Here is a 70,513-nt window from a genome sequence, read left to right on the forward strand (position 1 = left end):
CGATGTTGGCGTAGAGCTTGTTCGCTCGCATCACGTCCAACACTCGACGGAGGTGCCCCAGATGCACCTTTATGGCCGTCTTGCCTCCCTCGGCACGGCTATGGACGAAGATGTCGTCGAAGTACGTCTGTACAAAGGCACGTAGTGGTCGGAACAATTGCGTCACCAGGCGGTTGAACGTCGCCGGGGCGTTAGACAATCCCTGCGGCATGACGAGCCACTCCCAAAGCATGCCGCTTGGAGTTCTTACCGCGGTGAGCGGGATGTCGCTCTCTCGCATCAGGATTTGGCTGTATCCGTCTACCAAATCCAGCGCACTGTACAGTACGCTTCCGTCCATGTTGTTTAACAGCACATCCTTTCGTGAAATTGGTGTTTGGGCCGGCACCATCGCGTTGTTCAGCTTGTTATAAGCGTGAACTAGCCGCCACTTTCCGTTCGTCTTCCGAACGCAGATAGTTGGCAGTGAGTGCGGGGACTTCGATTCCCGCACCATGCCGCCTTCACTTTTGCAGCTAAGAAGGCATCAATGACCTCGCACTGTTCGCGCGGAAGAGGCCATTGCCTCGTGACACAGTACTTTGTTAGATCAATCTCATGCCGTACACCCCGATCTGGTGGGAGTTGGGTCGGTGGGTGTTTGTTCACTACGTCCGCATACTCCGTCACTAAAGGATACACCGGATCCTTGGGGTTCTTAAGGATCTCGGTGCCCAAGCGCGTCTGACGCTGATTGTTCAAGTCTTCCAGGACGTCCTCGTCCAAGCGAGAGGAGGACTTCAGCTGGTCTTAGATCTTATGAGCACCATCTCGGCAACCTTCCCATCCTTGAGGTTGACCAGGAAAGACGCGAACGTCATTTCCTCGCGGTTCAGTATCTCTGCAACCTCTAGCAACAGTTCCAAGTGAGCACCAGATGCCTTGACGGGTAAACTGGTCTAGCCATCGAAGATCTGATAACACTCTTCCACCGGCCTTGTCGGAGGAGCCCGGCCCCGGAACACCGAGTCGCTTGAAGTGACGTCGATCTGAACGAAGTTCAGATCCGACTTTCGACGGCGGTGGCGTCGTCGTCGACGGCGATCGTGACGTAGAGCTTTGTTACCCAAGTCTGGGGATATCGGAGCGCCGACATCCGAGGCACTCGTGGCCTCGTGTGGTACTGTGTTACTCACACAGGAAGCGTGTCCGACGCCTTCAGATTCAGTTAAGGTCTAGGCGACCGCGTGTGGTACTGTGTTACCCACACAGGAAGAGTATCTGACGTCTTCCTTTTCAGTTAAGGTCTGGGCGACCGTGTGTGGAACTCTGTTACCCACCTTGAACACGCTATTACCAGCGTTCGTGACAGTTGCGGCTGTCTGCGGAACTATGCTACCCGCTTGTGGACCTAAGTTACCCACTTGGCCAGCTCCTCCTCTAGCCGCCGCCACCATCAAAGCATCCTCGGAGTCGTCATATACGTCGACGACTCCCAAGCATCTGCTGGACGCTTTGGTACCCTGGCAACCCTTGCGGGCGCCCCGGGTCCTGACTGAGGTGGGAACATGACTCACCAATGCTCTGTCGGGCTTCGCAAGATGGCTGGCGCCGATTGCCTTGCCTCGCCAGTCGATCCAGGGCTCGTGCTTCTCAAACCAGGGCATACCCAGCATCATATCGTAGGGATCCATGTCGAGAACAGTGAGCTGTTTGAGGCTGTCAAAGTCTTTAAACTGGACGGGCATATCCACTTGGACGCTGGGGACAGTGACGACCTTCCCGTCGGCCAGTCGCACTGACACCGTCCCGTTTCCCTTGCTTTCTCTCAAAGCATCGGACAACTTGTTGCTATTACGAGCCGCCGTCTGGCGGCGTACGAAATTCTTCGACGCCCCAGAATTGATAAAGATTCTAAGGGGGTGATCGCATCCCCGTACACATCCGCGTACTACGAGCAACCCGCCGCTGCTCTTCACCGATTCGAGAGTGCGAAGACTCTCAGGGGCTAAGTCCCCCGTGGTACGCGCCACCCGCGCACCCTTCACGAAGACTTAGTTCCTCCCCTGTAGGGCGCCCCGCACCTACTGGTTTCCGGCGTTCCCCTGTCCCCTGGATCCTGGATCCTGGCTTCTGCCAGCGACCATTGAGGACGGGCTTGGGGAAAGTCCGTCTGCGGAGCCTTTCTGCGGGGCAGTCGCGCTTGAAGTGGCCCATCTTCCCGCAGCCGAAGCAGCGGATGTCGCGCTGCTCGGCGGACCCGAGCTCCATGGAAACTGGTCCGTTGGGGCTCGCTCGACCGGGAGTCGACAAAGAACTCCCAGGCCCTGTTGAGACCGGCGTACGCGGCTATCGATGGTTGTATTCGTCCTGAAGAGCCATTTGAATCGCCTCTTCAAGGGCGCTTGACTGCACCCGGAACAGCTGAGTGCGCGCTGGGCCCACTCGAAGGCCGTCCATGAACACAGTCATCTTGATGTGAGCGTTGAGTGGGTTTCCCACTAGAGACGCCGTGAGCTCCCGTATCGCTTTGACGTACTCGTGCAGCTCACACCTTCCTTTGATGCATGAGAGGAAGCGCGAGCACTGGCGGTACTCGTAGCTCGACGGGAGGAACTCGGCTCGGAGCTGTTCGCACAGCTGAGCCCAGGATGTGAAGCATCCAGGCGATGTTGCCTCCCGTGTGAACACCCAACCCTTAGCACGACCGCTAAGGTTGGAGAGTGCAAAAGCAACTCGAAATTGCTCGGTCGAGATCAGAGCCGCGTCCATCGCGAGCCCTACTTCTCGGACCCAGAAGTGAAGGTTCTCGCCTTCCTCCCCTTCATACGGCTTAACCTTCAGACGTATTGGCTTCGGGTGAGGCGGATCCGCTTCCGCCGACGGAGCCTGCAGGTTCTCCCGCACATGCGGGATGAGCCCCTGCTCGCAAGCGTGAAACGCATTGAGGCGCTCGAGCTGTTCGGCCGGTGTCGACACCACCAGGTTCTGCAGGACCTCCATCTCGAAGATGCCTGCCACCTTCCGAACCGACTCGAACTGTGAGTCGGGAAAAGTCGTTTCTATCCATGGCAACGAGCTTCAGAGATGTTCAGGTAGTCTACCCGCGGTGGCGTGGATGACTTCAAGTGCTACCAAGTGTGACGGGGTCACACAGCACCTTGCGCTATAGGAAGTTGGCTTCCGAGAGTATACATACTCTCGGTGACGGCAGTTTACAGGTCCCCTTTTACCAAAAGGGAGCGCAGTGACCAATATAAGGTAGGTTGTAAGCTAACATGTAAGTATATTGAAAGGTAGGCTAAGCTGGGATTAAATACAAACTATAAGTCACCTATAGAAAAGCAATGTCATTAGCCAATGGACAACCTTGGTACCTTGTACCAAATATCCCGAAGTATGACGTGTCATACTTCTAAAGTGTGACGTATCACACTTCATGTAAATAGGGGTACACTTAGGGCTACGTACCCCGTTACAACAAGTATACAGGTAGCGCCATCGTCCTCTTGAGGTACACGGCAATAGCTTACAGTAGAAGCTACAAATTTATCGGCAACCTTCTGTAGAATTCGCTCCGCATCGTGCCCTCCATATCATGCCATACAGTAGTTTAGAACATCTTGGTTTAAAAGATCACATACATGTTGGCTTTAGTTTATTCCAAAATTATACAGAATTGCCCATCCCAACCTGTTTCGGTGCTCAAGTACACTGCAAGAATTTTCATTGGCACTTGCGTTTGCCGCACCAAATCCACGTGTCCCCCAATGTCTTCATGTCAATTTCTTCTCGTCGTGCAGGCTGGAGCTCGTACTCCAGTACGTAACACTCGGTTTCATTTCAGAGTCGTCACCTCCGAGCTTCCACCAGTGGCTAACGTGAACATCGCCATGATGCTTCGCTGCCAATTGCTATCGTTTTTCGTTTTCCAGTGCTAACTGCTGCTGCCTGCACAGATGCCGCCTTTGCGACATCAGCTGCTCCTGACGTCTCGCCATCGTCTTCGAACTCGGCTTCGTCTTCACGTCCAAGCTGCGAGTCGATGGCGGCCTCAGCCCGGTTTAGTTGGTAATAAAATTAAAACGTGAGCTATATATCGCTCATGTGCTCCATCCTTATATTCGTGGTCGACCCAATAGTTTTCAAATCCCGCCGACTCCACAATCCTCAGCGGTCCAGCCAATAATGCACAATCTTTGTGACTTTGGGACCTGGAGGCGGCCTATACATACACACAAGGTCGTTCTCCCCGAAGTTCCGCAACTTCTTCACTTTCTGATTGTAATATCGTGCTTGCCATCGTTGCTCACGCTCGCGAGCATGATCCGCGCACTCATGCCTTCGCCGCATTGCTAGCATCAACTTCTAATGGTACACGGCCAGCTCACCCACCTCCGTCACGTTCTTGTCCCGAAGGAGCTCGTTCGGGCTACAAAACATCCGGCCCAGCATGAGCTCGTTCGGTGAAAGCGCCACCGTCGAGTGACATCCTGAATTATACGCATATACGGCGAAAGATATCCATACCGCCCAGTCATCCTGTATGTCGGTCTGCATGAACGTAGATGCACAGTCCTTCCAGGTTCAGTGGAATCTCTCGACTACTCCAATCATTTGGGGTCTGTATGACACAAGCTGATTTGTTGTGCGTTGAGCAGCATCACGAGCCGCTCAATAATCTGTCCCGTTAGTTCCGGCGCCCCGCCAGCCAACAACTCGCGAAACACGCCGAACTTCAGTACAACATCGATCATCAGGAAGTCGGCAGCGTCCCCGGTCGTGGGTCTCTCTACCGCTTTCGCTACATCATAGCGAGTCACATATTCCACCGCGGCCATGGCGTAACGCTGACCGCCACCAGCAACAGATAAGGGGCCCGCCACGTCGAGCACCCATCTGTAACCAACGTCGCCCCCACGAATACTGTGTAGTGGTGGAATTACTTCTCATGACTTCACCCTCAAACCGCCACCCACGCACCCAACGCTTCACTTCGCGTTGCAGATTTTGGCCACCAGTAGAGCTGCGCAATTCGTACGTATGTGTGAGATGCCCTTAAGTGACCTGCCCACACCGAATTACGACACTCATTAAACACGATATGCCACATTTCTGACGGTAACGTCACCCACCGTCCTTTCGTTGTATTCACCAGTACCAGATTGTGTCGCATCTCCGTTCTAAGCCCGCGATACTCACCCTGTTCCTTGGTACGTTGCGCTAGTCTACAACACTGCTGTGCCGCCACAATCATCTTTGGAGCGTCGCCTGCTCTAGTTCATCTCGATGCCGTCATTCAACATCTCACCGTTCATCTTGAACCACTGTAATGGGCCTCTCCATTACGTAAGTAGGTAGATTTCTTTACATAAGTAGGTGCATCAACACACGATTAGCGTTTGCAGAAATGCTGTCATGCCATTGGCTGATATATGGGGAGCCAGACCCTTTATTAGCCAATTGAAATACGACGTGTATTTGAGTGGCCAGGGCTGTGGCCTTGGTCCTAAAGTAGAGTCAGAGATGATTTTTCCTTAAACCTAAGACTCAGTCGTCCTATTGCGAGCTTCCTCAACACTATAGTGTACGCAAGTAACGGAGTAAATACCTGGCCCGTTACACCTGGTAGCACTTCGTAGTCCTTCCAATGCCCAAGTTCAACATGAGCCAAGACCTCGACCACGTTGCCTTCCCCCATCTCACTTGGATCGAGTGGGAAGCTCTCCACCGCCTCGCGGCGGTGTCCGGAGAAGCTGTCGTCACGTCGCTGCTGCGCTTAGCGACGCTCGACGAGCAGCGCATTGCGGCACAAGAATTCATAAAACGCGAGCTCGCCGATGCGAATCGGCGAGTGTCAACTCCCTCTCGTAACTCCACGAATCCGCGTGTGTCAACTCTCTCGCGTATCTCCACGAATGACGTCGTGAAACTAGAGACGTCCACCTACTCCGGTGCCGGAGAAGACCGACTTCCGCTGAATCGATGGTTTCGAGAGATCGACATCGCCATCGCCTCGGGGTTGATAGAGGCGCTATCCGCGAAGGTCCACTTTCTCCTCTCGTGGCTGTCTGGGAAATCCAAGGAATGTGCCCTCGGCAAGTTGGTCGTCGACCCCAACGCCTTCCCCACTCTGGATAACCTCCAGAGTGACCTTTAGCTCGCGTTCGAGCCGCCGCAAAATGAATCCCGAATTCGGGCAGACTTCTTTGCCCTTCGGCAAGGCACGATGACTATGGACGACTACGTCCAGAAGCCACGACACATCGCGTCGTGTATCGTGTCCAAGCCTATCGATATGGCCTTTTAGGTTGATGTGTTCGTGTTCGGTATGCGCAAAGGCATGACGCGCTACTGCCTTACAAGATCGGATCCCTCAACACTCGAAGAGCCATTTGCCCTTGCACAACGCGAGGACTACCTGGCTGCGGCTACGTGGGCTGGAGTCAAATGTCGATTCCTAAGTGCGTCAGAGTGGTATAAAGCAGGAGGCGTAAAGGAAACCAAACCGCACTAAAGGGATGGGCTGGTAGTGCTGCTGCGCAGCGCTAGTAGCCCTGGAAAGCCAAAGGCTTCGCACCAACTACTACGTTTAATGAGAGCTTACAAATTCGTAGTCATTTCCAATCAGCCGGGAGGGATTCGTTATCCTGAGTGTTTTTTCTTCTTGCTGCTTTACATTTTGCAGATTTTAACACCTTATTTTTAAAACTAGACTGTAGATCGGTTGAATTTTACTGTATTTGCTCTAACATTCATATAAACATTACCACACTAAACTTCAGCACATCCAGAATTTGTAAATCTGTTTAAGAAGGTAATATGATTTGAATGAGGTTATCATTTTCTATCACCGAAAAGTTTTTTTTTTTTAAAAGCTCACATCTCAGCGAGCTCACCAGCTGCGGCGACCACCGCCCAAGGGCACTATATTTCGTCACCACGGCGTTGAGTGAGCTGCTGCGGTTATCTTTGCTCTACCTACACGATACTCTACTCTTCTGCTGGTCTACTTATCGTCCACTTATTTACTTATCTCCGCTCTGCTCGGGGAAGTTTTGGGCAGGTCGAGTCCACCACTAGTGACGCCCGCGGCGGCTGACCTAACGACACATACGAGCGGACTTATCACTTCGCGAAAAATACCCGAGAGCTCCAAAATCACCATGTCCAGGATCCTCAGCGTCTTGATGCTGCGTCAAGTGGGCATTGACACCACTGCAGCTTCTACCGAACAAGGGCTAGAGGTGGACGGATAATGCCGCTGTGGGCCTCGACAGCTTTGTTTACAGACCTCTTTATAGTTATAAAGATCTACAAATACGATAATACTGTAGTGATATTCTAGCACAACACCTAGCCGTGTAAGAAAAACTTAAAAAACATCTCCAAGCATATGTAAAGTGAGCAATATTTCCTTTAGTACACCAAGTTTCTATAAGTTTATACCCATGCCAAACCTTTACTTGGAGTGAAACCTGTGAAGTTTATACAAATTTACGACCTCCAAATTACGCTAGTAGTAGTAGTATTACCGCGTATGGTCGAGACTTAATAGTTCCGGCGCTATTACTACTACGATACCATTAACCCCGGTAGCACTGCACAATATTTATTTGAATTGTCTTATATCGTTGTAGTGATCTTGCGAAATGTTTCAATTCAGGTCATTACATTCTCGTGCCATCACTACCTACGCCTTTATTGATCTGTGTGGCGCTGGTCGTCAGCACCGCACCGTTCACAAAGTATAAGATCAGCAAACTGTCTTCGAATTTTATACCTTACCGGTACTCAGCTCAAGAAAACGTTATTATTGTCCCCCAGAAATTCAAGCTGCTTGTAATGCAGTAGCGTTTTTGGTAGTAACTCCATCGCTACTCATTATTTCAGCTGGGTCTTCGTACCAGGATATTTTACCTTCCACGCATCCGTCAGCTGCATCCACAGCTTCATCCTGCCGGAGTAATCCACGCCAACAAACCGGTTTTGGGGTTTTTGAAGATTGAGCACTTTGTAAACCCGGTCAGGGTGGACTCTATCATCCACGAGTTTCTGCACTGTTGTATCCAGATTCATTTGGCTCGCCTTGGCTTTCAGTTTTGACGCCAAATACGTGTCCTTGACACGCTTCGACGCGCCTGTCCCGAGCTTTTTGACAAAATCAGTGAGCCCCGCCCTCTCCTCGTCTTCGGTGCTCTCGGTCTTATCGTTCGTTTTTTCAGCTCTCAGTAGACGCTCACTTCCTGGAATCGGATGGACAGCTTTGATCAAATGGAGATGGCGGAGGTTGACGCTCGCAGCACTGCTGCAAACAATCATAATGGCCACAAGGAGTATGTAGGAGCGCATACGTGGGTTCTGCAATACTACAATGGTGTGCGTGGAGGAATGTTACGTGTTGGCTGCTCTGCTAGATAATTGCGTTGTGTCGTGGTTGTGGGAGCTGCATCAACGTATGTGTGTTGTGCACATAAGTGAAGGGAGCAATGCCGGTACTGGAATTTCCGGTTTATTAATAGCTTCGAATCAAATCATAGAAACTTACATTAGTCTCTAATGGGTGCTGAGATTTGTGAGCGAAGATAACCAAATTAGCAAAAAGGACATACAGAAAAAGGAACTACAGTAGCAAGCTGCTGGTATATCTGAAACAGTTGGCGGTGGCCCGGGTCACACCAATGACCCGGTACTCAACTATTCTGTCATTAAACATATGCATTATTTAAGTTTCTGTAATCAGGCAATGCCGACTATCCTTTCCTTGCTGCAGCTCTGGATGCACTGCAGCTTCGATCCAACGTCCGAGTTAAGCTAAATGATGTTGTTCCTAAAATATGTGGTGTCGCCTTCAATATCTGAGGTTGCCGATACTGATTGTTGTTATTGGCGTCGACTGCATGGTCATTAGTCATCACTGTGCTGCTAGAAGTGCCCGAATTCGAACCATCGATATGCAGGCTGCTTGGTATTTGTGGACGGGGTGTCAGAAAGCGCAGGATAAATGTGAATTTTGTTGTATGAGCTTGTTGCTTCCGAGGTCATCCAATTGGTCGCTTTGCTTGCACTCCTACAGCTACTTCTCTCTTCGTACTTCTTGCACCTTTGTAAGCGTCACTAGACTCGTCCTTATTCTCGCTGAATGCTGATTTATCCGGATTGTAAGTTAAATACTCGGCAGGAATCGAGAAATATTTTAACGACAACGATTTGCGCTTTACTGCTCAGCTTTCCCAGTGCCAAGTAGCACGATCAAATGCAGTAAGTCGATTCCGAGGCTTTTGTTTCTTCCGTGGTGCAGTCTGACTCGAGCCACCTGTGCCGCCAGCTCGTCGTTCTGTGGTAGGAGGGTCGCTCATTTGAGCCAACAGTGAAAGGATCGCAGCCCAAACGAGAAATGGTACTTAATTACCTGGTGCTAAAATTAAATAAATATTATAGATTTTGCTCAAATAATAGTTGGTGACCCGGGTCACCGCCAATTGGCTCATCTGTTAAAATGATCAAATTTTAATGGATTTAAGCCAAAAATTAGCAACCGTTACAGTCACATGTGCGCTACTAGATTTTTACTCTTACAATTTTTATATATGTGGAATTATAAAATCTGCGTCTCTAATACATGTAGATGTTTACAGCACCGCGCAGGTGAATACACCGAATTCATCTATACGGATCGCACCTACCTACCTGCACACTGTCCTAACGAGGATAAGATAGAATCACTACAGTTGATTAAACCCACACTCTTATGGTGGTGTTGGCCACTGACAGGAAGAGCAACACACTACTAATTTAGGAGCCGACACGCACCAACTGTTTGGTAGTCAAACCCTGATCATATGCGCTGAGCACCTGCAAAGAGGACTTCTACACCAACTCAAATGAAGATACCACCAACATGGATCCGACATTATATGTAGAGGTTTATACACAGCGTGCATTGACGGCTCCATAGCACTTTGAAGCAATCATAACTGGAGCTATTTCTATGATTGTAGTCGTCACTACAGAGCTTTAGGAAGTTGGATCATTTGAAAAAGGCTAGGTAATGCTTGTATGACGTCAAATACAAAGATGGTCCGTGCCCACTCAGCAAGTTTGCTAAGTTTCACACAATTTTTTGCAGCACAGAATTACGTGTACATGCACTATGGCTGTGTGATCATGTAGGTTGTGTCGTGAGCCGCAATGACGATCCAGAACCTGTACCCGCCTATGGTTCGACAGTATGAGTAAATACTGAGGCATTCTAGTTACGTAGAGTATGTGTAGTCGACAACAGAGTAATGTGTGCGCAACGTGCTACGTGTAACGTTAACCTTGCTAATCGAACGACAAAGACCTCAGGATATCATCGTTGACAGTACTTGGTTTTTACATTATCCTTATTCAATGAGAGCCCGCTACAAACAATACGACGCCATTCTAGCGACGAGAGGCTTAAGGGAGCAACCTCTTGGGGTCACGCGGGAACATGGAGGACTTACAGATGTTGCCCAGACAAAAGTACAACATGACCACACGCTCCAGGCCAATACCACCGCCACCGTGGGGCAGAGAGTCAAGACGGAGATAGTAGATGTAGTTGCGTATCGACTCCTGAGGCGCACCCAGTTCGTCCATACGCTCCATCAGCAGCTTGGGATCGTGCACATGCTGAGCACACAAGACCATCTCCTCGCCTCGGATCATCATGTCGTACGAGTTGCTCCAACGCTTGTCCGTCGGGTCTGGCATCGTGTAGAACGGACGCACAGCCAGCGGGAACTTGTCGAGGATGTAGAAGTTTGTGTCGTATTTCTCCTTGATGAGACGACCCAGCCACTTCTCTTTCTCTGTGCTCAGATCGTCTTCAGGTCAGCGCCAGTCTCCTTCAGCATCCTGACACCTTCCTAGGAGTTGATGATAAGCGACGGCTTGTTGTACTTGAGCGGCTCGAACGGGTACTACTCGTTGATAGAAGCCAATTCGTTGGCGTAACGTTTCTTCAAGCCATCGAAAATGTAGATGTACAGGTCTGAGAGCACCTACAGCACCTTGTGGTAGTGCGCCTTAATAGTCATCTCCAGATCCAGACCCACGAGCTCGCACATGTGACGGTGCGTGTTCGAGGTCTCAGCACGGAAGCCCGGGACGATCTCGAACACGCGCTCGCGACTAGCAACATCACACTCCATATGCTTGTACGTCTGCGGACTCTGAGCCAAGTTAGCGTCCTGGTCGAAGTACTTGAGTGTGAAGTAGTTGGCTCCGCTCCCCGAGGCGCCACCGACCAGCTTGGGCGTGTGGATCTCCACGTAGTCGCTGGATGAGGAATGCACGCACGCGTGTCCAGCGGCAACCAACGAAGTGCACGTGGGGACCAATCCATCGACCGCGATTCCGTCAGGAGTGCCAGTCAAGACGGCAACGATCTCCACACGCACTGGGTCCGCACGCGTGTCCAGCAGCAATCAGCGAAGTACACGTGGGGACCAATCCATCGACCGCGATTCCGTCAAGAGTGCCAGGCACGTCGTAGACGACCTATTCCCCGTCCAGTGCAATGACGCCCGAGTTCTTTACGAGTCGCAGCTTGATGCGGTCCAGTCGACGAGCAGGTTCCAGTACGTCCAGCAATCTACCGAGGATTGGGCTCGCCGATCCAAGCCCATAACTGGATGTCTGTTCTACGTCAACCTGGTAACCAACCGCTTGTACGTCAAGATCCCATCGTCAGTTACCGCAGCTATGCTCAATCTCGGCCGTGAATCTGTCGCAAATTAACGCGCCGCTGTTTTTGAAACTCTCAACCGGAAGAAAGCCACGGTACCAATTCTTCTCCCTCGCAGATTGACCTCGTTTCGAAGATTATTGTGACGCAACCACGCGGATCAACAGCTTGTAACGATGAGCTCACTCTGAAGAGCTGAATGCTCAACGTGCCAGCCAAGTACAAGCCACTTCAAGTACTCTGAGAAGGCTCGTACGGCTTCGTTTGCGCGGAGACGGACACGGAGGCCAAGAAGAACGTTGCTATCAAGAAGATCACGCCTATGGAGGATGACGAGTGGGACGCCAAGCACACGTTACACGGACTTCGGACTCTCTCGGTACATCCCACACAGCGCTCGTACGGACGGCGTCACGTCTCCAACCGACGCATCATGTTGGCGCCCTCGAGAGTGTACAATGAGACGGTGGATATGTGGTCCATTGTCTGTATCTTCGGCGAGCTATTGAATCGTCGACCCATGTTCCCTCGCTCCGACTTCCTGGATCAACTATCTCGCGTCTTCAGAGCTCTACCCGTTCCAGTCTCTTCTAGCTTGGTACACACGCCGAAATGTTCTCAAGCCGCGAATTCTAAAGTGAATGAAAAAAAGCATAGCCAATGTATTCATCAGCTGTTACGGATGTAAAGGTCCAACTAAAACTGCCCTGTATCCAGCTCATGTAAAGGCTGCAAGCAGATCCATCGGAATGCAGATAGGCATGCGGCTACATTCGACGACGCTTGGTCTGGATTCTGGACTCTTGCGCTCTGCGTGTGGGAGTTCTTGATCTTGCAGATCTGCGCAAGCTGTGGGTAGACTGTCGTTACACCGGTGTCTGCACATTCAATGCCTGACGTGTGCTGTTCTCTTCAAATCGTGCAATATCAGGATCGGTCTGTGCTACTGCAACTTGCAGCTCTTCATGTACGTCTGGCAGTGGATCTGCCGGTGATGGAACGACAGGACCTTGCTGCAATGGTACCGGTACCTCCACAGCATTCTGCACTTCACGCAGCTGTGCTACCGGGTTTGGATGGTCGTCTACCAGAGACTCGTTCGCTTCCATGGAAGCAGCAAGTGTAGGTGGCCCGTACATAGCACCTTGAGGCTCTATTGGGCCACCTTCGTTATTGTCTGTATCTAAGTCGCAAATCCCTATCCGCCGAGCTGCAGTGCGCGATTGTTGTGCCGGCCGCACAAATCTTTGCGAAGGAGCTGGCATACCTGGACATGCCAGCCCAGAAAATTCGGTTGCCTTAACAACGTGTAGGCATATCCCAGCTTTCTCAAAGCACAGACACGAACATGTGCGTGCAGTAGCATCAACAATCCATCCACTGACGGGCATGTTGACCCAGCTAATTCTAGCGTAGTTTTTGGCCTCGTACGTACACGGCTTTTTAGAATTTGCAGCAAGAGCATGCACAGATTCTCCTGGCTCTTGTGATGAGCTCGTGGGAAGCGGAGATGGTGCGACACGTACTAGAACTAAATTGTTGTCTCGGTGAATCAATTCTGCTGTCATGACCTTTTTTATCAGTCCTTCTGTAAGCAGCCAGTAAACGTTTGGATACAGAAGGCTGATCGCAAAAGGGTTGCATTGAGGCGATAAACGAAATTCGTGACAAATCCAGGCGGACAACAAGTTCTGCCGGGTTAGCCCGTTTGCTGTCATTCACTAGTTTTAATGTGTAGTGGTACTGCTCAAGCGGGTTGTTAGTAGCCGCGTACCCTGTGGGGGTACGATAAGCTTGCCAGCGTGAAAAGCGGGCGCCTAGTATCCACTGCGAAATAATGTGATTTGTCACACGTCGAAACCGAGGACATATTGTACCCGCTCCACGCCATGACCTCACAACAAACTCTCGTTTACGCAGATAGCGCTCTTCATCGGTAGCATAGTGCAAATCATACAGATTTCGAAAAATCAACTGAACTGATATCCCATCCAGCTTTGATTCTTGCGTTTGGCTTTGTACATTTTGTGTAGCATGGAACCAGCACATTAGGACCGTGCTATCAGGTAATTCAGTTGTGCAGGCATTGTACTGAGCTTTGTCAGCGTCCATCATGACAAAGTCGGGCGAAAATTGCACGTTAAACAATTCCAGAATCACACGCTTTAAAAACGCCAAGTACCAAGCAACGTCTTCATTGCGACGTTGTGATGTACAGCAGTAAAGAATTGGCTGGAATCTTCCAGCACGATCTGAAATACCCACAACAGAAACAGGGTATTTCTGCTTTACGCAGTCGTGCGTAGTGTCTAGATGAAAAACTGTTGAAAGATCCGGGTTTTGTTGCACATCCACATAGCTCTCAAGTAGTCTTGTACATGTTAACCCAAGACGAAATGGATTCCCTAGCGCACCGGTACCAAGAGCTGGTTCAACTACACCATCCACCACTTTGGTATCGCAAAAAACTAGCAAAGAATTCGGATCTTGATCCCAAACTCTACGAGGATCTGCACAATCATACATGCATTGTCCACAAATTTCTAGCACAGGCTTCATTGAGTCCGGCCGATTTTTGCGCCGCCAACTTTTTTGATAGTTCTGCACCTTGGCTAGCTGTGACGGGGTCAGACAGCACCTTGCGTAAGAGGAAGGTTTCTTCCGAGAGTATACAAACTCTCAGTGAACGGCAGTTCACAGGTCCCCTCTTTTATTAAAGAGAGCGAAGTGAGCTAAATAAGGTAGATTGTAAACTGAGTATATTTATAGGTAGGATAAGTTCGGTTTTAATACAAACTATTAGTTACCTATAGAAATGCAATGTCATTTAACCAATGGTTGGCTTTGAACGACCTTGGTACCTTGTACCAAATATTCCGGAGTATGACGTGTCATACTCCTGAAGTGTGAAGTGTCACACTTCATGTAACCAGGGTACACTTAGGGCTACGTACCCCGTTACATCCTCTCCCACTTAGGTTCGGCTTACCGACCAATCAGAATGAAGAGGTGTTCGTCACAAACTCTCATTCTCAAAGTCGAAAACCATCGACTTGGCCGCGCGAGCGCGGTGGAGGCTCACTTCACAGTTAGAGCCTCGAGCAGCAGCCTGTGCGCTCTTCGTCAAGGTCTCCACTTCGACCGTTAACATGCCTCGCGGCACTGCTAAGAGCGGTGCTAAGACACGCTCCAAGGCTGCAGCCGGTAAGGCGCAGGCCAAGAGCCCTAAGCCTCACGGCAAAGGCTCTGCACTCAAAGAGGCTACTCAGGTGGCCTCCGAGGCGATCGGTTCCTCGGGTGACGCGGCTGCGGACAAGCGCGCAAGCAGGCGCCGCAGTCCGTCGCCCCCGTCTTCAGACAACCGTCCGAACCCTCGGTTCGTAGAACGCGAGTTCAACTCGGGCAGTGAAGACGATGCCGAGTCCGAGAGCACTCAGGATGCTCCTGCGGGCTCTGTGGGAGGGCACAGCCCAGTGCCCAGTGAGCACAAAGTAGGTAGCATGCAGTCGCCCGCTAGTGATCACGGTGATCACAGTCCCAGGACCTCTGTGCGCTCTGAGAGTCCGGCCGTTAAGGCTAAGGGCGCTCCCAAAGCTGGTGGCGATGAGGAAGAGAATCCTCGCAAACGTCTCTCGGTTGCCGAGGGTCTTGCGCGCGCTAAGGCCTCTAAAGCCGAAGGCGCCAAGCCCTCAAAGAAGCGTACCGCCTCTAAGTCTCCACTCCGCGAGTTGAAGGAGACTCGACGCTCCTATCAGAGTCTCTTCGGCTCCTCGGATGAAGAGGAGGAGAAGGAGGAAGAAGAGGGTGCCATTGTTGAGCCCCGGGAGGTCTCGAATGACCTCGACCAGCAGCAGGAGGATTTCCAAGATTCCCAGCGTGTGCGTGGGGGTTCGGTGGCGGCACCCGTCAGCCAGGGAGCTGCCATCAACTCAAGGGGGTATTGGCATCCCGAGGAGAGCTCTGGGGCTGACCTCTTCTTAGAGCTTCTCGTCGCTCCTCGTGGCCTTGTGGGCGGCCACACTTCTAGGGGCATCTATGAACGAGCCCTTGTTAAGAAAGAACAGTGGTTCGTCGACAACTTGGAGGCTGCTCGGTATGTGCTTCTCGCGCCACACCGCATTCCCCTTAAGGACTTCACGACTTGTCGTAAGAAGCCCGAGACCCGGGGTGGTCTCTATCCTGTTTGGGAATACCCCTGGGTTATGCCCGAGAGCTGTCCCACGTGGAGTTCTTGTGAGGACATGTTCTGGGCGTGGGTGGAGACTCTCAAGTACTCGCCCACGGAGTTATGGGAACTCCATGAAGATTAGCAGCTGTCCCACATCCTGGACCAGCGTGATCTTCGTGTGAGGTTTGCCCACTTGATCAGCAAGCGTATGCTGCCAAGGGACATCCTGAAGCGCGCGGCTTCTAGCGCTCACGATGAGCGCGGGTACGGTATGTATTCATCGACCGTACCCCGTTCGGGCAAAAGGCCCCGGACTACTTATGAAGCTGCCGCCGCTTTTGTTCCCAGATTGCGACAGCCTTCGGGCAGTCAATCAGGAGCCGTTCAATCGGCTCCCACGAGTTCTCGGAGTGGGCATAACCCCTCGACTTCACGAGGAGCTGTCGCTTGCCGCGACACCGTTGCTCCTGGAGGATCCGCTCCACGTGGAAGTGGGCTTCTCCATTCCGGTCAAGCAGGGGCGGAGGTGCCCTCGTACGAGTACGAGTACTCGGCGCCTCCCGAGAGCCACTCTCGTCCGAGTGCTCCGACTGCGGGTCCGACACAGGACCCTGTGGTTGACCGCCTCCGTCAACGTGTCCTCGTGCTTGAGATTGCACTTGGCCTTGGGACTGGCGGTAATGCTGCCGCCCAGGCCGGGAATTAGGGCGAGCTCGCTCGTCTAGCGGGCCGCCTGGACCTGGTGGAGCGAGAGGTCGCGAGCCTGCACCTGCGGGTGGATCGCCGGGCCTCTTCGTCCGATCTGGACGAGGCCTTTCGCATGATCCGACGGATCGAGGCTTTGTTGCCACGTCCGGAGCCGCCTGCGGCACACTCCCAGACGTACGCGTATGGTGCGTACCCGGCTTACTCAGCGTACTCGGCGTATGGCGCCGGGGTCCGTTCGTATGGAGCCCCTCCGGCGTACGGTCTTGACCGCAGCCTTGCCGTCCCGACCGAGACTTGGGTGCCTGCTCCGACGCCCTCGTCGACGACTGTGACCGGCCCTCGCTTCGAGGAGCTGGGTCAAGGGGGATCTGCGAGTCAGCAACCCCCTGCGGGTCAAAGTACCGCTTAAGACGTCCGACATAGAACGTCGGGTGCGTCGTCATTGACTTTGGAAGGTCGATGGTGTACGACGCACCATGTCTGGCCAGGACTGCAAAAGGTCCGATGAAGCGGTGCTTCAGTTTGTTGCTGCCGACAGAGCTAACAGTGTCTAGAGGTAGGTTCCTCGTGTCTAGCAACACTAAGTCACCAACCTCAAATATACTTAAGTTTCCTCATCCTTGTTTGTCTGAGTACTCCTTTTGTTTATCTTGGGCCGCTGCCATGGCATCGCGGACCCTGCTGACAATGTTCAGCTTGGTATCCATAAAGGATTCCACCTGTTTCCGCAGCGAAATTGGCCTCACATCCGAGACCTGGGAGGAAAGGGCTTTCCGAGCCTCTCCCCCACTTAGAATAGAGGAGTCAGTGTCTCCTCGAAGAGTGAGAGGCACTCTGGGGTGGCGGAAGCCGTTAAAGTAGAACGGCGTGAACCCCGTGGACGCGTGCACCGCGTTGTTGAGCGCAAACTCAACAACTGGAAGCTGCGACGACCACGTACGTGGCGCTGCCGCGCACACACTGCGCAGAGTGTCCTCGAGCACTCGATTGACGCGCTCCGTTTGGCCGTCTGTTTGCGGATGATCCGCAGTGGACATCTGCAGACGAGTTCCCAGTAAAGGGAACAGCGTTTTCCAAAACGCAGCCGTGAACCGCGGGTCTCGGTCCGAGATAATCGTCTCCGGGAGACCGTGATAGCGGAACACGCCATCGACGGGCAACCTTGCGGTTCGTTCGCCCGTAGCGGTAACGGAAACTGGAGCAAGATGTACCATCTTGCTCAGGCGACACACGAACACCAAAATTCCGGTGTTGCCGTGTCCGTCGGCGGGAAGCCTAAAGATGAAGTCAAGACTCATCGACTTCCAACAATCAGCCGGTACGGGCAGGCTCTGGAGTGGAGCCGAAGAGTGCCCTGCGGGTTTGACCCGCTGACATGTTTCACATGTCTTGACGTACCGGGCGACCCACTTGTACATGTATGTTCACCAGAAGGACTGAGAGATCGACAGAAAGGTCTTCTCGCGGCCCAAGTGGCCGCTGGAGGGCGTGTCATGCGCCTCCGCCAGGATGTCGAACTTCAGCTCCTCGTCGTTGGGTACGATCACCCGTGGAGGATCAGTGGGCTCCACCCGATAATAGAGGAGGCCCTCCTTCAACTCATATTGGTGGAGCCGGGAGCGCTGTCGCGACGAAAGCCAGTCAGACTTCGCGCTCGCTCCTGCCGTGAGGAACTTGACGATAGGCGCGACAGCCTCATCGTCTCGATACGCCATGTGTAACCGATCATATAGATCCCTTGTCACCCGTGTGATGTGAGCCAACTTGTAGTCTGGACGTCGAGAGAGGGCGTCCGCAAACACGTTGAACTTGCCCGGCTTGTATTTGACGCGGAAGCTGTACTCCGGGAAGAAAAACAACCACTTCGCCATCCGTGAGGAGGAATAAGGCGAATTTGTCGCCGTCCTCAAGGATGCGTGGTCTGTGTAGATCACAAAGGGCCTAGAGCCCAGAAGGTGAACACGGAACTTCACAAGGGCATATTTCATTGCCAGGAGCTCCTTGTCATGGACAGGGTAGTTCCGCTCGGCGGCTTTGTGCTGCCGGGACTGGAACGAGATGACTTGTTCCTGTCTAGCCGCGTCGGCCTGCGGCAGTGCACTCTCGATGGCGTAGTCGGATGCATCGCAGACGACGCTAAACGCCTTCGTCTCGCCCGGCAGGCCCAGGACAGTGGCCTCTTGGATACTGGCCTTGATGCTGTCCAAGGCATCCTGGTGCTCTTGTTCCCAGCGCCAGTCGACGTCCTTCTGAAGGAGGCTCGACAAGGGCTTGAGCGATTCTCTGTAAATCCATGAGTAGTGTGTCACACAGCAAATAGTCCGAGCTGTCGACGTATGCCTTAACCGCGTCATCCTCCGTAGTGCTTGCAGCTTCCAACAGTGTCTTCAGCTCGGGTATATACGCTGCAACAAGAGCTTTTAGCAGGCTGAGAATAAAAGACGGCTTCGCTTCAGCGTCTTCTGGAGCCTCACTCCTCTCGTCAGCTTCCAGCTCCAGCAACATCACGCCATACTCGACAATTTCTTCCAGTAGAGACACGTACAGCATCACGTTCGACGTGACTTCTCTCCGCTTCTTAACTTCCTTTAGCGCACCCATCGCCTTCGTCACTCGCACAGAAACGTCGTCTACAAGACCATCAGCGAATAAATTCTCTGTAAAGCGAACCACTGCACGATCGCAGCGGAGAGTGCTGTAGGCGTCTACCAAAAGCATCGCGTCCACGAACGCTGTGGGTCTTGAGACTTGGTTCAAGACGTGGGACACCAACCGAGACGCGCTCTTGGTATCAGCGATATCGAACTGCGTCATGCCATACTTAGTCAGCATCTCTTGGATCTCCATCAAGCACACATGTTCTTGCCGTTCTTCACGTCGCTCTGTCTTCCATTGCGTGGCGTTGTGGGCGGATCGCTTCAATGCGTCCGAATACGGAGGGAGCGAAGACCTCAACAAGGTCAGGGTAGCATCTGCACGCACGTTAAAATGAAAGGGTAGATTTGATCCTCAGGTAACGCGCCGCGCCGCAACGTAATGTAGTAGAGCCTCGCACTAAGTAGAATTGAGAATGAATAAAGGTTGTCGCTAGCTACGTGGTTACCCTAGCTAACTGCTTGTGCATCCGTTTCTGTTAGGTCTCAGCGTTGGTTGCTGTCGACAGGTATTTGCTGGCGTTACGTGATCGATCTCACGTGACGCAAGCCACTACTTCCAACACTCCTCCTCGACGGCAACAACCGTACATCTTTTACATGACCAGCTTCAGCATAGTCACATTTCGCCCAAGCAACGTAGCGCCAAGAGGTTTGGTCAGAATGTCGGCCCTCATATCTGTTGTAGGACAGTAGCGCACTTCAATGTCCTTGTTGCGAATTGCTTCGCGTATGAAGTGAAACTTGATGTTAATATGTTTCATGCGTGCCGTGGTGACATCGTTCTCCATATTTTTTATGGCGCTCTGGTTGTCGATGTTGAGGATAACGGTATCTTAATTGCCCAGGTTGAGCTCTTCAAGCAATTGTTTTACCCATAGGCAATTCTGCACCGCAGTCGCACCTGCAATATATTCGGCTTCGGCCGTTGACAAGGCCACTGTAGACTGCTTCTTGCTGTACCACGAGATGGGCATGTCGTTCATTACTAGGAGGCCACCAGACGTAGACTTAGCGTCCTTGCCGCCAGCCCAGTCAGCATCACTGAAAATGACTGCTTTAGCATGTTGTTGTAATCCTTGAGGCTTAATGAATGCGAGTTTCAATCCTCGCGATCCTTGTAGGTAGCGTAGCACTCGTTTGATACCTGTCCAATGAGCAGTAGTCGGGGACGAAACAAAACGAGCGAGATAGTTCACCGGCATGGTGATATCTGGCCTTGTACACGTGCTTAACCATAGTAACGATCCGATTGTCTCTCGCATAGCGTCTGTGTCGAAGAAGGGCTCGCTGTCCTCTGTCTCTAATGCACGCGTCGATTCCATTGGTGTTGCGACAGGACGACAATTTTCCATGCCAAGTTTTGTAAGAAGTTGGTCAATATTGGCAGATTGTTGTAGGAAGATGCCCGATTCGGTCTGCTCGATACAGATGCCCAAGCATTTCTTGGCCTCGCCCATGTCCTTGATTTGGAATTGGTTGTTGAGCATCTTTATCGTCCAGTCTGTATCGCTGCTTCGCTGGCTGACGATAATAACGTCGTCGACGTACAATCCCAACACTGTCAGCTTACCATCGGACCGCCGGAAGTACAGGCATGGGTCGAGCTTGCTTCGCTCGAAGCCTAATTCTAGTAGGTAGTTGTGAATCTCGTCATTCCAGAGTTTTCCGCTTTGCTTTAGACCGTAAAGGCTCTTAAGCAGCCGCAGCGACTTTCCTTTTGGTAGTTTTAGGCCTTCTGGTGCTTTCAGGTAGATAGCCCGGTCCAACGCGGCTCGTAGGTATGCGTTTGGTACGTCTCCTTGACGGATGACGGCTTGCCAAAGTGCTGCTAAAGCGACAATAAGTCGCAGACTAGCGATCTTCAACACCGGGGAAAACGTTTCTCCGAAGTCGATACCTTACTTCTGGTTGAAGCCACGTGCGACAAGTCTAGCCTTAAATCGCTCGACTTCGCCCTTGTTGTCGAACTTCAGCTTAAATACCCATTTCGCAGTTATCAGGTTTCCGTCAATGGGTGTATCAACAATTTCCCACGTTGCATTTTCGGCAATAGCTCGCAGCTCCTCCTGCATCGCCCTTTCCCATTCTGGCCATTGTGAGCTGCATCTAGCTTCCTTGACAGTTGTCGGCTCTGTAATGTTCTTACCTGCGAGCAGAGTCGATAGTGCTGCTCCGCCTTGAAGTGATACAGTGAGTAACGCACTTACTGGAGTCGAAAACTCATCGATAAAGGACTGAGGCTACGTGAAGTCGTTATTTGGGAGCGGCCGAGCTCCGCGGTTCAGACCAAAGACGCGCTGGATTGCGCGTGCACTCGGCTCATGATTGCCTTCCGCGTCCTCGGGTTGTACGCCATTATCTTCCGTTTGTTCATAGGGTTTGCGAGTGTTTTCTTGCTCGCCGTTGCCAGCCGCAGTCTCACCCCTGATTTGTTCTTTGTCGACGGCATCCATGTATCGCCCCACAGCTCGCGCATCAATGCGGTCAATATTTTGAATATGAGTAGTGGTCACCATACGCTTGGTACGCGGGATGAAAACCTTGTATGCCTTCTTATGGGCGTCAATTCCGACGATGATTCCTTTCTCAGCACGTTTTTTAGTCGATTTCTTAGCTGTATGAGCAATATGGCTGGTACACTTAGCCCCGAACCGTAGTATGTGGGAGATACTCGGTGTTTTACCCGTGAGAGCTTCGATCGGTGATGCATGGTCTGCGTTCGATCTAGTCGGCAAGTGGTTGCGGATGTAGCTCGCATAGAGAACAGCATCACCCCAGAAGCGTTGAGGCAACGCGGAGGCCCACAACATCGCCCGGGCCGAATCCATCACAGTTATATGAAAGCGCTCGGCTTTACCGTTTGACGAGGACATTCCTGCCTCGGTTGACTGGTGTCGAATTCCTCGATTCAACAGAAAACGATCAAGGCGCATGCTTCCAAATTCACCACCTCCATCAGATCGGAGGACCTTCACCTTGATGTCATACTGACGTTCGAACTCGTTAATGAAGTCTTCAATATTTCCCTCAGCATCACTCTTTTTGTAAAGGAGATAGACCCGGTTGAAATTTGTAGCGTGGTCGACAATGGTCAAAATGTGCTTATGGCCTAGGCGATCTGGAGTCATGTCGGTCTTCAAGTCTTCACAAAGTGTTGCACCTGGTTCATCCGTTGGGGCCGAAGTGGAAGTATCATGCGTGTTTTTAGCTCGACGAGCTTGCTTTGCTTCCGCGCAATTCATGCAAAAATTCACATTTCTGTTCGTAGCGATCATGCCTTCAACGAGCTTCTTGTCGAGCATTCGAACAAGATCCTGATAATTAACATGGCCGAGTCGCTCATGCCATTGCCGGAGTGTAGAGGACGTCATCGCTGCGAATGAGGCTGCACCTTGCTCAATCCCGATAGACCATAGGCTGTTAGTAGGAGATCGGCCCACTTCCGCAAGAACTTTGCCAGTTTTGCTTCGAATAATGCACTTCTCATTTTCACCGAAGGTGCACGAGATGCCTTTCTTACTCAGCTGACCAACCGAAATCAAATTGTGATCGATATCCTTCGCGAAATACACGTTCTCCAGCAAAATAGCTCGCTTAACTCCTTTCACAGTCACAGTGATAACCGTACTACCTCGCTCTGTAGCCGGAACGAGATTTCCGTTTGCAACTCGGACGGATAAGTAAGCAAGTTCCATCGCGAAAAGCTGACGGCGGTCGCTGCACAAATGGTGAGTAGCTCCTGAATCGACTGTCCACGTACCATCGTGCTCAGGCTGCTTAGTAGCTTTTACCGCCATCCAGACGTGGGCTTCAGCGTCGGAGTCGTGTGCCGAGTCCTTATCTTCCTCACATTCTTCACTAGCAGCCGCGATGTTAGCATTCCCGCTTGACGCCATTCGTTTTGCCTGTTCAACCACTGGACACGAAAAAATCTTGTGTCCAGGTTGACCGCATACGTGACAGCGTATCTCGCCTCGATTCCCAGTGGTAGCAAATGCTTGACCGTTATTTTGATGGGGAGTCGACTTAGCAGCATAGTCGCCATTATTTCCGTGGCTACCCCCATCATTGTGGTCAATAAAGCGATTGTTGCGCTCGTGGTTGCGAGCACCATGCGATTTACTGCGGTCTCCGTGGCGATTTTTACGCTGAACGCCACTTTTGTGACCATCGCCCTTCAATTTATAAAGCAGGCGCTTCATGCGGTCCGTTTCCGCGGCGTAGTCTGTTGACTCTCCGATATTGAGGATAACAGCGTAGGGGCAAGCTCAGGGCACGCGTTGTTGCCAAATACTTCCATGACAAGTTTTGTCTGGTCGCCCTCCATTAAGCTCTCAATGAAGTTCAAATATTCCACGTAATCGTGCCATGAATCGCCTTCACGCTTGTAGCATTGCATCTTCGTGCTAAGTTCGAGTTGACTAAGTTTGCAGCCAAACTCTGTTAGTAGCGCTCGCTTCACCTCGGAGTATGGCATGTCTTCTCCTTCATGACGCTGTCTCCACTCTTCATTTTTCTTGTGGTAGTGTCTGGATGCGTTACCTTCGAGAAAGCTGACAATTATTGACGCCTTGAACTCGTCCGTCCATGTCGAGCCATTCACGAGTCCTTCTGTCCTGACTGCGTGCTCGAATTCATGGATGAAGTTCTCGAATCCTGCGCCAAGACCAGGGTAGACCTCGGTTCCTTTAAAGTTCGGGCATCGAACATCCTTAATCTTAGGTTTCTTGGGGGTAGGAGGAGCTGTGGCCATGCTAGTGTCTGACATTGATAGTGTTCTAGCGTCCAGTTGCGTCCTCACTGCCGCAAGTTCACTTTGTAGCTGCCGTATCAGCTGGAGCTGGCTGTGTAGCTCTACACTTTCGCGATCGGCTTCATCAAAGCGAAGATCATCAGGGAAACCCAGCGTGTTCGGCCGTGGACCTTCACGAGCGTCAGCGAAGACGTCAGCACCTCGTGCATTCATTCCGCCTTGATCTTCGACGTCGCTTCGCGTATTATTATTAGTCGCAGTTGGCTGGGCACATAACCAAATGAAAGGGTAGATTTGATCCTCAGGTAACGCGCCGCGCCGCAACGTAATGTAGTAGTGCCTCGCACTAAGTAGAATTGAGAATGAATAAAGGTTGTCGCTAGCTACGTGGTTACCCTAGCTAACTGCTTGTGCATCCGTTTCTGTTAGGTCTCAGCGTTGGTTGCTGTCGACAGGTATTTGCTGGCGTTACGTGATCGATCTCACGTAACGCAAGCCACTACTTCCAACACGTTAATATCCGAGATTTCCTTCAATAACACCAGCGCTCTGAGTTCTTCAGTGGATTGAGCAGTCTGGACGGATTCTGCCAGCTCCGTCACGTAGTCGTGTAGCACTGAGTCGACTTTAACGCCACAGAAGCCAAGATATTTACGCACATGTTTCTCCATTGCATTCTTGAGTAAAGCAGCATCGCATACACGGTCCAGCATACTCATGGCGATGGTTGCCGGTGTTTCGTCCTCGAAAACCGGCAGCGAAATGTCGAATTGATGCTCCACTGAAAGATACTTCACGTGTCGTAACTTTTCACGTAAATGTTCCATACGTTTAAAGACATTCGGCTGTTGGACGTCAGTGTTGGTCGATCTACTCGACGTCTGCAGCTCCAACTGCATCGTAGTGTCTGTCCTCGGGTTTGAGTAGACTGCAGATGCGCATAGCCGAGTCCAAATCTCTAATAGCTGCGGCATCTTCCGCTCTCTTTAGCAGCCACAGCGCTACTTGGTCGAGGAGAGACTCAGTGCCAGTCTCCGTCGCTTGTGACTGAGCCTGATGGATCAGCAAGGGTAGAACCTCATTCTGGAGCCAATTCGCATACGCTGATACAGGAAGTGACGCGGGTAGACCCTCGAGTAGCTTACCGATGCTGTGGACAGTAGCGTCGTCTACGTGACGACTCCACAGTAGCCTTACAGCTCTCATGTTGCCCAATTTCATGTACTTTTCCAGCAATTCAGCCACACCACGTGATCGAAATCGACGCCATTTCTCGCGTAGTGTGTCACGTGTAGACGAACTACGCAGTAGCTGGAATGTGGTCCACTTGTACGACAAGTCGCTGATTTCATCGCACCAATGCAGTAAACTTGCCATGCGAGACGACAATTTTGGTGACGAGCTTGTGTACTCCCGAATCCTCGCTGCTACTGCCAGTAAGATCTTGAGAATAACGCGGGAATCTTCCTCGCTGTCTCCAATGCAGCGAGTACAAGCATCAAGCTTAGTCTGATACCGCTTCATCCTTCCTTTGTGCGTCAAAGACGAGATCGATGTGTCCACTAGCGACTCGGCCATCGTGACGGTATCTTCACCAACACTCTCCTCTCCTTCACTTCCAATACTATCGTCCGTAATACTATGATCCCCAGTCAGTAGTACCATCGTGACACCGCCTTCGGTTCGACACGCTGCGAGTGCTTGGCAGTGACTAGAGCCACCGATTCTTGCGAATAGCGCGACGTCCCTGTACACGCTATCAGTCCAGTCCAAGACCGCTACAGTGTTAGCATCGCCAGAGTCATCGTGCGAGATTTCAACCAATTGAAACGATGGTGTGGCATTGGCGTCTTCAGCAGCTCTGGCCACAACGAGTAGCGACGTCGAGTTCGATTCGCTCTCTCCACGATCTCCGACCACCGCAAAGCTCATTATTCCGGACACAGCTGCCTCCTTCAACTCGGTCATGTCTCGCCAATTCCACCTACCACAAATATTACGTTAGCAAAACGTCATAATCGCAGTCTACATCCTCCATACCAAGAGAGTTTTCCTTCACAGAGAACCACAAGCGCGCTGTAGTTGGCGTCAAAGTCCATCGCCTCTACGTGAGTCGATCTGGAGTCGTTCCCCGCCACTTTCTAGACCGCAAATCCACGTCAACACCTCAACTTTTGGACAATCGTAAGGTCTCGACCACTCGCACCTCGATCTCCGTATCATTCGACTTCCACACACTCAGAAACGCTCCATGATTCCCTAGAAGCACAAAATTTTCCGACTGAAAGTGATGTGTCTACAACAATATAAGTAAAACCTCTCAAAAAATTATAGACATATCCGCTTTATCGACACTTACCAGCACACACGACTGCGCAGTAGCTTGTAGCCGCCCGAAAAAGTCGTCCGGTTAAAGCGAATGGTCCGCAGAATCTCGCTCAGCGCCTCCTTGGGCTTCTCCAGCACCAATTTCTCGAACGCAGCGAGTCTCAAGCCGCATATTCGCAATAATAGTCCCAATCGGGTTACCACCACCAGCTCCTGCGCGTCGCTCGAGCTCTTTTTGCCTTCCGAAGTGGCAAATTTAATCGAGACGACACTGTCCGAGTCCTCGCGCATTATCCGGTGTCCGAACAATAAAGCCCCATTGCTCTTATACAGAGACAGCGTTCCTGTAGCGTCAGCGACTGCGAGGAACTCTCCACAGCCGCAGAATGTCATTGCCTGGACCTCTTTAGCGGTCTGAATGACCTTCTGAGTCGCCTTTCTCGCCTCTTCCGGCTCTGACACGTCCACAAGTTTTACTTGTATTCTGTCGTTCACTAAAATGGCGCTTTTAGCCCCATGAATGGTGATCCACGGCGACTTTTGGTCCGGGATTGAGGCTTTATGCGTGTTGTGACTTGAATTTTCGGCGGATTTAAAGGGCAGCTCACACAACAGAGACGCAGTCAATTGCACAGATTCGCACGGGATATTATTGCCATGTTTTCGTCTTCGGCCAGAGCAGTATTGGTGAGGTCTTGGTACAGTATCGGGTGAGCAAAAGTAAGCGGAGCACGGAATACTTAAGCTCATTATCACGGACTTCGTTATTTTCCTGTCATGTGAATTTGGCGTCTGACACATAATCTTACATTTTATATTGGACTATTTTGTGTGCGCACTGGAGAAATGAAATGGCTTAATATACGAAGTATTATCCGGATTTATTTTGTTAGTATTAACACTTGGTAGAAAACCTAGTAGGTGTATTTTTACATCATTAATTGGCGCGATGATCGCGCCTGCGACTCTTTCAAGGACCCCTCAGACGGAGTTTGTGGCGCTTTCATTTCGTGGGTTTGGCTCTTCATCCTCGGCGTTCATCTGGTCACCTTCCTTTTTCACTTGTGCTACGCCAAGTTCTACTGGATAATCGGCTTGACTGTTTTGAGCTATTCGCTAGACTCGTACGACGTTGGAATGTCTCGCACTGACTTTCGTACAATTTCCTACGTGTATGCAGCTTTAGCATTTCTAAATGGTGGACTCTTCCTTCTCATGCTGGTTGGGTCATTTCGCGAGCGTTGCTTAGTGTTTTATCCCTGGTCTCAGTCAACAATTAAGCGAAACAAGGCAAGGCATTATTTAACAATATGGGGACTGTAAATTTCCATGTTCGTAAACAGGGGACGTCAACCTTCCAAATGCTTCGGAGAGCAACGGCTACATATGCGAATATCGTTAGTCGGCGGGGTGTTAATGGACGGTACTTTTATGTAATTCTTGTCTGTCGAAAGATAGTGGAGACGACTTTCCAAAGTGTACAAGCCTATAAAACGAGCAAGTATATGATTCAAACCGGTTTTTTCGTTAGTTTACTGTTGCGCGGATAGGACTCATTTCCCTCAACTGTAGCATAAACTGGTACATTTACTTCATCAAAGAGGTTTTGATAGGGGGGTTTTACTTAATGTCTGGAGTACGGTACTTTTATTTTAATAGTGACCCAGAGCTGGAATATGGTAGAGGGTGGGTTTTCATTTCGACTTGGTACAGTAGTCCGTCTTTATAAATAACACCAATATGTTTTGCGTCTGATCTTGGGTCAAATTACAACTCACATCTTTTGTTTTCCTGTAATCTCGCATTTATCCTTTAAACTACATTTTTATCAGGTGTTCTTCGATGCCCTCAGTGTGACAACTTGTTTCTCGAGCGTGCGGCCGTGGTTTGCTGAGAATCTCAGCCTGAGATACATGTAATGCCAAACAGATGATTATCTAGCAGGATAATACCAAGATTTGTTAACGTGCACGGAAGCCAATATTAATTTATTTCAGTTTCAATGAAGCCAGTACAGTGAGTGCCTCAAAGCGAACATACAAAACAGATAGCCTATAGCATCTTATGCAACATATTTTTATCTTTAAGTTTTAATAAAGGCTCGACCCTCTAATGTATCATTAACTTGATTTTTCTATATCGACATTGATTTCCTTGTTAAGCCTGCTCACTGTAGGTAAATGAGGTATCAGTCATACACGGTTTAGTCTCCTCGCCAGTCGTCTCACGAACCGGAATGATGGAGAGTTCTTCACTTTTCAAATATCTCTCAAGGTGTCTTGACTCCAGAATTCTCTTCTCGGCCCAAACCAAAAGAATGCGCCTATCGCTTATCCTACTCGCCACGGCTTCGGTCGCGCTCCTTGTAGACACCAGTGCTCGTCCGACAGACACAGGGACGCGCAAACGCTTGAAGCAGAAGACAGTTTCGACGAATGATGACGCAAATGACGCGGAGAGCCTTGAAAGCCAAGCGTTCCGTCGAGTCTTGAAATCTGTGGAAGCGATCGAAGCGACTGAACTTCTGACTGAGGACTCAAAGGAAGAACGAATTCTGAACGGGCTTTCCGGGTGGAAAAGGCTACAAAACCTCCGTAAGGCTGAGGGCATTAAGGAGATCAGGGAGGCGTTGGATATCGCAAAGGTCGAAGTGAAAGCAGTGGCTGAAGCCGCAGAGAAAGCAGCTAAGGCCGCGCAAGTGCAGAAAATCGCAGACCAATTGGATGACGTTACGGTAAAGAATATGCTCAAGAATGTCGACACCAAAAGCGCAGTATTTCACGCATGGCACAAGGAAAACGTCCATCCTCAGCTTGTTTTTAGTGCTTTCGCTCAACATGTCAAGTTCAGCAACGACAAGTGGAACAAGATAGCCATTCAATATCTGGATTTTGTCACTGACATGGCGAAGGCTGCTGCGAAAGCGACCTAGGGCGATCGTCTAAATATATAAAATCTTCCTCCAAACATATTTTTTCAAGTCTTGAGAAACCAACTTCTTTCCACTGGTGCGAAAATCCGACCGTCAGAGCGCGCTAAGAGAGCGGAGACCCACCGAAGTTTTGGGGGCGCGATATCAACTGAGATAAGATGCTTTTCTCGATCAAGTACGAATAGTACAGATTTCGCACGGATATTAGATACTGTACAAGTAATGCTCAAGTTGTTTCTCCCAATATGTGGTAGAATAATTCTGGTTGTGGAAGTTGCATAATAATTTAATTATACAACACGTCGGTGTACGTTTTGCACAAGTAAGCTAAACCTTCTACAGACCTACTGTACTTCGAAGTACAGTAACTGTGCTACGTATCGAGGTCATGGCCAACGAAGGAACCGACTAGTCTTACCAGTGTACGCCATAATAGTCGCAAAAAATACGAACAACAGAAAAAGTATCAGTTTCAAAATCTGTCATCTTTTCAACGAAGGGGTACAGTTTTCGCCATTACCATAGCATATTTGAAAAATGCTTCGCGATTTAAGACTTATTTCCATCTCCTTTGTTAAAGCTACGATGTCATTCCATACTTCGTATCCCACGACTTAATTGGAAAACTTGGTAGTCGTCGCAGTCGATTGCTTGTCAAAGAAAATGCCAATTCATCTCGGATGCATTCATCAGATATCTAGAGTAACCTGGAATAAAAGCTTCACGAAAGTCGCTGGCCAATCCGTTGACAATCTTTTCCAAATCCGCACAGTAGGGAGTTCCACTCGCGATAATATTTGGTGTGCCTTCTACTCGTCTCTCCACAAATAGATCAATCCACGACCAGAAGAACGAAATCTTAGTCCCAGATGCATCGATAATCATTGGTGAAAACGTCACCTCACGTGGTAGCTCGTTCACATTGGTATAGCTAAGAGTTACATGCTGGATAGCCGAAGTTTCGAGTAGTTGACGGGGGTAGCACTTTGATAGGGTTTCCTGCAAGTGATAGAGAGTTTGGTTGCAGTCGTATGAGCGACAACGGAATACTCGGAAGCTGACTATTTTCAATGTAGATGCTCGCATTAACATCCCACTTCTCATCGATATTGTCCGGTAGTGTCTTCAAATTTGTCTCGCAAAAGGTTATTTGCGTGAGGTTAATCGGGAAGTCATTCGACTGCAACCCGAGAGGAAGAAGTCCATCCGTCATATTGGTTCGAATCATTGATAACACTGTCAAGTTGGGATGACACGAATAGGTTAATCGGGAAGTCATTCGACTGCAACCCGAGAGGAAGAAGTCCATCCGTCATATTGGTTCGAATCATTGATAACACTGTCAAGTTGGGATGACACGAATTTGTGACTGCAGCGTCAGGGCCCCAGTCTCGAATTGTCGAGTTGTAGATCCAGATTTCACACAGTCGAATAAGTTCTTGGAACATTGTAGGGATTTCAAGGTCAGGACAATGCAGAACGTGTAGCTTCACTACGGTAGTGTGGTCGAATCGTTTCCACTGATCTAATACATCGACTATTGACCCAGTTATTCCCATTTTGTAACAATTAAATTCCACTGAAAAACATGCAGGAAGTGCTCCAGTCATAGGGTATACCTTAGGACTACATTCCACCAATGGCGCCTTCGATGATGCTTGCACGTGCAAAGATAAAACTACAGTACCCCATGCGAAGAATACACAATGAACAACATTGAAGATCATACACCGCGTTCGATGCGATAAATGAGCGTTGTAGCATCCGAAATTCCGTGGAATCAGACACTTGTAGATTCCTAGTTGCCCCCAACATGATCTTGTTTAGTTACTCTTGAGGCTGTGTGGCGAGAGACAATTGGTTTAACCGATTTTTGTCCACGTTGTTTGAGATCTGCAGTATTGGGCCCTTGAGTGTGTGCCACTTGATTCCCTCTGCCAGGTTTCCAGCGTAGTAATTCTTTCATACTTGCGATGGCTGCAATGATACCAAGAGCAAATACTACGCGAGAAACCAAATCTGACCATGAAGATACAAGCACCAGTCTCGCTTCGTCGAGCATCTGAGCCATCCAATCGCTGTCTTCTAGCAGTTCGGAGCTGAAACTCATGATCTCAGCATTGAAAACGTCCACATAGTTCAAAACAATCAGAACGGATACGCCCACCGCAGACATCAAGTCCAAAGTGCAATCCAGCACAATTGCTGCCAGTCTTCGACGGCTTCGTCATTATTGAACAGACGAGTATGAACAAGTACAGACGACCAGCACGCGCAATCCTTGTGTGCGTAAACATTTTTTTGTCAATGGTATTTCCAAAATTGGTGAAGTTTATACAGAAATCTGCCTGAATAAGGAGCGCCTGATATAAATTAAGAAAGAGATTGCATAAGCTGACAATGCCTCGCTAGAAACAGACTATGATATCGGATCATGTGCATGTATTGAATTAAGTTAGGATAAATTGAAGATTCGACTTTTGAAAGAGACCAAAGTGATATTCCAGCAGTGCTGATTCAGCAGCACTGCTGAATCGTGAAAGCGCTAACTTTAGATCGTACAGCCTTCTCCACAGGCCGTCCGCGCAGCACAGCACTTGATTTAAGTATGCGGTATTTTGTCGTTTTGCCAGGGGCCGTTGGAAGCCCAAACTCTTCAACCGCCCACTCAGCTAGCTCATTTTACGACAGACTAGGTGAGCGAGCAGCCTTCTTGAGGATGGCTACCTTCTCGGACCAGGTGAGGCGGAGACGATTGGAGGACATGGGGGTGCTGAGGACGCAGTCGGCTAGTGATCTTGAATGTAAATGTAAACGAAGTTTTCCCCAGCACCTTCCACGTTATAAATTGGGCCTTCCACTTGGCCGCTTCTTTGATTGAAAGGTCAATATCCCGAAGAAAAAGGTCCACGTTCACTCTTTCCTCAGTGCGAGGGTCTTCGTGTATCTTGTCGCCGACTCTGAGAAACCGCTTCTCGCTCATTTCGCTATGATCTTCAGGCAGCATTCCTGTCACACTACTGCGCGCCATTTTTTAAATTGAAATCAAAGTCAGTGCCTGGATTGTACCGGTATTGTCATCATCACTATCCCATCTCCCTTTATCTTTCCCGACTATAAAAATTGCGAGGTTATTAGTTGAAACCCCGTTCCTTATTCAGGCAGATTTCTGTATAGTGATAACAAGCCGAGCGGAGCCCCGCCAGCGAGGCTCTATCAAGTTGAGGCCAAGATGAATCGTGAGCTCGCGGGTTGGTCCCAATTATTTAGGCCGTAAACATCGATATGTTGATGCGCACATCGCTACGCTCAGCCTTTTAAAGCCTGCAGTCGCTACTGCTGCTTAAGAGCTTGACCGAAAGAGTTCTCTCGGTATGAAACGTACTTAAGGGGGAACATATCATAACATATGATATTTCTAAATCTCTGAGCTATTAATAATCAAAATGTTATTTTAATTTTTGAAAAACTAAGCTACTATTAATATTAAATATAGAAAAAGTACTATTACATTAAAAACAAATCATTTGATATTTGGTTGCCACTATTAATAGCCCCTGGGTGTCTTTTCTGATACGGTACAGTACAGTATCAGGGATACCGTAAACGAGATCGCTTCCTTCTGTCACGGTCTTCGGCTAGAGGAAGGACTCGCTATTCTGGACGACTGCCTACGGCAATTTAGCGAGCGGCGTAAGAAGAGTGTCAGGCCCGATCAGTCTCGTTCCCCGTCACCGGCTACCTCGTCCCTAGTCTAAATTGGAACGAAGGAGTTCAGACAGTGGTACGCTGACTCCGTTTACGAACGACAACTAGAGGTACTAGTGTTGGTAGGAGGTACTTTGGCAAGGTAGAGAGCTCGTGAGAGAGCTCTCAGTCGTGAATTTCCTTCTTTTACGAGAAGTGCTCAAGAAAACAAATAGGAAACAAGTATATTTTACACATCTAATAACGTCTAAGTTCCTACGTCGGCTTTCACAAGATACACAACCCCGACAAGAGAAGGAGACCGCGACAATTTTGTAACGGGGTACGTAGCACTAAGTGTACCCTGGTTACATGAAGTGTGACACTTCACACTTCAGGAGTATGACATGTCATACTCCGGGATATTTGGTACAAGGTACCAAGGTCATTCAAAACCAACCATTGGTTAAATGACATTGCATTTCTATAGGTAACTGATAGTTTGTATTAACCTCAAACTTAACCTACCTATAAATATACTCAGTTTACAATCTACCTTATTTAGGTCACTTCGCTCTTTTTAATTAAAGAGGGGACCTGTGAACTGCCGTTCACTGAGAGTTTGTATACTCTCGTTAGATAACTTCCTCTAGCGCAAGGTGCTGTGTGACCCCGTCACACTTGGTAGCACTTGTAGTCAATCCACGCCATCGCGGGTAGACTACCTGAACCTCCGAAGTTCGTTGCCATGGATAGGAACGACTTCTCCCATATGAACGACTCTCAGTTCGAGTCGGTTCGGAAGATGGCAGGCATCTTCGGGATGGAGGCCCTGCAGAGCCTGGTGGTATCAACACCGGCTGAGCAGCTCGAGCGCGTCAATGCATTCGACGCGTACGAGCAGGGCCTCATCGCGCATGTGCGGGAGAACCTGCAGGCTCCGGCGGCGGAAGCAAACCCGCCTCACCCGAAGCCAATACGGCTGAAGGTAAAGCCGTATGAAGGGAAGGAAGGCGAGAACCTTCACTTCTGGGTCCGAGAAGTAGAGCTCGCGATGGACGCGGCTCTGTTCTCGACCGAGCAACTGCGTGTTGCTTTTGCACTCTCCAACCTTAGCGGTCGTGCTAAGAGTTGGGTGTACACTCGGGAAGCGACATCCCCTGGATGTTTCACATCCTGGGCTCAGCTGTGCGAACAGCTCCGAGCCGCGTTCCTCCCGGCGAGCTACGAGTACCGCCAGCGTTCGCGCTTCCTCGCGTGTAAACAAGGAAGACGCGAACTGCACGAGTATGTGCAAGAGATACGGGAGCTCACGGCGTCCCTAGTGGGAAACCCACTCAATGAACACATCAAGATGACTGTGTTCATGGACGGCCTTCGAGTGGGCCCCGCACGCACTCAGCTGTTCCGGGTGCAGGCAAGCACCCTTGAAGAGGCGATTCAAGTGGCTCTTCAAGAAGAATACAGCCATCGCCAGGCGCGTACGCCGGCCTCAGCGTGGCCTGGGAGTTCCTTGTCGGCTCCCGGTCGAACAAGCCCCAACGGACCAGTTCCCATGGAACTCGGGTCCGCCGAACAGCGTGACATCTGCTGCTTCGGCTGTGGGAAGATGGGCCACTTCAAGCGCGACTGTCCCGCGGAAAGACTCCGCAGACGGTCCTTCCCCAAGCCCGTCCTCAAGGGTCGCTGGCAGAAGCCAGGATCCCGGGGACAGGGGAACGCAGGGTACCAGTAGGGGCGGGGCGCCCTACTGGGGAAGAACTAAGTCTTCGTGATGGGTGCGCGGGTGGCGCGTACCACGGGGACTTAGCCCCTGAGAGTCTTCGCACTCTCGAATCGGCGAAGAGCAGCGGCGGGTTGCTCGTAGTACACGGATGTGTACGGGGGTACGATCACCCCTTTAGAATCTTGATTGACTCTGGGGCGTCGAAGAATTTCGCACGCCGCCAGACGGTTGCTCGTAACAGCAACAAGTTGTTCGAAGCTTTGCGAGAAAGCAAGGGCAACGGGACGGTGTCAGTGCGACTGGCCGACGGGAAGGTCGTCACTGTCCCCAACGTCCAAGTGGATCTGGCTGTCAAGTTTGAAGACTTTGACAGCCTCGAACAGTTCACTGTTCTCGATATGGATCCATATGATATGATCCTGGGCATGCCCTGGCTTGAGAAGCACGAGCCCTGGATCGACTGGCGAGGCAAGGCAATCGGTGCCAGCCGCCCTGCGCAGTCCGACAGAGCATTGGTGAGTCATGTTCCCACCTCTGTCAGGACCCGGGGCGCCCGCGAGGGCTGCCAGGGTACCAAAGCATCCGGCAGATGCTTGGGAGTCGTCGACGTATATGACGACTCCGAGGATGTTTTGATGGTGGCCGCGCCCAGAAGAGGCGCCGGCCAAGTGGGTAACTTAGGTCCACAGGCGGGTAACTTAGTTCCGCAGACAGCTGCAGCTGTCATGAACACTGAGAACAGCGTGTTCAGAGTGGGTAACAGAGTTCCACTCACGGTCGCCCAGACCATAACTGAAGAGGAAGACGTCGGATACGCTTCCTGTGTGAGTAACACAGTGCCACACGCGGTCGCCCAGACCTTAACTGAAGAGGAAGGCGTTGAACACGCTTCCTGTGTGGGTAACACAGTGCCACACGCGGTCGCCCAGACCTTAACTGAAGAGGAAGGCGTTGAACACGCTTCCTGTGTGGGTACAACAGTACCACACGAGGCCACGAGTGCCTCGGATGTCGTAGCGACGACATCCCTAGACGTGGGCAGCAAAGCTCCCCGTCACAGAAGCCGTCGGCAAAGACGCCGCCGCCGCCTCAAGTCGGATCCGAACTTCGTTCCGATCGACGTCGCTTCAAGCGACTCGGAGTCCAGGGCCCGGGCTCCTCCGACAAGGCCGGTGGAAGAGTGTTATCACATCTTCGATAGCGAGACGGGTTTACCCGTCAAGGCATCTGGTGTCCACTTGGAACCGTTGCCAGAGGTTGCAGAGATACTGAACCTCGAGGAAATGACGGCTGAGTCTTTCCTGGCCAACCTCAAGGCTGGAGAGATCGCTGAGATGGTACTCATGAGACCTGAGACCACTCAGGAGGAGCTGAACTCCTCCTCTGTCTTGGACGAGAACGTCCTGGAAGACATGAACAAGCAGCGTCAGGCGCGCTTGGGTTCTGAGATTCTCAAGAACCCCAAGGATCCGGTGTATCCTTTGGTGACGGAGTATGCGGACGTGGTGAATAAACACCCACCGACCCAACTCCCACCGGATCGAGGCGTACGGCACAAAGTATTGTGTCACGAGGCAATGGCCTCTCCCGCGCGAACAGTGCGAGGTCATTGATGCCTTCTTCGCCGCGAAAGCGAAGGCAGGCATGGTGCGGGAGTCGAAATCCCCGCACTCGACGCCGACTTTCTGCGTTCGTAAGCCGAACGGAAAGTGGCGTCTGGTTCACGCTTATAACAAGCTGAACAACGCAACGGTGCCGGCCCAAACACCGATCCCACGAAAGGATGTGTTGTTGAACAACATGGCCGGGAGCGTACTGTACAGTGCGCTGGATTTGGTAGACGGATACTACCAAATCCTGATGCGAGAGAGTGACATCCCGCTCACCGCGGTAAGCACTCCAAGCGGCATGCTTTGGGAGTGGCTCGTCATGCCGCAGGGCTTGTCTAACGCCCCGGCGACGTTCAATCGCCTGGTGACGCAATTGTTCCGCCCTTTGCGTACCTTCGTACAGACGTACTTCGACGACATTTTCGTCCATAGCCGTGCCGAGGGAGGCAAGACGGCCATGGAGGTGCATCTAGGACACCTCCGTCGAGTGTTGGACGTGATGCGAGCGAACAAGCTCTACGCCAACATCGACACGTCAACGAAATCCAAACTCCTACTTCGCCAGGCGAACACGTTAAGGATAAGGTACTATCTTTGTATTATGATTTATTTGATACAGGAACAAATACAATTAGAGACTCGTGGCTGTTGGACTCAGGCTGCAGATTCGGCGTGACCGGTGAGGAGTCGAAGTTCGTCTAGATGGTGCCTGACGCTGGATACATGTTTACGTTTGCACAAGGGTCTGACCATTCTAATATACACATTGGAACATTCAAACGGTATTTGCATGACCTACAAAGGATACAACCAATATTTTTGAAGAATATTGCACTTGTACCACATGCAACGTCAAACATTCTTCACGAATACTAGCTACAGCGAAATGGGTACGAAATAATTGGATCACAAACAGGTGAGTTTAAGTTTGGTTTTGAGAGCAACGAGATAGCGTTTGTGGCAACAGCAATCAATGGTGCAAACTACGTACATAATAAAAAAGTCGGAGATCGACAACAATTGTGCGATGCGGTCAAATCACAGCCCTATGAGCCGCTAGTACTACCTGGAGTAGCAAAATTGGAGAGCAGTTTGCAGGATTGGCACGTAAAGCTTGGTCATCTCAATAAAAGCACAGTGATAGCAATGTTGAGCAATGAGATAGATTTCGGGATGCCCAAACTATTATCGAGTGAGTTACGAAAGGTCCCGTTCTTTTGTACAACATGTACAGAAATGAAGAAGAGGAGAATGTCCTTTAGTGATACGAAGGGCTCCAGAGACACACAACCCATCCGTACCATTCACATGGATACAAATGGACCCATCAAAATCATGGGCGTATATGAAAATGTAGGTACGATACAATACTGCCTGAGTATTATTGAGGATCGCAGCGTGAAATGGTTGCTGTCCGAGGAAAGTACATGAATAGCAAAATTATCCCATTTGGTGTGGCGTGGAAGCAACTGAAGAAGCAGGGGTGGACATCTGTAAGGCCACGAGCGAAGGCCTTAGACCCGAGATGGAACTACGTTCATCCTGGTGGACATGCTAGCGGCACTAAGGGCCTAGACGTTTTTCTTGGGATGGAAGAGCTGTTGGAGTACTAAGATGGTGCTGATTGCGGACTACACAGCCTAACCAATTGTTTGTATGATGTAGCAGCTTCCAAAACGTCTTTGGCTACCTGTTCTGCACCTTTTCCGACGCCTCCATTCCCTCCTACCGATGCTGCTGTCTCAACAGGACCAACACTCGCTCAAGCCCCCGTCCCCCCGCCCACCTCTCAGCCCCAACCTTCTTCAAGTACCCAACAGCCTGTGGCGCGACAATCGCAAGTGAAGCGCACTTAAAAAGCGTCCAAGCCGCCTGTTACGGGCGTACAGAAGCGTCAGCGCTCGTGTTAGTACCAGCTGCATATGCATGATATGATATACAGGATATGCTGGATAATTAACTCGCATATGCATCAGCTCGAGCAGTACAGCCGTCTGAAGAAGCCAACCGTACGCTATCTTGAATATCACTTTTGTTCACATGCATATTGATGCGGTCTAACGCTCGAGAATGCACTATAGTTGGTGATGCCACCTCCGATGAGGAAAAATACGCGAGATCCGGTATCTCAACCCGTTACTCGCGTCACTTAAGCCCCCATCGTGTTGCCAGGCCGTCATGGAGGTGACGAAGAAACAGCAGAATCGGAGGACGAGGGGAATTCCAACGTTGTGTCTGTTGAAGAGAGCAACGAAGCATGTATGTCTTGCAATGCGGTTCGGTGAATAATGATGCATATGCAGTAAAAATTACCGTGAATATTTGTGCTAAAGAATCACTATGGACGTGCTGTACAGATATACTTGCTGATACAACCGACAGCTTGATAGTGGATGCTCCGGGGGGGAGCCCCTAATTACGACGCGCTTGACACTGGTGATGACGCGGCAAGGGACGACGTCTTCACAGACATCCAGTCTGACTACAGTGATTTGGATACGAATACTAGTGCAGCAGATGGATCGGATCCTGAACGTGACGAGATGGACATTGCTCAAAAGAATTTCTGGATGAATTCGGAGGCTCAGATGCTGTGTTGCCGGGAATCGTGCTAGACATACTACTTCGAAACTTTTCGACTACTGGATGGGGTTCAATTCAAGAACCGAACGTGTATGAGAAGCGACAGACGCCTTACATTCCTGTCAAAGGTGCTAGTTGTCACCCCAACTTCGACAGGGCTATTCAGGACCCACTTCTGAAGTACTGCATCGTGGGGACTCGCCGATGGTTTGTTTTTCTACTTCATGCCGGTTGCATTGTGGCAACACATGGTTACCTGTTCAAACAAGTACCACAGGGATATGCTCCATGCACGTGTTAATGATGCCTACAAGCACCACTAGCGACGCTGCCAAGTAAATCCTGCCATCAAGAAGAAGACCCGGCGTGGTGTACTTCAAGAGCTACAAGCAATACCCCCAATCAAACCGCATGCGTTGTGCTGTTTCGTAGGGCTAATAATAGGAAGGACAATTTGCTCAAACCGTGGAAAACTGGCAAACCATTGGAAACACAGCGAAAAGGGTATAATTCCCCGTGGTGCGTTCAACGCTGTGATGACACGAGATAGATTCATGGATATCTGCAGCAATCTACATTTCAATAATAATGACGATCACGGACCCAGCCTGGAAGATCCACACGGCTGTTGAAGTATTGCAGCGGACATTTCGGGAAGGATACGTGCCACCTGCTGAGCTTTTATTTGATGCGGCCGTGCTTCCAAGCCGCAGCAGCTTCAACAAGATGCGAATCTACATGAAGGCAAAACCGCATAAGTGGGGGACAAAGCTCTTTATGCTGTGCAGTGCACACACGGCATACTGTATCAGGTATGTTTTTGGCTCTGGATTTTTTTAATCCTGCATCATTCTGTTTACTCATGGAAGTGTGATCGTGTTTTACCTGCATTATGCAGGTTTGCGGTTTACTGTGGCAAAAAGAACCACTCAAACGACACTTCCCAACTCGACAAGAAGGAAGGCCCTTCTACTGTCGTTCGGAACCTACGAGCAGTGTTCGGTGACGTACCGTTGCCTGCAAACCCATCAAGTATCGGTCCACACAGCGTTCTTAAATGACACTATGGGAGGAGAGCAAACATATATATGAGAAACCTTCACGGCGGTAGGAAGCGCGGTCAAGGGTATTTGGTCTGTGAGCTTCTTCAAAGCATTGACGTTCTCAAACAAGCTTCACGAATTTGGTATTTTCATTCATACCTTTTTAGTATCGATGGGTTTGTACGTTGTCACAAAGCGTCTTGTATCTACATGCAAAAAGTAAGAGACGAATGGCTCATAGTAGTGGTATATGTTGATGACCTTACAATCATGTCACGCGACATTGGACTTATCAACAGGCTAAACACCGAGCTTTCAAAACGGTTCAAAAAGAAGGATCTTGGTGAGACTATTTTCTTAAAATGGAAGTTTACCGCAATAGAGACCAAATGTGTTGAAGATCTCACAACGATAGTGCGTTGCATAGCTCATTACAAAGTAATATATGATCAACAGCTTACCGGTAATGATACCGCAAGTACCTGGTTTTTATCGAGAACCAGAAACAAAGATGATCGTAGTAGAAATTACTGCTCAACCTTTTGACTACAGAGGGATTGTTGGTTCTTTGCAGTATTTAGTCCGTGGGACCCGACCGGACATTGCTAGCGCAGCTAGAGAGCTCAGTAAGTTTTTATCTTGCTACAACTGTACACATTGGGATGAGGCGAGACGTGTACTCAAATACTTGAAAATGACGTCGACGTACGGTCTATTACTCGATGCTTAAATGAGTGACGTGACTTATGAAGTGTACACAGACGCAATGTTACTTAGATGGTGTGTCATGGTACAGTAGCAAACAAAGAGGTGTATCACTCTCTACTGCTTAACCAGAAGTGAAGGAGCTAAAGAAAGTGAGTGGCTGTGGCATCTGCTAGATGAAATGATGTTTCCGCAACGGATACCAGTGCAACGTGTGGTGCGACAGAAGCGCAGCTATAGTCATTGTGAAAAACCTAGGAAATCACGAAGCTAAAAGCACATTGAAATCGTTGAAATGGGTCGTCTCAAAATAGCATATCGCGCAGCTACAAAGATGACAGCAGCCATTCTGACAAAAGCTCTTCTACCAAAACAACTCGTAAATCTAAGGGAGAAGCTAGAAGATCAAGATCTGAATATGTCTCCGAGTACTTTGTGGGAGTGTTGAGTGAAGGACAGCAGGAAACCTGCTTGTCTCTTAATGAAAGAAATGACTATATGAGTGAACATTTTTTCTAAAGAGATGTGTATCTATCATTATCAAGTACGAGAGGACATTCAGAGAAGATCACAGATGGTGTGATCGGGTACATAGTGCGATGACGACAGCAGGCAAAGGAATGTGAAGCCCCCCCCCCCGGCGCGCAGTGCGGCGGGAAGCTCACTTCCCAACTTACCTCGGACTGAGCACATCGTCTAGATACGGGCAATTAGGGATAACAGCGTAAAATACTCACGTAGTGAGTCTATCTACAGTGTTGGAAAACAACAGGTATGAGTCTCCGTGCAGAGGGGACATCAGAGCTAAATCATCAGAGTAGTCGCTTCCATGCTATTATCGAGCTGGAGCTCGTAACTTCTGCACTCGTTGAACCGCGTCAACAAGTCGTGTTGGCGCAGTCCCGTGCAGTATATTTTAGAGGTTATAAAATATTATATGCTATTATATTTTGGTTTTAAATCTCAGTAACATATATAGCAATACAAGATTAATCATTACTACACTGCGCGACAAAATCTTTCGGACACTTACATTTTTATCTATAGCTTGGCTTCTAGAACGAGTTGAGACGTGATATTTAGATATGCTTAGCCAATTCGATAGGTCTATAGCTGGCATGTGACGCGGAGCTAGATTTCCGAGTATGTCGGTAGGCTGGCATACAAAAAACTAAAAATTGGTCTGCGACACGATTTTCGGACACACTTTTATCTTATTTTTAGTAAGGGCAAGAATGATTGTTCTAAGCGGCCATCCAATCAATCTCCTTTCTGACTTCATTTTAGTATGGGTCGCGGACCACCCATCACTGACGGAAGAGCGCGGGAGGATTAAGGGCCTCCACGAAGCAAACGTGGGGGTGAGAAAGATCGGTCGCCGCCTCAAAAAGGCGCCGGACGACGTGAGCTACGTACTGCGTACTGAAGACAAGCGCGCGGCAAAGCCTGGTAGGTCGAAGAGCCTCACCGACCACCAGATTCGGCAGGTCGTACGAGGGGCTGCCACAGGAAACTATTCGGCTGCGCAGCTGAAGGCTACGTATGGGCTAAAATGCTCTGTTCGTACCGTTCAGAGGCTGTTGTCTAAGCTAGTCTACTCAAAGATGGACAGAGCGCTCCCACTCACACAGGAGCACATGGATGCACGCTTAAAGTTCGCGGAAAGGCTTTCGTCTGCAGCCCAGAAGGAGATTGTTTGGCCTAAGATTATTTTTTCTGACGAGAAAAAATTCAATCTAGATGGACCTGATGGCTTTAAACACTATTGGAGGGTCCTGAGACGTCCTGCTCGTTGTTATTTGACGCACCAAAATGGAGGAGGGTCGCTAATGGTGTGGGGCGCGCTTGGCGCTAAGGGTAAGTCGGAATTGGTTGTTCTGGAGGGGCGCCAGAAGTCGTCGAACTACATCTACACGGTGTCTGAGTACATGCTTCCGTTTGCGCACGCTAAATACGGTACAGACTTTGTGTACATGCAAGACAATGCGTCTATTCACGCTTCCTACGAATCCATGGGATTCTTCAAAGAGCAAGGGGTGACGGTGCTCGACTGGCCTGCAAGATCCCCAGACCTGAACCCAATCGAGAACGTGTGGGCAACCCATGCAAGAATGGTGTACAGTAATGGTAAGCAGTATGGGTCTGTACCTGAGCTAACAGCTGCTGTGAAGGCTGCATGGGATTCGGTTACGATGGACGAGTTGATGAAGTTGATGGACTCGATGCCATCGCGATGCTTTGATGTAGCACGAAAGAGCGGTGATAAGACGCATTACTGATAGTTTATCGCTCAGGACAATCATTCTTGCCCTTACTAAAAATAAGATAAAAGTGTGTCCGAAAATCGTGTCGCAGACCAATTTTTAGTTTTTTGTATGCCAGCCTACCGACATACTCGGAAATCTAGCTCCGCGTCACATGCCAGCTATAGACCTATCGGATTGGCTAAACATATATAAATAGCACGTCTCAACTCGTTCTAGAAGCCAAGCTATAGAAGAAAATTTAAGTGTCCGAAAGATTTTGTCGCGCAGTGTACAGTACTATGGAATTTTGACCAATTATTGCAATAAATACATTCTCCCCACTTTGATTTATACTTAAGTTTTGTATTTCATTAAGTATTGCAGAATACTTTTTATTATTTATAAAGTATTGGAAAGAAGAAAGAGCAACTCCAGTTATTTCGAGCGTACATTAGTTATTTTGTTAATATTTTTACCAACCCCTGGTTCCTTTAGGAACCTTAGGAAAATCTCGTGACGATCTGTATACAGTATTGCAATCCAGTCGAGATTATATGTGATCGTAGACAGAAAAGCGACAGCGACGGGTGCTGAGGCATCCCAAGACACTACAAAGTCAAGTTGACGCGGCTGAGGCTACAGAGGCGCCTTGAAAGCACAAGATGATACTGAAAAGCTGATATGTGATGGCGGATTGTTTGCACTTGTTGACCCTGAGTACACGGGTAGAGATTTGACACGCAACTCTAAGGAACAAAAAGAGGCGCGTGAGATCAACTCGAGCCTGTTGGCTCTCAAAGAATGTATTCGAGTTCAGGCTCGACAAGGAGCTGGCCACATTCCGTACAGGAATTCAAAACTTACCATGCTGTTGAAGTGCTATTTGGAGACTGACAACCTCTCGTATTCAATTATGGTCACTAATGTGTCGTCAGCCGAAACGCACTTACACAAAGCCTTGGACTCGATCAGATACGCAGTAGTTGGTCGCTTCTGCATTAAAGACGACGCAGAACAAGATGACTAGTCAGCGGAAGCGAGCGGTGGGCTAACGACTGTAATTTTGACGATGTCAAGCTCCAAAAATGCTATGAAAAATGTTTTGAAGTGTCATTTATCAAATGAAAAATACTTGGTCAGCTAAACAGGATAAGAGGAAAGCCAGTCAGCGAGAATCGTAGTATTTCTGGTAAGCCTTGAGTTTTTTTCCACCTCGGGTGCGACATCATTGTGTTTCCTCTTTTAGCAATTCCCCATTTTTGGCTTAAACTAACCAAGGCGTTACTCCCAGCTACAAGTGTTACTGCGAGTAAGATGCCATAAAGGAGGCGCATGAATGAGCTTGTTAGTATTGCTGCCGGTGTCTTTGTGCTGCTGAGCGTAAATTAGAAAGTGTGGACCAAGACAAACAGGCCGTTGGTGATGATAGAGCTTCAGATAAAGTTGGTACTGTACAGTGCTTCAAAGAATTTTAACCTGGTTCGTAACCAGGTTGACACGCAGGAAATATCAAATCCAAGGATGACTTAAAAATTAAAAACGTTTTGCAATCAAATCTGGCCAAACGACGCCATTTCATGCCTTTATTTATTCGCGATAATGCGGAGTACCCTGTGCGTGCAGAGGCTGTATGAACATACTCTCTTTCTATATATTTCTCTCTCAAGTTTTTTCTAGCCACGCAGCGTCTGCGCCCGCTTCCTTGGTAGTCTTTTGTATCTTGGGGGGCGCAGTCATGTCATGTTGAAGTGTTAGCTAGGCCAGCTCAGAAATGTTGAGCTGGATGAAGCCCCCCCCCCACGTTTTGGGTGAGGTGCGGCGGGTTTGCTTGCTTCTCGAGCTGGAGAAATCTAAAATGACTGCTAACTACGAGTTGGTTACGAGCTCCGTCGTTCTGGGAGAGAGTACGAGTACGGTGAGCAGCTATTCCGCTTGAACTTGCTCTCCTGGCCCCGGAACAGCCTTCCCTCGAATACCTTCAGGAAACCGATTATCCGTGATCATACAGCAAGTAGGGGCGCAGTCATGTCATGTTGAAGTGTTAGCTAGGCCAGCTCAGGAATGTTGAGCTGGATGAAGCCCCTCCGGTGTAGCCGGGCTAACACGAAACATGACACCCTTCGTCATTCGCTGCGATAGAGACTCGGAGACTGTGTCGTTCATTCTTGTGTATATTTCAAACGCGTCTGCGGACCAACGACCAAAGAGCTTTATAGTGAGTCTGTCGGTGCCGGCTGCGAAGAGAGCCGTTGCTCCGCCACTTCTCATTGAGAGTGTTCCAAACTGGGATGGGTCAGCGCCGACTGATGCTGCAGTAGTCTTAATAGCGTCTACCAGTGCGTTGGAGGTGAGAGTTCTTCCAGGACTCGTCGAGCACAACACAGAGCTATTCTCGAAGCGTTTCGTGATCTGTACAAGCTCCCAGGTAGCCAAAACCGGACACAGTCACGTTGATCCAGACCTGTGCAGTGTTCGTGACGTTCCGGAGCCGGCTTGGTCGGTTTTACTACCCCGAAAGTGTATGGACACTGTCACAGCACACTTAAGTGACTCCTTAATAAGGCCTTCCTTGTTTAAGAACTTGACGTCGCTCGTGCGAATGATGTATGGTTTGATTCGTCTGCCGTCGGCGAGATATTCGGATTGCCTGAGCAAGAAGAAAAGGCCCATGACCGCAGCCCCCCCCCCAGAGCACGCAATCGTGGGTTGTTTTGAAGTTGCAGCGTGAGCGAAGTTCTTGGAGGATTTTGCGCGTGACTGGTTGTTTTTGTCTTGACGGTGGAGACATTCTTTGCATCCCGCGCACAGCCAACTTGTTTCCTGCGTGGAGGCCAACCGAGTAACCTCGTTCTCGCATATGATACCACGAGATATGGCTAATGGCGGACAGCACGGTGTTCGTGGATAGTGGTTTTCCTTTCGTTGTCGTGGTTGAGTACCAGTAGTGGATAACAAATAGGGCAAGCTGTAGCGAATGTTGTTGCGCATCTGAGGGTAGCCACTTGTCGAAACCGTGGGGGGAGGACCACTCTGACCATCGTTTCCACGTGGATGCGTACTTCGGTCTTGATCCCGGGGCCAATGCTTGCGATTGAAGTTGTTTGAGAAGGTCTTGTAGATTTTGCGGAGACTGGGCGGAACGGGGATCGGCCGCCATTCAAAGGAAAGGTTAGACCAGATTTTATCATGAGGTGGGGACCAAGCACGTGACCCAGCATCCGCCATAATGTTGATTGAACCCGGGAGGTGACCGCAGCTCATACGAAAGCCGAAGAGAGCCTCTGCTAGCCCAATCGCACGATTCACTTCTTGACCCATTTGATTAGAGCTCGCTAGCTTGTTGGTCCAAGATACTGCTGACGTGTTGTCGGACCATGCTTTGACAAGAACCGCTGGCGATGTTTCGTTAATAGACCACGTCGGGCCGAATATTTACGAAGCAAGAGCTATACACAGCTGCTCTCTGACGTTAATGTTGAATCCGTCACTGCCTGTCGATGTGTGGACAGGGCTTTCTCTTCTTGATCGAACTGAAGTTGAATGTACTGTTTGTTAACAGGGCTTAGTACTGCGAGGGCGTAGTTGCTAACGTCCATGTACAGATGAACATCCACTGGTTGGTCGTTGGTGAAAATGGCAAGAGGTAGGTTTTGGAGACGACCTTCGCTCAGGATTGCCTCAAACCACAACAGATCTTGAAAACTGTGATCATCGACTGCTACCTTGCCGTATCGGGGTGTTCGAGTGCACTTACTTTGAAGGCGTTGGTAAAATGGTTTTGCCGCTGTTAAGCACGAGCAGACGTGCCGTAGACTGCCGCGAAGTTGCTGCAATTGGGGTCGTGTGGTATACTGCTGGCGTTGCATCGTTTTAACCCGTTCGAGCGCTTTTGCTATCTTGTCGTGTGGCATCGAAATGGTACAAGCAGCTGTGTCAAATTCCAATCCGAGGACTTGAAGTTTTGTCTCCCACGCCGAGAACTTTTCTTCGTTGATCGAACCGGGTCCGAGAACTGCCAACAGCGAGAGTCGAAGTGCTTCATTTGCAAGGTGCAGTCGGTTTCCAATGTGTGGCTCGACGAGAACGTGATCGGCCACCCACTCATACACAAAGAATGGTTCGTTATCACCAGAACTTGGGTCCAACGAATTTGGGGATTAACGACTGACTAGCCACGTAATAGCTACCCCGAAAGCTCCATAGAATGCTGGAGAGCTTGTCCACCCAAAAGGAGCTGACATGTCGATGATGAGAACTTCCAAACTTGGGATCGTGGCTGCCATCTACCGAACATGACCACTAGCTACCATGAGGTTTCGAAACGCGCTTTTAACGTCACCTTTCATAATTTTGACCACTGCATCCTTGTGTTTGATACGGCACGCCACGATTCTTCGAGCCACTGCTGAAACGTGCTTGTACTCGATTTCTGGAGCTGAATTGGACGTTGACATGTCATTAGTGGAGCTACCCCGGGGAAAGGAGAGGTCATGAATCAGGCGAATGTCCTCCTTTGGATCGCAATTTTTCTTGGTCACTGCACCAAGGGGGCTCACTTGGATATTTTTCCAACGTTCCAGCACAGCGATGTCCAGAATCAGATACTGACCCTCGTCTTGGCCCTTACGGAGTGCTTTTATCACTCCATTCAGGTGGCGTGAAGCGGAGCCGTGGGTTTTTACTGGTCGTGGGCGGGGTGGGTTATCGGTTCGCCACAATGGTTGAATGCCCTCACGTGCAATCTTGATCAGTAGATCTTTATATTTGTAGCCATCAAGCAGCTTGCCGAGCCGTGAGGGGCACAACGCTTTGTTCGGCCGATAATCGCTCCTGGTTTTGTCCGCGCACTATTTCGACGATGTTGTGAAGACTCATTCCGTGATCCAGCTTTACCACCCGCTGATTCTCTTTGTTGAGTTGCCATTGCCGCTTATTGTTTCGTACTGGGGAGTTAGCTGGTGGTGAAATGCCTAATCCTGCGCACGTTTTGTTGAACATTTAGAGGCGTTGGCAGTCAATCGTTTTGATAGCTGGTCGCGTACAACCTGGGAACGTGGTCGTGGGGTTGGAGTACTGACTATTGGGTGGAACATGTCGGTCACGGCCACTACAGCACTCACCGATGCAACCTGTGCTGAGGTTCCGATCTCGGCCAGCCACGCTTGAGTCGTCGACGGCACTGGTATGACCTGCGTCGGACTGCTCGATTGTCTTTCTGTGCAGTGGCTCGAACTGAGCCACGTCGACCGAACTGGTACAACCTGCGAGGGTCTGCCGACGGAGTGTTTTGAGCAGTGGACCAGTGGACAACAAGTCGTCCGATCTGGAACAGATTGAGAATCCGAAATTCCACGTGGATTGGCTGTTTTCCTTGAGCACGTCGTATTTCCTGGTGCCTACACCTGACGACTGTTGATAAGAACGATGCGCAGGCGAATTTGATGATGCGACTACCGTCTGACTGTCCGAGCTAATTTGTCCAGGGAGCGAAGGACCATCACCTCCTGGACTCCTTCACTTGTAGTTGCTGTGAACACCACCAAACATTCGGCGAAGATAGTTGCGCAGTTGGTCGGAAATGGCCGCTGGGTAGAAGTGCGCTCTACTGGCAAAGATACACACGTTCTGATCGCCGGACGGGCACCCTTTCTTTGAGATGAACTTAAAGCAGACTTCTTTTCCATCCTGTTGAGGAAGTAGGGGGTAGTTGTCGCTTGGCTCCTTTTTCGTGCTGTTGGCCGTGTTGCGTTGGCTGCCTCATTGGCGCGAAGTATTTGACATTTGAGTCGCGTGGTTCCCCGAGGATTGTCGAATCGCGTCGAATTGATTCCTCTGCTCAGCAAGTAATAGTCCATGGAGTTCGACATTGTTGGATGTGAACTGTGCTGGAATCATGAATCGTGTTGATGACGCAGCGTCGATGTCTCTGATCACTGCGCTGCGATACCGTTCAAGCTGGGCGTCAATCCACAGCACCAGCGTTAGCAGCATGCTATGTGGCCATAATTGACGGGCTTTAAGCTCCACGACAAAGTTGTAGAGGGTGGTTCCGAGATGTTGCGTCAATGGATCCAAATGTGCGATACAGTATTGTTAAAATCCATTTGCGCCAGCAAGAACGTCTTCCCATGAGGAAGGATCTGGAGCAGCCGAGAACTTTGCTGACACTGAAAAATCGCTCATGTTGATAAAGCTGTCGCGCTGTCGTCGGAGTCGCAGCATTTGGTTTACTGGGGAGAAGCGAAGGAATAAAAAAGACCGCGGCTTCCGAATTTAGGTCGTATGCCCGGGTAGCTACCCCAGGGTAGGCCCACAGGTCACTGCTTGATACCAACGATTCCACAAATTCTGAAGGGGACTTACCTCTGTGCGCTTCGGCTGTGACCGTCTTATGTACCCGCCGTTGTTCAGCTGAGGGGTGGAAGCTGAATTTGTTCCTCTTCGTCACTGAGCCGTCGATGTCCACGGCTGCCGGCCGTTTTAAAGACGAATCTGGATTTGGTTGGGTCGAAAGGTGGTATGGTAGTAAGTGGGGCTTGTGCATGCGGATCAAGGCGCGTATTTCTTCCTCTGCTGTAGACGCATCAGCTAGTCGGGTGGCAATGTGTGAGTTGGCTGGGAACGCGTCGCCTGTAGTAGCATGAGGCCGCGACGACTGTTGCCGAGGGTGCTGCAAACGGTTTCGAGGGGTAACACGTGGCGGATGGCTACTGTCAGATTCTCCTGAGAGCACGGTTTGTGCGAGCAGAGTCTCCTCATGGGCTTCTTCTTCATTGTCGTCGACGCGTAGGATATCAAAGAATCCGGACGAATTGGACGGGTTGGTTTGTGCCGCACCTAGATTCGGAGCTGGTACGTTTTCAGTAGCTTTACTGTCTCCCACCGAATCGCAGAAGGATGATCCGAACGAGACCTTCACGTGACTGGGTACTGGTTTGCCTCCATCCACGAAGTAAACGAAGTTTACCACGTGTTGCACAGAGACTTGAGTTCATTCGCCTGTATGCGAGTCGATCCACTTGGCTACTCATTCCAAACCCGGGGATACATCAGGAAGGAGGCTTTGCATGAGTTGTGCCAGTGTTAACGCGTTCTGAGGGGCCTCAGATGTCGGAGGGGACATGAGCCTTTCCATGAGGGCATCGTGGATGCCCGTCAGTTGCTCGTAGTTCAAGGTCTCTTCTTCGAGCTGGTGACAGCCCATTACCAGTGCCACGACTGGGCATACGGTGTCGCAGATAGCATCGCGGGTGCCTTCTATCGGTCCAGATAGGGTGCAGATTGTAAGACGGTTGTCCGAGTAGCCAGTCACTTGACCGTAACGGAAGCGACCGTCGCTCTTCACACATACAGCTTGTCTTATCCACGTCCCTAGTCATTGTCCTTCCGCATCACTTCGGTCCACCTTTCTTGCCAGCGCCTTGGTCCTCGGAATATTCACCAGTTTCTCTTTGTCGTCATTGTCACCGTCCAAGATGACAGTTGCTGTATCCCCACAAGAACGTTTTACCATGGCATACGCTGGTGTGTCGATGGCGCCCTCAACGTCTTCGGGAAAAAGGAGAAGGTAGGAGCCGCGTGGAAGTGTTGGGGCAGGCATGGCGAAGGCAGGCGTTTCCGGTTTTGGTTGTTGAGTTTGCTTGCTTCTCGAGCTGGAGAAATCTAAAATGACTGCTAACTACGAGTTGGTTACGAGCTCCGTTGTTCTGGGAGAGAGTACGAGGACGGTGAACAGCTATTCCGCTTGAACTTGCTCTCCTGACCCCGGAAAAACAGCCTTCCCTCGAATACCTTCAGGAAACCGACCATTTTCAGCTTGTTTCTTGGCCTCCTTCGCTGCGTGGACATGATTCAACTTCTTTGCAGCATCTAGATTCACAGGGAATCTTAAAAGGCTCTTTCTTCGGCGATCTTATCTTCATCATATTCGATCCGGGGTAGTAGCCTGCCGTTATCGTTTGGGTCTCGTGCGACTGCTTGAGTAAAATAACTATATTCAACCATTGCCTTCGCATCCGTGGCCAGTTATAGCGCGTTGCTGGTGTGAAATACAGTCAGAATCACCACTGCGGAAATGTTGTTGAAATGTATGTGTGTTGAAAATCTTGATATACGACTTGTTGGCTGCTTAGAAAATTTTAAAATTAATAAAACTCCGTAACCGTACACGTGCGATACGAAACTGTGCGAATGGGTTCGTGTACATGCACGCATGTGCTGTGCCTTTATTTGAAAGCATTCTTATATGTTGTGAGTAAGGACTGCCTACGATTGGTCGTGAAAGCTGCAAATGTCGTGTCAGCGAAAGCCACAAAAATGCCTTATTGTGAGGATACAAAACTGATTCAAACCTGATGAAGGGAGGAGTACAACTGATAAGGCTTTGCATCTGTTATTGTACCCGAGGATAGTTACTAAAACTCTACTTTAGATTAGGTATTGTACAAATGCTTACGACTGTTTCTAAACAGCACTGTCAAATTGATGAAGTGGAGAGACAACGTTGCCGTACTACAATTTATAAAAGTACTCGTAATATGCGGTTCGTATTAAGAGCCTGGTCTATTCTTGTCGTAACGAGGTAATTTACGAAGACCGGCTCGAATGAAGTGTCCAGGGTCGATAATTAGTTTATAGGCTTCGGTGAGCGCGCGTGCATCCATTGGTGTCGAGTAATATGATGAAAGTATATCCATTGAGGACAACTAGAAAAGCTCTATGGACATCCTCAATTCGTTCGCAAAAAAGATTGCTTAGTGACACGCACAGCAGCATACTGAGGCTACGCGAAACTTTAACGCCACCTTCTAGGGTGATTTCTAGTAGCAGGAAAACTTGGCATCAAAACGCAGTGAGTTTTGTTTGCAGGCTTACCTAATACTAAACAGCTACCGGACGAAAAAGATCGACTACACTGCTCCGCGTGAACTTTTTTAGGCCATCCAAATTCTTTGAGCTTTTATTTTTTATGGGAATTCAAATGGTGCAACTATAAATCACGTTCGTTTTATTCTCAAAAGTCTTTAACGAATCAATGCAATTTATTGGTCCAAATCAAATAATCATAGGAAACAAACTTATACCACCTACCGTCTTACGCCGCACAAAGCGCCTAGACGTACTAAAACTATGATGTGGTTTAGAACAGCGTGTCACCTCGATTACAACGTAAAGTAGATGGGGTTCTGGCCTACTTTTGCAAGCGAGATTACAAGGACACACCGCGGGAAGGGTTCTATTAAATTAATGAACTCTAAGCCAATGTTGTTAGAGCGACTCTAATGCATGTAGAAATCTACTCTCCACCAATTCATTTTGATGTTGACAGAACTGATCATATCTAAAATTTTAAGGCACAAAACGCTTGTTCTTACTCAGGTCTACGCGGCACTTTTTACCGCAAGTGATGAATTGATAAAATCAGACATCAATCGTATTTACTGTACAAGGTGAATCTGATCTGTAAGCAATTATGTGAGTGCGTGTAAGTTTCATTTCTCCTACTTGCTTTGACGCTGAGAAATTGGCTACAGCTCTATTACAGTCTGATGAATCTCAGAGAGTACAGCTCCTACTGGGTTACCCGCAAACCAGGCAGTTCTGTCTGGAGATCCTCCTTGTTCTGTAAATTTTTCCGCTCTTATACCATTGCAAACACACATCATTTCACCAGAAATACCAGTTTCTTTTATTTTGCAGCTGCTTAATACAAAATACACTGTAAGGATCGATTCTGATTCGCAAATCACCTTTTTCTGCTCTTTATTCTTCTTTTCTTCACTTAATTTCAAAAATGACCGAAATATGGGGTTTAGGAGATTTGTCAATGCCCCTTTCATCATGAAGTTTTTAAAACACAGATACATAAAACTAATTTTCATCCAACAGATTCAAGGACGCGATAGTACATATATGATTATATATTCGTACCTAAGTGGATTATTTCTCAAAACTAGATTTTTTAGCGTAAATTAAGACCATAAACAAGACATCCAAATTTAATTATCCCAATTTTACATTTTAATTACTAGAAATACTTGAAAATACTAAGCTAAACGGAAATAACTACAAAATGCCAAACTGTTAATCATCTGAGCAAGATTATCCGATTCGTCTCTTAAAGCCACAATGGTCATTCCGATAGTGCTTCGACAAGGAATTTGACCGAGCCTGAGAAATCGGTCTTTGTCTTGGTACCTGTGGTCGGTTGGGCAGTGTTAACTTTTCCGTAGCTCACAAAGCTCTAAACGCAGAAGATGTAGCCGCATCGATTTCCAGGAGCACCACGTGGTCTCCACGCAGGGGTTAATGGTAACTCCGAAATCGGTGAAGTTAATATTGTGAAAATATCACCTGTAATACAAAAACACCTAATATTTTCTTCTGACACAAAATGATATTATTAAATATCAGCTTAATAGCAAAATGGCGCAGAAGTACAGTAGTGGTTTGTGCAAAGAACAGTACCTCTTAAAAGGCGCATTATTCGCCCTTTAAAGTAGGTTCAACTATCTATTGCGATATACAGTAGAATTTACAGTATATTTTTCACACTTAAGTACGTTTCTTGCCGCTGTGAGCCGCCAAGAACTCTTTCGGTCAGGTCCTTGATCAGCTGCTGAACCAAATAGCAGCTCATGTTGGACGCGCGCTGAAGCAGATGCTGGTTTTCGCGCTCATTGACAGGAACTGCAGCGATTCTCTCGCACAGCTCAGCTCGATCCACCTTCTTCCTACCACATGCGCTCTTCCTTGACTTGACCACGGCTGCTACTCGATCTCCCATCGAGTTGATTCCACGCCTCCAAATTCGTTCGACAACTTGGCGGCCCACACGGAAGTACGCTGCAACCCGAAAGATCTTCTCCCACGCTGCGAAGCAGTAAGGTCTCCCAGACGGCCTGGCGCTCACTGTCTGTGATGTCCCCCAGGTGCCAGCTTTCAAAATGAAAGGTGGGAGCGGGAGCCAGTCTGGTCGGGAAAGCGCGGGATATTCGAAATCCAAAATGTGATCGGCATAGAGGGGGTATTTTGTTGAGTAGGCTGTAATATACTACAGTAGTAATTTGAAATGGTTATCTGTAGTAATTTGAAATGGTTATCTTTTTCAGAGCGGAGGTAGTACATGTAGCAACAACATTTTCATCCGACAGATTCTAAGACGCTATATTTTCTAACCGTTCGGAAAAAGATACTACAGTAGTAAAACATAATCTCTGTTATTAGAAAATATCGCGTCTTAGAATACGTTACCGCATCAAAGGGCACGGCTCATGCTGCTTCAAGAAATGAAGCCCTCCAAAATATTTTTTATTCTAGGACAACTTAAATGATGTTAATACGGTACTGTGAATACAGTAGTCTTTGTTTGTGCTTTTTTTCTTCTCTGTACCCTTGAAGCGTCAGAGCATGCGGTAGCGTAGGCTCTATGTATTTGACCAGGTTTGCAACCTGCTTGAAAAGTGTGATGGGCAGAAATGCAAGTCGTGGGAAAAGTGGCTTTTTCTTGCAAATCGCCAAATGCCGTAGCCTAAAATTACAAATGGTGTGTCTCCTCCACACAGCCTTAAATTAGATCTCACAAGAACGGGCCATTTGCACGATGGTTGGTAAAACTGGTAACTTGGCCGGGAAATGGTGTAGAACAGCAAAGACTGACGAGTATTGGCTCTAGTATTTGACTGTGACGTAGACAAAGGCGATCGAGATGGAAAACGGCAAACGCCTGCAGCTATTTATGTCGATAGAGCGAAACCAAGGTATTTGCTCTTGTTCTCTACCGTACACGTGCGATACGAAGATGTGCGAATGGGTTCGTGTACATGCACGCATGTGCTTGTACTTATTTGAAAGCGTCCATATATAAAGCCACAAAAACGCCTTATTGTGAAGATACAAAACTGATTCAAACCTGCTGAAGGGAGGAGTACAACTGATACTGTGTTTGTAGACACCTTATACGTGCCAAGCAAAGTGCGAATTGGCTACATAATAAAACAAAAAGGAGTATTATTTAGTTTTATTAGCGATTAAAAAATGTGGGGGGGGGGCATGGGACATCTCACCACACACCTGTGGTCTCATGTACTGGTACTTGTCACCATCCCACCGAATTAATTCTTGTTGGGGTCCCATAGAGCACTTAAGTGCTCGCTATCCCTATATAAAAACTAGGTTTTACGCTGATAATCGAAAATCATGTAAATTAACTACGAAATTTTCGTAACCAAGATTGGGTCACTTACCCGAATGCTAGCGTTGAATGCTGGTACTGGATAGTTGCCATGCGACTAGATACGCTGCATTCACAGTCAGCTCTTAGGTTAGAATTTCGGACACATCATTATCTGCCCCCCCCCTAAAATATAAGCGGAACGTCATCAGACTTTTGAGATCTCGTCATCAAAAATGCTCATTTCATAGCTAGTGTAAAAGGGTGATTGCGAAAATGATCATGCCAGAGTAAATATCCTCAGAGAGAGGGAGCACCGTTCGGGGATCTGTGTATACAGTAGCAACTAAACATTTGTAAAGACGAAAAAGGAGGTGATAAACGCACCTCACTTTCGAAAACACCGGCAGCTCTGCAGACCTTCTGAGCCCCAAAAAAAAATGAAGTTCATCAACGCGTTCGTGATAAGCCTCGCTTTAATTTTCTCCACCCGTGCTAGCGCGATTGATCACGATAAAGTGCAGCCTTTCGCTCAGCCCGACCCAGTCACCATCTCCGAAAAGGCTGCTGTCAAGTTCAAGCCACAACTTCACATCGACAGAGGTTGTGTTTCCTTTCCGGTTGTAAATGCTGCTGGTGAAATCTCCGGAGGACTCAAGGGAACAAAAGGAACGGACGGGTGTAGGGAATCACCGCTAGGCTCTCAAACGTATAGTCGATCGGCATGGTACCAGGACAGGTGGGCCATTGTGTTTGCTTGGTACTTCCCGAAAGGTTTTGCCGCTGGTCAACCGCGAATCCGCCACTACTGGTCGAGTATGGTTCTTTGGATCGACAATCCAGCATTAGATACGCCGACGATTCTTGGAGTGTCACTGTCGCAGCAGCTTCTTAAGCCTGCAAAATTTCTCATTGGTCTTTTTACGGCGGAGCTGCAAGAGCCCTATAACAAGCAAACCAGCATTCCTCCTGCGGGCTTTGTGGGGGCCCAGGCAACTGTTGTGAGTCAAATTAATGGATGGAGTAATCCATCCAATTACAGTGGTGGCTCGAATGTTTCGATTAGAGTTTCCCATACATACACGAACAAGGATGACTGGCTGGCACTTACCTTTGCCACCCAAGACGGTGAATACCACGACCTCGTCACGTGGGACCAACTGACGGAAGAAGCGCGCGCAGCTCTCAATTCAGCGGATTTTGGCGAGTCGAAGGTCCCCTTCAGCGATCAGAACTTTCAAAGGACGTTGGAGCTTTCGTGGCTGTTTTAGAGCTACAGCAGCGAATCCGCAGCATATGGCCAAGACTGTGAGTAAAAAATGGTTTATTGTTCGGTCCCGATCGGTTCAATAAGTACTAGTAGTAATATCAATACTTATACTAGGTACTACCTCCGTTCTGAAAAAGATAACCATTTCAAATTACTACAGATATCCATTTCAAATTACTACTGTAGTATATTACAGCCTACTCAACAAAATACCCCCTCTATGCCGATCACATTTTGGATTTCGAATTTCCCGCGCTCTCCCGACCCCGCTCCCAGCTTTCATTTTGACCTGGGGGAGATCACAGACAGTGAGCGCCAGGCCGTCTAGGAGACCTTACTGCTTCGCAGCGTGGGAGAAGATCGTTCGGGTTGCAGCGTACTTCCGTGTGGGCCGCCAAGCTGTCGAACGAATTTGGAGGCGTGGAATCAACTCGATGGGAGATCGAGTAGCAGCCGTGGTCAAGTCAAGGAAGAGCGCATTGGTAGGAAGAAGGTGGATCGAGCTGAGCTGTGCGAGAGAATCGCTGCAGTTCCTGTCAATGAGCGCGAAAACCAGCATCTGCTTCAGCGCGCGTCCAACATGAGCTGCTATTTGGTTCAGCAGCTGATCAAGGAAGGCTACATACGGCGTGCGCTCAGACAGACCCACGCACAAGTTGGCGCGCCTCCGACACAAGGACAAGCAAGTACGAGCTGGCACTCTCCCTACGTCACTGCCTTGTGACGCTATCTCACTCGCCAATGCTAACGCGTACATGCTGTTTCTTGCAGCGAGCAGCCCCCCACCGCCTACCGCTGAAGTTCCAGAAGCCCCACTGAGCGCCCCTTCAGAATGTGGCGATGTAGTTGCCGTCTTAGATCCGTTTTTGTATCTGTAGTTGCACGGCGGAGCATGAACGCCTGTGCCTTGCTTAGTTTCTCACTGTCAGCTCTCGGTCATAAAGCTAGCTAGCCAGCCTCTCACAAATTAATAAACGCTCAAATGAACGAGGCGGAGCGCTGCGCAAAAAAAAACAAATGGTTATCTTTTTCCGAGCGGAGGTAGTAAGTACGATCTGGCCTTACAGGAATTTGTATTCAAGGAAGAATTCGACAAGAGTAGAATGAATCCAATCTTAATTGACAACATGAGAAATAACTTCCACAGTAGGAGTAAGACCTTCAGTGCTATCCACCAGTAAGTTTACCCGAAAATATAAACTGCGAGTGGCGACAGAAACCGAATATTATTATTAATGCACTGCTTAGAAATACACGAGACTGCGTCTATACTCGGGGAGGAGGGGGGGGGGGGTAAATTTGACTTGTTTCACGGAACTGGTGGGAATGCGCTTAGAGAAAGAAACCCATCAGTCGCCGAATCGAGATCAAACTGTCGGTTGTTTTCGTAGCACTAGCTGTGCAAGTGTTTCCGCCGACACCAACTCCGACGTTAGCATCAGCACAATTCAGGTCCTGTCCCGCAGGTCAAATTCCAGCGGATTGGGGCAATTCCAGCGGAATTTTACCATGCAGCGGATCGCTCAAAGCTATGCATGTTCCGAATGCGGATTCGAGAGCAACTCGATTTGAAATCTTCTATCCTCTATCCGCCCAAATTTGGTCAGATAGAGTTTTGTTTTAGCGAGTGGACTGACAAAGCCCTGTAACAGCTAATATGATTTGCGTTGAATTGCTTCGCAGACTCTTAAACATTGTGTACGGTAATTCTGCCACATCATCGATGCTATTTCATCTCGAAGTTTCTTCATATTTCTGTCGTCCGTTTCGTACGTATGTGCGTCCCCTGCGTCTTCTAGTTCGTCGTTTACGTTTTCGATTTCCCTGGTGGGCCCGTCTGAGTCTGAACGTTCATCGCCATGGCGACGAATGAAGTTGGAAATCGCGAACGCGGCCTGTATTACGCCTATCGGGTCTGCAAGCGCATAAGATGTCACGTGCAGTAGAACGGGAAACTTAAGTTTGATAGCTCCGTACGCTCTTTCGATAACGTTTCTTAGCGATGAATGACGCAGATTATACAACCCCTCTTTTGTCTGTGGGTTTTGCTGACCATCATCGAACTCTTTAAGATGATAGCGCGTTCCTCTGTGGTGTGGTTGGGCAGCGCGTAGCCAGCATCTCCTAAGTGTATTTACCTACACAGGTCGCATCAATAGGAAAATCATGTAAAGTTTTCCATGACAAGTGAGGTTACGTACCTTTTGACATGTGAAAATTATGACCAACAGCATCGTTTAGTACTCGACCGTCATGTGCAGACCCTTCCCAGCCAGGGAGGATATACACAAATTACATTGCAAAGGTACACGCCCCAAGCACGTTACTGGAGTGAAAACCTTTTTTCTGTTTCTAAGCCGCGGAGCAATTGAAGCATGAGGAGCCACTGGGATGTGAGTTCCATCTCAGCCCCTAAAACGTTTTGAAGTAGGAGAAGAACTTAACGGATTGCTAAATCTCGACGGGGGTTGTACTGTTGGTGATACAAACAAATCTATCCCATCGAGCTTTGATTGCTGCTAAACACTGCCGAACAATCCTGCCTTTTGTCGCTAGTCCATGTTGAAATCGATAGTGTGCTGTTCAATTACGTTTTCCGGTAAGTATGAACAGGAAAAATAGTCAGCGCTCTCCGCTGTGAATTCTAGCCGTTAATGGTAGCAATCGCGTAGTTTCTGATTCACCAAGTAGCAATGAAAAGTTTATACACTCACGAGCGACATTCGAGAAACGTATCAGACTTCGACTGTTTAACAGCTCCTCGTAGTACATAGCTCCGCTTAATATCGATGTACAGCAACCCTCTTTTGCAAAAGGATCTCGAATATACGACCCGTACGATGTTAGCCCTGTCATAACGAGCACAATATGATCTTCTTCTTCGTCATCCGATGTGTTGCCTTCCTCATTAGATGCGTCCATAGCACATCAGAGAATGGTCCGAAAAGCATTCTGGATGAAATTAACGACATCCTAAGCTGGTAATAGAATATAAATATAGGTATTACACCCACAATATTATATTTGCGTTAAAACTAAAAAATATCCAAGATCACAACCATCGTTTTTTTGAAAGGGCCTACGATTTATTGCTGGACTCGTTTCAGTTGTCGAAACCCAACACAGCGTCAGCTTCATCCAAACCCAACACAGCTCCAGCATCATCAGCTTTGCGAACCATGAACTTTGGCTGGACTCAAGCCCTTACAGCTCGCTTCACCAATGCATTTATAGATGAAGTCGTGCGGCTTGGTGATTTAAACGGTGCAAATTTCAAGAAAGCGAATTGGAATCGCATAGTCAGAGCATTCAACGATGAGCTATTGACCAGCCAGACACGAGATCGAAAGCCACGGCAGAGTAAGATTGCAGAGTTGAAAAATAAATACGGGACATACGCTGCAATGAAGGCAAACAGTGGGTTCGGGTGGGGTCCCACCACAGGGATGTCTACGGTTCCAGATTCTGTGTGGGACGAAGTAATCGCTGTGTACCCTCAAGCAAAAGAATTTAAAAGCAGACCTCTCTTTATGTACCACGAACTGGACATAATTATGTCTCGCACCGCTGCAACCGGTGCATTCGCTGTTTACGATGAGCATATTATAAGCCTTGCACTGCCGGCACCGTCGTCTCTGAGTGGATAAAGGAGCGACCCCGGCGATGAAGGTTCGACTGACGATATCAGTGCAGCAGAACGAGAGGCACGCAATGTCGAGCAGCGATACTGATCTCAGAACATATCAGGGCTCAATCGCAATTCCGATAACGACAGTGGAGGGTCAAAAACAGCTGAAAGAAGTCGACCATCTGCCGTCAAAGTACATATACCGTGTCGATTGTTGGACCTTCACCCAAACGACCACTGGTTAAAAAATGAGCGATTCGATGAGAGCTGTGGCTGATGCGCAGGAAGTGATTGCGGCCTCTATCAGTACTCGACACAACAAAAGCCGACAGCTTACCTGCGCGGACGAAGCAATTAAAATCTTTAAGGATATGTTCACAAACGAAGTCCCAGCTTCAGGTTTATAAAGCTACTAGCAGCTCAACCGAACGCGGCAACCATATTTTATGGGATGGACGACGAAAGCCGCCGATATATGGTAGAGTAGTACCTGCTGACGGACAATTCAGATTCAGATTGAATCTGAGATCGCTTCTACTATTTTGCTCATTACGTTTTCTAATAAACTATTTTCTTTTATAATTTCACATATCATATTACAGATTTTTGTTACGCTCCAAATAGATTAAAATCTGGGTGTTCCGCATGCGGTTCCAGCGGATTCTCCGAAACAGCGGAAGGTATCAACCCAGAGGAAAAACAAATCCGCTGTTCACTTCTAGAGGGTTTGCGGAACAGGGCCTCAAAATGCCAATACTACGGCGGATTGCATATGCACCTCGTAGGTCGAGATGCTACTGTAACATGCAATAGTAATTATCGCTTTTGCGTTGGTCCCAGCTGAAGGCAAATGGAGAAAAAGGAAGTCGACATTCTTCTTTGCGATATAAGTAAAGCAATAATGTCCGTGTCGACTTAGTGCGGGCTTGACGCCAAATACCGCACAGTTCATAGTGCCCGAGACTTCCAGCGACAAGCAACCGACCAAAGTGCTAGTTTGGCAGCTGCAAGCGCATACCAGGCGACCGGAGCGATCGCTGGCTCACGCCTGGTTTATAAATGCTTATAAGCTGACACATGCGGCATGTCCTATAACATTTGTTCGCCATTTCAAGTAGGGTGGTCTACATTGATACTGGCGAATACTGCTGATTTAATTTTCGCATCCGGTAATACTCTGTCACCATCCGCTTATACGAAGAATTGGGACTGTAAATTCCTCCTACAGACGCACACGCAGAGTGGGAAGAATCAACACAGACACGGGGCGGCAAAGGCCACATTAAGGTAGTAGCTGTATTCTTATGACTGCAAGTTTTCAGCAAATTTTCTCGACTAAGGAAATTTTTCTCTCTCCTTTCTTTTGTCTTACAAGTGCTTCACTAAGTACAGTTCAACACAAACCGCAACACGAAGTACTAATCCTGTCAATTAAAAGATTGAATCTATACTACTTTGTCAAATTCCCAATCTATAAACATCTCTCTGAAATTTATTAGAGAGCTAACTACATGATCTGTGAAACGAATCCCATATCAATTCGATTCAAGTCAAATGGTTATTGTATTGCTCACTTTTCCTTTTCAAGTGTTTATTTTTAAACGTGCACCTTAGAAAAGACATTATGATAATACAAAAAGGCCTACACTTCCGGTGCCGAGAGGGCTGAATGGTGTCTTCTTGCGGTCCCTGTGATATGAACACCTCGAATCTCGAGGTCTGGTGTTCTTTGCCTTGGAAGATTGCGGTGGTCCAAGTGATGAAGCTTCAGCGGCTTTGTGGACCCAGTCGAGAAGTTTGCCCTTGACGGAAGCATCGGTGGAGGTGGGGGTTGCTCATCAAGCTAAGAAGCACCGGGAGAATCTAAACGTTAGTCAATGATAAACAACAAATAATAGTCAAGGCACAGCTTACCCGTATCAAAGGAGAAGCTACTTGGTTACGGAATCGATCAGCTTCTTTGCGCTTTCGGCGTGAATTGTTAGTTTGCCATACTGACGCCTTCGCCTTTCGAGTTTGCGGAGCTGGTGGTGGTGATACTTCCACGATTTTGTTCACAATTGGCGCAGGAGGAGGGAGAACACTCGTCTGTGTCGACTGAACTATTGAAGTGGCTGGAATTTGCTGTCCAGCTATCGTTTCTTGGCAGTTCGATGCTGTTACCACACCTTGTGTAGATTGCTGATGCAGTGGAGAGTCTATCTTTCGCAACTCCGTGCTAGTGAGTACCATAAGCCAAGGAGATTGATGCACTTCCGTTATGTTTATCCGTGATTTAGGATCTTTTTGTAACATCCTGGCGACTAGATCTCTAACTTCCAAGGACACGAGACCCGTATCCAAAGGATCATAGTCGCCTTGCGTAATTCGGAATACAACAGCGGGGTACGATGGAGCATTGAATGCAGCTTTCCCTCCCGAGAGCATCTCGTACAGTACACAGCCAAGAGACCAGATGTCGGTAGCAAAGCCATGAGACTCGTCTTCTAACAGCTCTGGACTCATGTAAAGCGGAGATCCGACCACTGTAGACGTCAATCCTTGAGCTTCCAACGCTTGATCTGGTTCGGTCGTTTGAAGCAGCTTTGAAGTTCCAAAATCTCCCAGAACAACTCGTCCAGATTTAAAGAGAAACACGTTGCTACTCTTCAGATCTCGATGAATCACTCGATTTCTATGCAGATGACTGACGCCTTGTACAAGTTGAAGGAAGATTCGACGAACGTCTTCTTCTTTAACCTGAGAAAGCCGAAGATACTGTTCCAGATCTCCACCATCTGCGTGTTCAAGAACGAGAGCGAGAACTTGCTGGTTCCCTTCAGGACTTTGTACCCAAAAGGCTTCACGGAATCCCACGATGTTGGGATGTTCTGGAAGTTGATACAACAGCTCTACTTCGGTAAGACATCTCATTCTACTCATAGTAGCATAGACGTTAAGTAGTTTTAGTTTCTGATCTCTTCGTAGACATCTTACCGTTCAGCGGAGAGCAGGAAAGTCAGATCCATTTCTTTTACACAGACATGATCTTCACTCTCAACATGTTCACAGAGAAACACCTAAAACTCAGTCGACGACGGTAAGAAAAAGTATTTGATCGAAAAATTATACCAATATTTTATTTTAGTGCTTACATCTCCGTAGGTGCCCCGACCAATGTGTGCCAGTTGTTTGTATCCATCCCGTGACTTCGTGGGGAGGTCGAGCGTTGCCATCGAGCTGGAGAAATGCAATTTGAACGATATCTTTATTCCTTGCTATTTATGGTAGACGAAGGAAATTTAACTCCATCGTAACGCCTCTCCACCGGAGTGGAAACACTTGATAGTACCTTCCAGAATCTTGTACGGAATCGCGGTCGGGTCTTCGTCGACTGCGCTAGCACTGAATCCTTGGCTCTGACGGTGGACGGACAGCTAAACGATCACAGAGCGAAGAGATTAAATAGTTAGAGGGAGCCTCTAGAACATGCTGTACAAACTACATACCGTTCCGTGGATGTCCTTGGAGTAGCCTGTACTCAAAGGCTTCGTCGCTAAGACCACAGTCGCCATATCGGCAAGTGCGAGACTCTACGTCAACACATAAGTTAATGTACCATTTAGTTATAACCAACTGCATCCAAAACTTACCAATGGTCTTGATGCTGGAACATCCGTGTCGGCGTGGGTCAGTAACACTACATTTGTAGCTCCCTAAACAACACTCTTTCAGTACATATTTACAATGCCATACACTATAAGCACTTACGTTTTTCGGGTGAGTTAGAGTCTTGCAGCATCGCACAAAGTCGAGCACCGCAGCGCCTCCAAGCCGCCATTTGAGGGCACTGACATCGTCCACTACAATCGACACGGCGCCATTTTCTTCATTGCTAAAGCTCCTCAAGTACTCGAACAGCGTCGTCCACTCTGCCTTGGTACTGTCCGTCTCCATGCTGGTCCAATCCAGCACTTGGAGCTGCTTTTTGGACTGAGAAGCTGCAAAATTCGCACCCTTAAAGAGCTCACAATTATTTGGAGAATTTTAATTTAAAAGCCTACATTAATTACTTGCCAATTTCCTTCCAACGGCTGCATAATGTTCAGGAGTGTTGGCGCTGGCAACAAAACACACGCGATGGCCAGCTTTGAGAAATAACGACGTGAAGTGATGCACCAGGAAGGCCCCGCCAGCCTCCACGCAGTCTTCGAGCACCACCAACTGCCCTCGAGGCGCAGACGTCGGCGTCCACGTCAACGAGTCGCCGAGATGATACAGAGCCTCCGCCATACGAAAGGTATTACTACAAGTATAAAATAAAGTATTTGCCGTGGAATGTGACCATAAACAAGACAACTATTGCAATTTTCAAGTTTAGTTTGTACCGGTATTTAAAAAAATACTTTGAGGTACTAAACTTACGAAAAAAACTTCAAAATGCTAAACTGCTGAAGGTCTGACCGATTACGACGAGGAATTTTTTCGAGCACGATATATTCGTCTTGGTACCTGTGCTCGGGCTGGACAGTGTTGACGTTTTCGTACTTCACCAAGTCCCAAACGCAGAAGATGAAGCCCAGCTGAAATGCATCGATCTCCAGGATCTCCACGTGGTCTCCACGTTCGGCTCGACGGGCGGCCCAATGCATTGCGTGCCGATGACTCGCGAACGTCGACACGAAAGGAGATGGTTCGGGGTTGGACCAATCGAGATGGTCCTCAACGGCCCTCTTAAACTGCGTCCTGGAGGTAAAATCTGGGTCTTTTCGCGCTGTGAGAGACATGTACAGGACGCGATAGAGCACCCGAGGAATCTCGTTCTCCGCGCACTCGTACCGATTGGCAATTCTGAACGTTTTTGCTGACATAGTCATTGCGCTTCTAGAATTAAATTCTTGCTGTAGGTGGCTGTGAGTTTTGCAGATTTTGCGTCCCTTTAGCAAATGTAGCCAGTGATCGTGGATCTTTAGTTTCGCCATGCACCGAAGTAATTTTCTTTTATTTAACTTCGGTAAAAAGACTTCCGATATTTTTGTTATGTAAACTCTACATACGACGTAGTGGTGATTTAAGAAAGCCGTACTGGTTACCGTATACTAAGTGCTCAAGTGGCACAGACGCAGGCGTCAGCGACGTCAACAATCACCGCGATGATGCAGAACCTCCTCTGCCCGATTTTAGTCTCTCGCTAATGGGTTCATTGGGAAGACGCCGACATTGCTCTTATCAGATCAAACTCTTTCCGCCACGCGAACACCCAATGAGTGACACTACATGCCTGTTGATGATGCTTTGCTCGGGGATGCCACGCAGCACTAGATATTCGTCTTGGTACACATGGTCCGATAGACGAGTGTTGACAAGGCCGCTCATCACTAAGCTCCAGACGCTGAAAAGACAGCCCAGCTGTGACGCGTTAACTTCTAGCATCACCACTTGATCACCCCGAAGACCAGCCCAGTTCAAAGCGTGCTCGCGATCCTCGAACACGGACACGAAAGGGGTTGGCTTGCGGTTATACCAATTGAGGTGACTCTCGACGGTCTTCTTGAATTGCGTTTTAGTGAAGAAATTTGGGTCTCCTCGTGCGGTGAGTGACCTCCTCTCGTCGTACTGAACTCGATAGAGCAGGGCTGGAATGTTCTCTTGCGACACTTATACAGATTCGCGACTCTGATCGTTTTCGCTGACATTGTGCCGGTATCTTTATTGCGAGCCTTGTGTATGGAAGAAAGATATCGCACATGCTGCGAGCGTCTGAAATGATTCATTGATCGGTGTGGGAAATGCCGGAAGGATTCCTGCTTGAAGACCAGCGCATCAACTCGAATGAAAAGATCAAAGTGAAGCGTTCTCGCTGACCTGCGATTTCTGCTCGTACGCTAAATGTGTCCCCATCGATGGCACCAGCTCTCTTTTCACCCTTCATGTTGGCAAGCTGCACCTCATCACGGCCACCCGATTTCCCTTGATTCGCTGCAGGTCTGCCACACAACTCGTTTTTTTTCCACTACTCTCGTATGCCCCTCGTTCGCACCTGATTGCTTTGACAACCCTTTATAACAGTATCGACGTGAGGTGATGGCGCAGTAACATGATATCCTTTGTATAGAGGGACCGATGACAACAGCAGTAATTCCTGCCGCCGACGCACCATTAGTTGTATACCAATCTCATGTATTTTGTGAAGGTAGTAGATGTCTAACGTTAAGTCGTTAAGAAAATCATGAAGTCTTGAATTTTATCATGACTGTTTTGTGAGTCTGCCTAGTTGGCTCCGTATTCATGGTACTGGTACAATCATCAGACTCTTTCTCAGCGAATCGCTTGTGCTCTTAAACGTTGGTCAGATTCGAGCTCTTAGCAATTAATTGCACGCCTTAACTGCTGGTTTGTGATATTAAAATAGCAGTGGTTCGGATATCTAGGATGTTAGTTTGACGGTATTAATTTCTTTAAGCAATATTACTTCTTGCGACTTTAACTCTCCTTCTGTTTTGAATCTAACCAGAGAATACATCATCCTCCTCACTAGCTTCTTCGCTACTTCGTCCAACACTGTCCTCGCTCGAGTCGCCCTCAGCGCAGGACAAGTAGGTCTCCCGGATAATACTCCGTCGAGGGATCTTCCTCAACACCAAGAACTCGTCATTGTGGAAATCTGGGTCCTGAATTAAGTACCGCGCTTGAAAAATTGACCCCAGCTTTGACGCATTAATTTTCAGAAGAAATACGTCGTCGTATCCAAGTTCGAAGTGGCTTTTCGCCCATTTGACTGCGTGTTCTCTTGTCCCAAACAACGTCACGAATGGAGTTGGAATGCGGTTGGACCAGTCGAGATGCATCTCCACTGCGCGCTTGAACTGCTGCTTAGTCTTGAACGCAGGCTTGGCACGAGCTTTCAACGACTGACCGGTGTATCGCACTCTCCACAAGACTCTGGGTACGTCCTTCCCATCGCATTCGTAGCGAGCAACGATTGTGTTTGACGTAGACGACAGCATCACGGGACTCAAAGCACTTGTTCTTGACGTGGTAACTTGAGAACTCCAAAACCTTCTCAATCCACAATCGTAAATTACGTGTTTACGTCCGATAGTTCTCATTTATCGTTGCATTGCAGGAGTACCTGATCTGGCAGCAGAGCCTCCACCATCCCGCTAAGCGCCATGACATTGGTGGACATCGCGCTCATTAAATAGTTAATTACCGCTATCGTCTTGGTGTCATCCTTCAGATTGGGATCCAAAAAATACGGTGTCAGCACATAACAAGTTGACACTCGTGTAGCACAGCCCTGGCTATCTCCAGGATCCCGTTCAGAGCTCCATTCTTCTGGCTCAACTAGCACATCATTCTGCTCCAAGAAATAGATTCCACCTACACGCTCGTTGGCAAAGCCGAACGGCTCCACGTAAGCGTCCCACACGAATAAAATACGTGTATCTTCAATATGTCGCTGAGAGATCTGCTGAGCATACGCTGTCCCCGTGACATTGGTCTTTAAGTCACTCATCTCGAGGCCAAAGCTCTCCGTTATCTCATTGGCTGAAATGTCTTGAAAACGCTGACCTCTGTAGTTGTGCCAGTTCTCCCACCACGCATCCCCATTTGCGCGCACGTTAAACGGCATGGTTCTTCTATCACAAAACTTCCTCTCTGTCCCTTTTAATGTGTTTCCTCCATCTAAAACACCACCGTGTTTAAGGAATTCCACAGAAACGGAATCTGTGGTCTTGAATACGTTCTCCATCCTGTCATAACACATCTTGATCCCGATTGTAAGCTTTTTGAAAATCAGTGCCGCCATGCGTTCAATGTACCCATCAGGAATATCAGTGCGACGCGTCTGCTTGGTCGCTTGAGGCTCCGTGTCATTCCACGTCGGTTTTCGTTTGTAGAGCATCTTCTCCAAGCTCTTGATGAGTTGTTTCTCCTTCTCCTACTGTTGTCGGAGCTTCATATTCTTCTGTTCTGCTTCCACCCTTCGATTGAGTTGTCGAGAGCATATTTCTTGCCACACACAAGGCACGCCGCTAATATGAACAGGAGGCTAAACATTCCTTGGTCTCTTGCTTCGGAGAGTCTGTAGACGCTGAAGAGTAAAGTCCAGCTCTAGCACTTGCTCCTTTAGTACTACCAGTAGGAATCGACGTTCATCTCGAGCTTTGTTTGGGTTGGCTTTCTTCCTCTTCTTACTGCTATTGGTTCTCGTGATGGTAGACGCATCGGCACCGCTATAGGCTTCGTTGTCGTCGTCCGGTATCCCCCAATGCAAGTCAGGCATCCAGTCTGTAATGGGTACTGGACTTTCGGCCAATTGAAGCTCATTTGAAGCTGCTGGCGCGTCCAGCAAGGCCAGCACTTCCTCCAATTCCAGCGCCATGTCATAGCACAGTTTAAAAATTCAGATTCGCTTTTTAAACAGTGTTTGACACATAATGTTCCATTCAATCGGGTCGTAAATTACTTTCACAAAACGAAACATATCTGTTCGGTAATAAACCTCGACGGTAAACTATGTCCTTAACTTGTTGTTGCTGTGTTGGAATCATATCATCCACATCATCATCCCATCGGGCGATAGTGCTGTGTCGCCCATAGTAAAATCTGGCAGCGCGTTACTTTGCACTTCACCAGTCACTCGGTTACCGGTAAACTGCGAGTCGTTGATGCAAATGAACGCTAGTCGTCTCATGTCGTCGAAGCTGAGTTTGTTGCGACGACTGGACTGCGTCAGTGTGCTCTTACAGAGCGTTTTCTCAGACGCCACACTACTAGGAGCAAGCGAGAACAGCGTCAACGCCAGCGACTTAAGATGCGGCCAATCATCGGCTTCCGACTGCCAGAACTGCAGTGGCGAGCGGTTGCCCTTTTCCAGCATTTCCCACTTGTACGTGCGGTTGTTGCGTTGATTCTTAGCGTACATAACGTATTCTGTGTACTCCTCCGTCATGGCTCGTCTCCGGTCCTCGTTAACTCCCATGTCCTGGTCTGTCTCGGGGAAGTTAAATATCAACTCCTCAATCTGCTCGCGATAGTCTCTCGTCATGGACTTGCCAATGTACCGTGGATCTAACAAAAAGGCCAAGCCATGCGCCTCACTGAGCACATATTGCCAGCGCTCTGTGACCACCTTCTTGATGTATTCCAACTCAACTGTCGTGAGTCCAAAGACGGCGTCAAAATCCGTAAGTAAATGTTTGGACTCGAAGTAAACTTCGGAAATCGGCGCTCGGTCATCTTGGAACTTGTATAGGATCAGTTCGATGGGCGTCAGGATCGTGATGGCCTTCTCTAACGTCAATTTCCAGTTGAGATTCAATACAAACTCCTTGATACTCGTTCGAACTGCACGTTGATTCGTCGGAGATTCGTTGAGGAAGTCTGGGTCACTCACAATGGACTGTAAGATATCTTCCGACTGCATCAATACGCGGAATCGAGCAGCCAGTGTACCCCACGCCATCGTGGACGACGCGTTGGTAAAGCCCTTCATCGTATGAAGCAGCTGCGAATCGAACATCTTGAACTTCGCTGCGTACTGGTAACTACTGAAGAACGACAGCAACTCATTGCAGTTGTTGGTCAACTCTACGAGATCTTGGAACGGGAAATCCATGTGCATCTGTGGCATCAGACGTCTAGGATCATTCTCCAGCGACTTTTCTGGACCGAAGATGTCCATGATTGCCAAGTGCAGAGCGTGGCAGATACAGCCATAGAAGAACTTGGTGGGATACTCTGCCTTGAGCATATCCCACGCTCTTGAGTGGTACTCGGTACTACCCGTGACCACTCCACTAATGTTACTAACAATGGGTTGCATCATCCGCTTGAGATCTTGCGCAATCATGATAGAGTTGTACTGCGACTCCTCTCCCTCGGCCTTTTCTGACTCCAAGAAGAACCGTTTCTCGTTGTTCACCGCCATATACGTCACATACATTTCCTCCGGGTCGTTCGTGTAGTACAAGTTCATATTGGACCATGCGTCTCTCTTCAGACACGCTCTCACTGGACTAGTGGAGAGATAACCCCACACTTGCTTGTGCATTTTCTCATAGCACCGGACCATCAAGTCGTTCTCCAATGTTTTCTTGTCTGGGAGCTTCAGATTCGGTCGTAAAATTGTCATAGCTCTGGCCAGATGGGACTCCTCCAGCGCATCAAACGCCATCCCCGTGACGTACACGTGCATGGCCAGTTCCTCTTCGAATCTGTCGTTCTGCGTCTTTGTCAAGGGTCCGTTCTTGTTTTTTCGGTCCTTAGACTCTTTCTCCTTAGCGTCATCTTTCAAAGACATACTCATCGTCGTAGGGTCCATGAGACTTTCAGGAATACTCTGTTGCATTGCGATTTGGTTCATCACCTGTGCGTGATGCGCTGCCGCTTGGTCTAGAGCGCTACTTAGAGCTCCCGTGGCTTGTTGCATCTGCAGTGCCTCCATCTGCGCTCGTTGCGCTTGTGTTTGGTCTGTTTTGGCCCGTTTTGGGGTGGGAACTTTGGCACTGAGCTTCTGATTGTACAGTGGCAAGACGTCTGAGAATTGGTTCATGAAGGTAAATTGGTGTTGCATCTCCTGGAACCGCGCACATTTCTTGAGGTGGCGTATGGCCT

At 48.9% G+C, this 70,513-nt stretch overlaps 11 protein-coding genes across 11 annotated transcripts; 1 reads left to right on the plus strand and 10 right to left on the minus strand.

The window, feature by feature from the left end:
• Positions 1–7,863: 7,863 nt before the first annotated feature.
• Positions 7,864–8,331, minus strand: PITG_16529 (secreted RxLR effector peptide protein, putative; the record flags this gene model as incomplete). Its single annotated transcript, XM_002897508.1, has 1 exon — positions 7,864–8,331. The coding sequence occupies one exon, from the start codon at positions 8,329–8,331 to the stop codon at positions 7,864–7,866; it is 468 nt and encodes a 155-aa protein (XP_002897554.1).
• A 2,091-nt stretch (positions 8,332–10,422) lies between these two features.
• PITG_16530 (aspartyl-tRNA synthetase, putative) lies at positions 10,423–12,804 on the minus strand (the record flags this gene model as incomplete). Its single annotated transcript, XM_002897509.1, has 4 exons — positions 10,423–10,822; positions 11,014–11,407; positions 11,882–12,015; positions 12,566–12,804. The coding sequence occupies 4 exons, from the start codon at positions 12,802–12,804 to the stop codon at positions 10,423–10,425; spliced, it is 1,167 nt and encodes a 388-aa protein (XP_002897555.1).
• Positions 12,805–24,463: 11,659 nt separating this feature from the next.
• PITG_16532 (uncharacterized protein) lies at positions 24,464–27,337 on the minus strand (the record flags this gene model as incomplete). The annotated part of the gene is made up of 4 exons (XM_002897510.1): positions 24,464–24,762; positions 25,127–25,965; positions 26,341–26,793; positions 27,243–27,337. The coding sequence occupies 4 exons, from the start codon at positions 27,335–27,337 to the stop codon at positions 24,464–24,466; spliced, it is 1,686 nt and encodes a 561-aa protein (XP_002897556.1).
• Positions 27,338–31,667: 4,330 nt separating this feature from the next.
• On the minus strand, positions 31,668–32,272 carry PITG_16533 (uncharacterized protein; the record flags this gene model as incomplete). Its single annotated transcript, XM_002897511.1, has 1 exon — positions 31,668–32,272. One exon carries the CDS (start codon positions 32,270–32,272, stop codon positions 31,934–31,936), a length of 339 nt encoding a protein of 112 aa, XP_002897557.1.
• Positions 32,273–45,271: 12,999 nt separating this feature from the next.
• Positions 45,272–46,159, minus strand: PITG_16535 (uncharacterized protein; the record flags this gene model as incomplete). The annotated part of the gene is made up of 1 exon (XM_002897512.1): positions 45,272–46,159. One exon carries the CDS (start codon positions 46,157–46,159, stop codon positions 45,287–45,289), a length of 873 nt encoding a protein of 290 aa, XP_002897558.1.
• A 2,196-nt stretch (positions 46,160–48,355) lies between these two features.
• Positions 48,356–48,832, minus strand: PITG_16536 (uncharacterized protein; the record flags this gene model as incomplete). The annotated part of the gene is made up of 2 exons (XM_002897513.1): positions 48,356–48,559; positions 48,707–48,832. The coding sequence occupies 2 exons, from the start codon at positions 48,830–48,832 to the stop codon at positions 48,356–48,358; spliced, it is 330 nt and encodes a 109-aa protein (XP_002897559.1).
• A 6,621-nt stretch (positions 48,833–55,453) lies between these two features.
• On the plus strand, positions 55,454–56,370 carry PITG_23076 (NPP1-like protein; the record flags this gene model as incomplete). The annotated part of the gene is made up of 1 exon (XM_002897514.1): positions 55,454–56,370. One exon carries the CDS (start codon positions 55,454–55,456, stop codon positions 56,282–56,284), a length of 831 nt encoding a protein of 276 aa, XP_002897560.1.
• Positions 56,371–61,553: 5,183 nt separating this feature from the next.
• Positions 61,554–63,202, minus strand: PITG_16537 (protein kinase; the record flags this gene model as incomplete). Its single annotated transcript, XM_002897515.1, has 4 exons — positions 61,554–61,754; positions 61,826–62,863; positions 62,935–62,970; positions 63,046–63,202. The coding sequence occupies 4 exons, from the start codon at positions 63,124–63,126 to the stop codon at positions 61,554–61,556; spliced, it is 1,356 nt and encodes a 451-aa protein (XP_002897561.1).
• On the minus strand, positions 63,193–64,183 carry PITG_16538 (uncharacterized protein; the record flags this gene model as incomplete). Its single annotated transcript, XM_002897516.1, has 5 exons — positions 63,193–63,327; positions 63,400–63,483; positions 63,544–63,606; positions 63,662–63,907; positions 63,983–64,183. The coding sequence occupies 5 exons, from the start codon at positions 64,181–64,183 to the stop codon at positions 63,193–63,195; spliced, it is 729 nt and encodes a 242-aa protein (XP_002897562.1).
• Positions 64,184–66,396: 2,213 nt separating this feature from the next.
• PITG_16539 (uncharacterized protein) lies at positions 66,397–66,897 on the minus strand (the record flags this gene model as incomplete). The annotated part of the gene is made up of 1 exon (XM_002897517.1): positions 66,397–66,897. One exon carries the CDS (start codon positions 66,895–66,897, stop codon positions 66,397–66,399), a length of 501 nt encoding a protein of 166 aa, XP_002897563.1.
• Positions 66,898–66,995: 98 nt separating this feature from the next.
• On the minus strand, positions 66,996–67,526 carry PITG_16540 (M96 mating-specific protein family; the record flags this gene model as incomplete). The annotated part of the gene is made up of 4 exons (XM_002897518.1): positions 66,996–67,040; positions 67,104–67,361; positions 67,460–67,465; positions 67,515–67,526. The coding sequence occupies 4 exons, from the start codon at positions 67,524–67,526 to the stop codon at positions 66,996–66,998; spliced, it is 321 nt and encodes a 106-aa protein (XP_002897564.1).
• Between the last annotated feature and the right edge of the window lie 2,987 nt (positions 67,527–70,513).

Source organism: Phytophthora infestans, genomic scaffold (genome assembly GCF_000142945.1).
Source record: "Phytophthora infestans T30-4 supercont1.44 genomic scaffold, whole genome shotgun sequence".
NCBI lineage: Eukaryota > Oomycota > Peronosporomycetes > Peronosporales > Peronosporaceae > Phytophthora > Phytophthora infestans.